The sequence below is a fragment of the Hordeum vulgare genome, chromosome 6H, assembly GCF_904849725.1.
Source record: "Hordeum vulgare subsp. vulgare chromosome 6H, MorexV3_pseudomolecules_assembly, whole genome shotgun sequence".
NCBI classification, from domain to species: domain Eukaryota; kingdom Viridiplantae; phylum Streptophyta; class Magnoliopsida; order Poales; family Poaceae; genus Hordeum; species Hordeum vulgare.
In genome coordinates this window covers 560,893,929-560,965,589 of record NC_058523.1, presented here as the reverse complement: position 1 = coordinate 560,965,589, position 71,661 = coordinate 560,893,929, and the positions used below count along the sequence as shown (strand labels likewise).

Sequence of the window (71,661 nt, the reverse complement as noted above, 5' to 3'; positions counted from 1 at the left end):
AGTTCGCCGCACGAGCCGACCTTCATCGCCTCGGGATGTTTTTGGCCGGGAGGCACACAGAAGCTCCTCAGGAGGCGTTGCAGGTTCTTGACATTGTGCTGCGGGAACTGCCCTCTGCAAGGTTGTAGCGACTCTGATGCGCTAGTCATACTTATACATTTGACAGCGGTCGTTTAAGAAATGAAGGAAGATAGTTCTTCTAATTGCTTTTTCTGACAGATATGCGCCATTTGGACGATCCTTCTTTTCGCCTGACCTGGGCAGGAGGCAGCCCCTTGGCGACGGATTAGAGAGCTGGCGCGGGTTTTACCAGAGCATTCGGCCTACTCAGATGGGCTTGTCACTCAATATTGGTAAAGTCTATCAGTCATGTACTCTGTCACACACGAAAGTATCTCATCGCTGGAATCTCATGTCATGTTATATTCTGCATGATTTTGTTGTTTCTGATTTATCTGTTCCATTTGAGATAAAATGTATCAATTTCTCATCATTTTTCCTTCCGTGTTTTTGCAGATATGTCAGCGACTGCTTTCATTGAGCCATTGCCTGTAATAGACTATGCCGCGCAGCTGCTGCGGTCTGACATCCAATCGAGGCCCCTCTCAGATGCTGAACGTGTTAAGGTCGCCCTGCTAAACCGACATTTTCTTTTAAGACCAAATGAAATGTGGGTTTCTTGAGCTGAAATATATCGAAAACTGATTTCTGTGATCTTGTTGTACTTATATACCATAGATCAAGAAGGCCCTGAGAGGAGTAAAGGTGGAAGTTACTCATCGTGGCAACATGCGAAGGAAGTACCGGATATCTGGTCTGACAACTCAAGCAACTCGAGAGCTAACGTATGGAAGTTTGTTATGATATTGTCAGAAAGCATTTACCAAACGAACCCTGCTAGCTATATTCTCTGAAAATGATCTGTTTTTCTTCGTGCCCCAGTTTTCCTGTTGACAAAGGGGGCACAGTAAAGTCAGTTGTACAATACTTTCAGGAGACATATGGCTTTGCCATCCAGCACACGTACCTCCCTTGCCTGCAAGTTGGCAATCAGCAGCGTCCCAATTACTTGCCTATGGAGGTAAGCCAAGTATCAAACCCATTAAATGCTTGCCCCAAATGTTCAAACCATTTTCATTTGGACATGTCCTGATTAGAGTCGATCTTATTCAGGTCTGCAAAATAGTGGAAGGACAGAGGTACTCCAAGAGATTAAATCAGAATCAGATAAGAGCACTCTTGGATGAGACATGTCAGTACCCACGTGATCGGGAGCGTGATATAACCCAGGCATGAAATTTCTTGCTTTTCATGTCTGATGTGTTTCTACATATAATTGTTTGTGCAACTTCAGTATAACTGCTGTTCTCTTTTTGTTTCTTGGAAAAACAGATGGTCAAACACAATGCTTATCAGGAGGATCCTTATGCGAAAGAGTTCGGCATTAAGATTAGTGATCGTCTGGCTTCAGTAGATGCACGGATTTTACCGGCCCCACGGGTAGGTCGTCCCACTTATTGTGAATTTTACTCGCAATTTCACCGTACCCTTCGTCATCTCCCAGCAGTGCAAGTGTGCTATGCGAATGCCACACATCCTCTCATTGGCTGTATAGAAAGTGATGCCTGAAGCTCCTTTCCCTGTAAACTTTTGACTTTACAGACATGCTTTATGCTGCCTTTTCTCTTGATGCAGCTTAAGTACAACGAGACTGGTAGAGAAAAGGATTGTTTACCTAGAGTTGGTCAGTGGAATATGATGAACAAGGTAATCACATAAATATTCTTCTGTTCACAAAGTTCGCTCATCTTTTGTTTTGGGAACAAAGGCTATCTTTTTATTTATTTATTTGCTGACTCAACTCTAAAGTAGCCTCATCTCTAATACTCCCTCTGTACCTAAATAATTGTCTAGTTCTCCCCAACTACAATTATTTAGGTACAGAGGGAGTAGATGGAAATAACTGAAAGGCAGGGAACCAAAGGGGAAACCAACTGAAGATTGAAATAAAAACTTTTTAGCATGGTTGTTCGCAAGCAACTTGCTGCAGAACAGAGGCCTTTGCGCCCTACATCTTTTGTGATGTTGGCAAGCTGCGTGATAAGTAGCTTTCCAGCTAGAAAGTTTGACCGCGGCTGCTCCAGTTTTGATCTACCTGTACCTTACTTCTGCTCCATCTTAGCCTTACAAAACAGAAGTCAGAAGACCGTGCATGCATGCCTTATCTGTTGAATTGAACAGTACAACGCACATGAGTATTGAAAAATAGTGTTATTTTCATCTGAAGTTTATGTCCAACATTATTCAGTTGAGATCTGTTTGTTTTCCTGAAAGTTGACTGGTTTACAACACTGACCAAGTTCCATTAATTAGATGTGATTTTTTTATTCTCCATAAATCTCTAATGTCCCTTGTCATTTTTTCATAACCAGAAAATGGTAAATGGTGGCAAAGTCAGAAGCTGGATGTGCGTCAATTTTGCCCGTAACGTGCCAGACAAGCTTGCTCGTGATTTCTGCCATCAACTTGCTCAGATGTGCCAAGACTCGGGAATGGCAAGTATTCTTGGCATGCTTCCTGCAAAATTAATGTGTCACACCAAGATCCATAGATATAAAAGCATCAACATGAATCGTAGGCTTTGTGCTTGAGTCTTCATCTAGTCTTCTGCAACAGTAACAGTATCATGCATCATCATGATAGGACTTCGCTCTGGAGCCTGTTCTTCCACCTATGAGTGTACGTCCGGATCAAGTGGAGCGAGCTCTCAAAGCTCGGTACCATGAGGCAATGAACATTCTTGGACCCCAGCGCCGGGAGCTCGATTTGCTTATTGGAATCCTTCCTGATAACAACGGCTCACTTTATGGTATACAAGAAATGCAGCCTTCCTAAGTTTACTGTGTATTTTTGAATTCTCTATACTGTTGTGTGCATGCATTATGTTTGTTGTTACAATTGCTTGTCTCTTTATCTGAGTCTAGGTGATCTGAAGCGCGTGTGTGAAATAGATCTCGGAATAGTTTCGCAATGCTGTTGCACGAAGCAGGTGTTCAAATTGAACAAGCAAATTTATGCAAATATTGCACTGAAGATAAACGTCAAGGTTAGTTAGTGGCCCGGATGTTGTTTTCATTACAATCATACAATTTTGTTCCATGTTCGTTAACCTTTTTCGCTTTGCAAGGTGGGGGGCAGGAACACTGTGCTGGTGGATGCATTGTCGAGGCGTATTCCTCTGGTCACCGACAGACCTACAATCATATTTGGTGCTGATGTGACCCATCCTCATCCTGGTGAGGACAGCAGTCCGTCTATTGCTGCTGTAAGTAAAATATTAGTACCCGACCACCTGTTCGTAAGCCTTATAATTTATTTATTTTTGGCGAGCACCTGTTCGTAAGCCTTATAATTTATTTATTTTTGGCGAGAGATTTTAGGCGCTCTGCTAATCAGTCACTGTATGCTGTCTTGTAGGTTGTAGCCTCCCAAGATTGGCCCGAGGTTACGAGGTACGCGGGGTTAGTTTCTGCTCAGGCCCACCGGCAAGAGCTGATAGAGGATTTGTACAAGGTCCGGCAAGATCCACAGAAAGGACCAGTCAGTAGTGGCATGATTAGGTACACTGCTCATTTTTTTCAAATAGTTAATCATTATGAGCATCGCTAACAAATCATTACACTACAAAATTCAGGGAGCTACTTATATCCTTTAAGAAATCAACCGGTGAGAAGCCCCAGCGGATAATATTCTACAGGTTTGTGCCCATTTAGACGAGTGGTGAGCATAGTGGATAAAATTTTGCTTAGACTAATGTTCTTCTTATAAACCTTTATCAGGGATGGCGTTAGCGAGGGCCAATTTTACCAAGTTCTGTTGTTTGAACTCAATGCGATCCGAAAAGTAAATGTCTGCTTTATCTAGTTTATATTTCCTTTCCTTGTATTTGGATGTTTCTATTAGACTCTGATCTCCCTGTGTGACTCAGGCCTGTGCCTCCCTGGAGGCAAACTACCAACCAAAGGTGACTTTCGTTGTGGTTCAGAAACGCCACCACACTAGACTATTTGCGCACAACCACAATGATAAGAACTCGATGGACAGGAGTGGGAACATACTCCCAGGTAAATTTTATAAACAACTTATAGCACATATCGCTACCATGATTTCACCTGTGTACCCTGCTTCTGCTGACTGGTCTGAAATGGGCTTCCTTCCCCCATGATGTACATCTGAAGGTACCGTTGTGGACACGAAGATCTGTCATCCCACTGAATTTGACTTCTACTTGTGCAGTCATGCTGGCATCAAGGTAATCACCATACAGAATTTGCTTGCGTCCGATCTTGTCATCTAATGATCCAACAGACAATCTATATAACAATACCCTCTTGTCTCTAGGGCACCAGCCGTCCCGCTCATTACCACGTCTTGTGGGACGAGAACAACTTCACGGCTGATGGATTGCAGACTCTTACCAACAACCTATGCTACACGTAAGTCTCCTTTCCTTGGCTAAATTTCAATTGTAATTTCATTTCTAACTTGCATCACTTGGGCAGCTATGCGAGGTGCACCCGTTCGGTGTCAATAGGTAAGTTACCTTCTTCCAGGGATCATTCTACTGCCTTATTCTCTAGGGAAAAAAGTTCCCACTGCCTTATCTCCTTACTGAAGTATTTTCCTCGATTGTTCCATTGCAGTTCCACCTGCATACTATGCTCATCTGGCCGCCTTCCGTGCCCGGTTCTACATGGAGCCAGAGAGCTCTGACAGCGGCTCTATGGCAAGTGGGCCCGGTGGCCGTGGACCGACGTCCGGCTCGTCGGCGCCACGTGGTACTCGGCCCCCTGGCGGTGCAGCTGTTAAGCCCCTTCCAGCAATGAAGGACAGTGTGAAGAACGTCATGTTCTACTGCTGAAGCCCGTGAAGGGCAATCTTAATATGCTCCTTAAGTCGGCGTGTCAGCTTCTTGTCCTTGTAATTATGTGAAGAGAGTAGTAATAATCTGCCAGTGGCTATGTCGTGCGCCGTACTATGCTGACCTATGTTTGCTTAAGTACCATCTATTTGTGTACTTTGTTATGTTGTAAACGTTGAATCTCGAATACTTTTAAGGGTCTGGAGCTTGAAAATCTGAGCATTCAAGCGACGGCTTGCGCTATTTTTCTTCTTTTGTTGTTGCTTTATTAAGATCACCTGGCTCTATCCCGACGAATGCACACGGTGAAGAGGTGTCAAGTGTAAGTTTGCAAGTTCGTTATTTTTGCGTGTGTGTAAGTTTGTTTCTGCAGCAGTTTCTGAAGCTCTGCCTTTTGTTACTTGCTGTATTCTCATCAGTATTTTTCTTGCTTTTATAAGATACATAAGCAGTTGATTGCTGTTGCTTCTCTGTTGTACAAAGAGTACATAAACCACATTTCTATTTTCATGGAAGATTCTTCACTCTGTATTACTCACAATCATCATGGACAGTTCCAGTTTCATTGGAACTGTCCAAATCAATGGTACACACACAAGAACAGGGTGCAATATATTTGTCACTCCAGGAAGCACAGTCCTGGTTTATGGTGTTTGGCCTTCACTTCAAGCTGCATCCTGGGAGAAGTTGGAAGTCGGGAGCACCGGGCCGAGTAAGCTGGTCGCGATCCTGCACAAACACATTATTCAGAGATTCATCAGTTCTATGCCAGTGTGACCTGATATGCTTCTTTTTCGGTTTTGCAGCCTGATGATTGGTGACAATTCTCACCTCTGAATCCTTGTCTGCGGCCTTCTGAAGATTTGAAACAACAAACGGTCAGGTCAGTCAGTTGCTTCCCCGCTATCTCTTGAGTAAATTTCGTAACAGCGGGCACACTTGCCTTTCTCTTGGCCTCGGCGCAATCCTAGCGGGCGCCGTTGTAGGCTGTGCGGGTTGTTCGCCGAGTTTCGGGACAGTCTTCACCTGAAAACAGTAGTAACAGATGACATGAGTGAAAATTGGTTTGGGTTCAGGGTACGGCACTGATTCCTCTCAGCTCACCAGCTGCCTGAACAGAAGGTTGTAGAACATCTGTAGGTAGAGCTGCTTGGCCTGCCTCTCTTCCTTGTTCAGAGTCCTCCAGAAACCGTACATTGACCCCATGTTCAGAACTTTAGTTGCGTAAATCTGCCACGTGTAACTAAAATCACAGACAATACATTATTAAATTAGAGTTTTGTGAAGAAGAAGCATGATTTTCCATAAGTGCATTTGATTTCTAGGATCATGATTGTACGGTACCACTCATAGATGCGCTGGAGACCAGCAGTTGACATTTTGTTCCAGTATGTGGGGTCCTCCTTGCATTTCTGAAAGAAGGCTGCGATCTTGTCACTTGACTCCTTGCCATTGAGTGGGTTGATATGGAAACCCGAAACCTCATTGACGATGATTTCTGCTGGTCCTCCTTGGTTTGTTGCAAAGGTTGGCAGCCCACAGTTCATCGCCTCGATGACTGTTAGTCCGAATGCCTCGTAGAGTGCAGGCTGAAAGACACGGTTCAGTCACATAGTCAGTGCTTGGGTTTCATGCTTAACTGTATTTGAGTTTTTTTTTTACCTGAACGAAGGCGCCTCTGGTATCTGCAATGCAACGGTACAGCTCGCCGTTACGCACACGCTCGGTCTGTGCTTTGATCCAGCGGATCTGTCCCTTGAGCTGGTACTTGTCCATCAAGCTGTGCATCTTGTTGATCTCCTCGATCTCTTCTCTGTCGTTTGACTGTGAAGGTTCCAGGAGCCCCCCGACGATGACCAGATTGACAAGGTCCCTGAGCTTCTTGTTCTCACCATACCATTCGACCAGCCCGGTAATGTTCTTCACCTTGTCGAGCCTTGCCATCGAGAAGATGATTGGCTTGCTCCTATCCCCTAGGTACCCTCTGGTTCAATCATATCACAGTTCAGAGTTATTAGCAATTAATGTTTTCAACAGTAGATAAAAAAAGCCTCTTCCCAAGGAATATATATATACTTACAAGTGCTCATCATTGTCCTCCTTGCTGTAGAGTAGCTCCTCGATTTGGGGGTGCAAGTCTGTCAGCCGTGCCTGCTTTTGTGTGAAGGGAAAGTAAACAGTTTGATCAGCACCAGGGGCCGCGATGTTGAACTTGGGATCGAAGACGTTGACGCCTGTGGCGTAGCGACACAGCCCTGGCATTGTGAAGGCGTAGTGGCTCTCATACTGGCCAGGTTTGTCTTTGCTGCATTTTGTCAGGGAATCCTGGGATCAGTTGCACCGCATTGCTGAGAGACTGATTTTAGTTTACAAAGTGACTGACCTTCCTGCTATTTCCTGGTAGGTGCTAGCGATGATGAAGTCGCTAGTGTTCATGGCGATCATGTCGGCAGTGAACTGGCAGGAGAAATGGTACTTGTGGTCCATTTCTCTCCACTTGACATCAGAGTCCTCGTACTTTGTCTTTTCAAGAGCATGCGCAATCGTTCCCTGTTGGTCGATAAATGTTTTGGTAATGTGATGTTAGGTCTGGTTGCTGACAGAAGTTTTTCTTTTCTTTTCAGAATACTATCATTTTGATAGCTCAGTTTCACCTGGGTGACTCCTAGTTTGCTTGATAAGAGGGATGCCACTAGATTGCCATCGGTGTAATTGCCAATGACCATGTCTGGTTTCCCCTCCAGAATGTCAAGAATCTTGACAGAAGAATCCTGAAACCACCACGATACAGGTTTGTTATCAGTGTCACATTCAGTTCATTCAGTGTGTTGTCAATACCCAGGAAAAGTCCTAGCTGACATACCTTGGCATATCTCTCCAGGTAAGGATAAATGTCAAACCGGGAGACCCACTGGCGAAGATCTTTCCCATCATCAGTCTTGAATGGCACACGAAGGATGCTCGAATGCTTTGTGTGCTCGACCGGTTCAAGCTCGACATTGCACTTGGTTCCCTTTGCGTCCGGTATGAGTCTTGTTAACTGCAAGATGTTTGAGCAGCTGTCAGGAGCTGCGTTAGGTCATGGTAGTTTAATGAAGGCGATCGAAGTTTACCACAAGAATCTTCGGGGTAACATTCAGGCCCTGCCGCTTGATTCTTTGCAACAATTCCTCTTCAAGAGCTCTGACTTGGTCCAGGATGTAAACCACCTGTCAAGGAAAGATCAAAAATGCTGGCTTCTGTTTCAAGCATCAATACCTGTGGATCCAGGGTTACCTGACCAAGTATAAGCTTATGATCATTGTTACCTGACCACCGGTATCCGGCAACCCAAGGACCTTCTCTTGACCAAAGTAACCATGGATGGAGAAGATCACAATGTTGAACACCGACGGCACCCTGCTGAAGAACTTCTCCATGTTGATAGGATCCGGCGCCTGGAGCACTTCGGAGAGGAAGTTGAGTGTTTCTCTGCATGTTTCGGCAGTGTCACCCCACCCCTTCTCCAATCCCCACTCCTGAAACCTGCAACGGCCGGCGACCATATCATCGGTCAGGTACAAATATGTTTGTACATGTCCGGTTACAGAATGATCTGTCACTTACTTTTGTTCAAACTGCTGGTACGGTGTGCTCTTCTCTAGGCTCGCGACGAAGACCTCTGCGAGAAGCAATGCCGTCTGGAGCTTGTCGGCGGTATCGAGGCTGTCGCTGATCATCAGTTTCTGCATGACAGCAAGGAAAGACCGAGCTTATCCTCGTGAGCTGCCTACTTACCACCAAGCTTACTGAATGTAATGATGAATCAATATGCATGCTTACCTCGCCGCGGTAGTTCAGCGCGAGCAGGTAGTCCAGCAGCGGCTTCATGCTCTCCGGCTTGCCGCTGAGCTTCGAAGACATGAACCGGGAGATGAACTGCATCCCATTCCCGATGGACGACGGCAGCGCCAGGTGAGGCGTGGAGAGGTCCAGCGCGCCGAAATCGACCTCCAGCGAGTTGTCGTCGCGCGCCCTGAAGAAAACAACAGCTGCAGGTAATCAAGTTTGGGTTCTACTTTTTTCTCATCAGGTAGGTTTCTTTCCTGTATGTATAAATTAAGAGAATGATGTACCATTTTTCATCGTAGAGGGTCTCCTTGCACTTGAGATAATCGGCGGGCGTGATCTGCTCGACGGAGAGGTCGCCGGAGTGCACCCTGATGAACTCCCAGACGCCGGGGTTGGTCCTGACGGCGAAGGCGACGAGGGGAGGGAGCACGACGGCCTCCTGCGTGGAGCAGATGACGTAGCCGAGGAAGCCCTCGGCGAGCCTGGCCTTCTCGACCTTGTCGTCGCCCTCCGACGTCTCGAGCTCCTCCATCAGCTGCTGGTTCTTCATCAGCCTCCTGCCCTTGGAGACATAGCTGCAGAACAAGGAAGGATCCGTCATGCATCGGTGTTTGCATTGCATACATTTCAGAGAGAAAAAGTGAGGAGTGTTTGTGTTGTGTTGTACCTCTGGAAGCACCTCTTCATCTGGTAGCGTCTCTGGCGCAGCGCCTCGGGCATCATGTCGGCGACGCTGTCGGACCTCCTGAGGGGCATGGAGGAGGAGGAGGCCATGGCTGAGCTGAGGTGGAGATGGTTTGGATTGGTGGTGATGATGCCGACATGATGAGGGTGGCAGTTTTATAGGCAGGGAGAGGGAGATGGAAGCAAGCTAACTAATTATGCTCTGTCTTTGAATGTCTCTTTCAGAGGAGGAAGATGAAAGGCAGGAGAGGAAGCAAAGGAAAGAAGAATGATGGGTGACACTTTAAGCAAGGCATTTATTTTGTTCCCCTTATTATTAACCAGTTTGTTTACAACTTTACATGTACTATAAATCATGACATAAACCGCCGGTAAAAAAGCAATTTGATTTTATAAACTACTCCCTCCGTCTTACAATTCTTGTCTTAGATTTGTATAGATATGAATGTATCTAGTCATATTTTAGTATTTTGATACATCCATTTTTAAAAAAAATCTAAGAGACGGAGGAAGTATTTGTAAATAAATGTCGGAAGATGTAACTGTAGTTTCCATGTTGAGTTAAATCTTATCTGGGTGTAAAATTAAGAAGGGACAGTAGAAGATTTGTTGGCTGTGAGGTTTGCTTTGGCGTGGTGACATAGATAACTAAGCTAAGCTAAGACGCACGGTTACCTTTTACCTTGGCCTAGCCTTTTGGCTTTGACCTTTACAGGTAGAGTCCCTATTGTATTCTATCTCTGCACTCGTCCTCTGAAGCTCAACCATGTGAAAAGTTCTGAATTTTTCCTCTTCCAAATATTACTACTCCCTGTATTTAATATTACTTCCAAATATTGCCTGTGGAGTTAGACTTATGTTACTTCCAATGCTCCACCTTGTATAGGGGCTAAGGCTGCCACATAGGCAAAAAAATCTAATATGGCAAGCTAATTAATAGGAGAGAGATGAGTGTGGTGGCCCTAGGAAGAAACAATGCTAAGCGCGTGAACCTAGGTAAAATAGTTAAATGAAAGAAATGCATTAATGCATGCACAACTTTAGTAAAAGAAAAGCATTAAATAAGAAGATTTAGCTACAATAAGCTAAGCAACTATGCATTGAGGACTTTAGTTGTTAAACTATTTTATGTGCTTAGCACCTCATCTTAGCATCAATACATTAAAAGTGGCCTTATGTTGCTTTCCTCTTCCAACTTTGATCCTTTTCATAGTACCATACTACAACCAATCCCCACCCACGCTGGTGCACTTCGGACTGGAAGGATGCGCATGCGGACTGTCGTCTTGGCTGCCTTGCCTCTGTCGTGTCGGGCAACAACCCACAATTGCTCGCCCACGCACCTGACACGACGATGCTTGGTTGGGTTCCACGACAAGGTGGCAAAGGCATGGGGCTCGGTGCATGATCCGGACCCTTTTCGCCGCTCAATGTTGCGCCTTCAGGCAACAGCGTGAAAGCTTACCAGCTAGAGTGCCAAATCCACCAGATGCATCCGGAACAAGAAGGCAATCTCCCGCAAGCTCTTTAGCTGCATCCGTGACAAGATGGCGATCTCCCGCGAGCTCATCTCGCGTTTCAGCAAGGTCCAAGAAGAGTGCGTGCTCTCGCCCCAGGAGGACTGGGTGCGGAAGCAGCTCAAGATCTCCTACCTTGGGTTGGCCTCCCTCTAGCGCACCATTTTCAGAATAAAAAAAGTAAAGTCAAAATTATTTAGCTTATTCTCTCAATTTCAATCGACCGTTGTTGGATTTAGTATATCTAATATGAATTGGCGACCAGAACACATATAGGTAGAGCTTTTAAAAGGTTCTCAAAAAAGGAGTAATTTTTTCTGGGCCTGTATTCTTTTTCTAGTTTCACTAGGATTCTTATCGGTTATCGGTTGGACTTCCAGTTTTCTTGGTAAGAATTTTATATCTATACTTCCATCTCAAGATTTTTTTTTTCCGTATGGGGTCGTGATGTCTTTCTATGGAATCGCAGCCTATTCATTAGCTCCTACATGTGGTGTACTATTTTGTGGAATGTAGGTAGTGGTTAAGACCGATTCGATAGAAAAGAGGGAATAGTGTGCATTTTTTGTTGGGGATTCCCCAGAATAAAACGTCGCGTCTTCCTTCGATTCCTTATGCGGGATATCAATCGATTAGAATTCAGGTTAAAGAGGGTCTTTATCCTCGTCGTATACTTTATATGGAAATCCGGGGCCAGGTGATCATTCCCTTGACTCATACTGATGATAAGTTTTTTACTCCATGAGATATTGAACAAAAAGCTGCCGAATTGGCCTATTTCTTGCGCGTACCAATTGAAGTATTTTCAGGCATCTTTTTTGAACTGAATTGAATGAGAAGATAAATTGGAAAAAGAAAAGTTTTTACAACATGGGGAGGAATTCCCTTCGAAATTGGATTTGTTATTGTAAGGAGATTTTTAAATATTTATCTAAAGGAAGGAACAAATGAGGATAAGATATTTTTTTGTCCAAGTTACATATATCGCATACTATTCTTCTCTTCCATTTTCATCCGAAAGGGCTTTTTTAATTCTATTTCACTATTTCATTCCATCTAGGTCCAAGAAAGAACCCAATGCACTAAAATTCCACTAATATACAAAAAAGAAGAATAGATACAGGGTATCAAACCTATAAAGTTTTTATTTCAAAGAAATAGAAATATCATGAAATAGAAATATCATCATATAGAGTCGGGGAATGGAATAGAGTGGGCGAATGAAGCATATTGATTAACAACTCCATTTACAGATAAAAAATAAAATAAAACATTGCCTTCTTTACTATATCTTCTATTTATAGTACTTTTGCCTTGGGGGGGGGGGGGTTCTCTTCCTCATTGAACAAATATCTAGAACTTTGGATTAAGAATTGGTGGAATACCAGGCAATCCGAACTCTCTTAACTGATACTCAAGAGAAAAGGATTATAGAAAGATTCATAGAATTAGAGCGCACCAATTCATATTAGATCTCCTACCTTATGCAAGCTTAACCAAGCGCTATCGACCCTGCTGCCCAAACGAGCCAACGCGAGCAAACTCCGCGACTATCAGCCTATTTGTTTGATACATCTCATGGCCAAAATCTTCGCGAAGGTGTTATCGCTCCGGCTCGCCCCCGGACTAGATAGGTCAACGTAATGCTCTGGCGGGCCATCCAACACTTTGCCCTCTCGACTGAACCTGAACGACTTCTATGAAGATGGATGGTCAGTGGCATATACACAACGCAGTCTTGCTACGCCGCCACATTCCAAGGATCCACTCGCTGTCCCTCGTGGAAGCTTATCTGGAAGGGTTGGGCACTGCCCCGCGTCAGATTCTTCCACTTGCTCGCCAACAAAAACTGAGGTTGGACGGCAGCGAGACTTGCCCGACGCGGCCTACAACACCACCCCAAATGCCTCATTTGCGACCAAGACCGAGAGACCATTCATCACCTGCTTCTCGCATGCACATTCTCTAAGCAAACCAGGCACATCATAATGGACTGGACGCAGAAACTGCGCAACTACCAGGTAACGAACCTACCATGATGGACTGGTAGCAACGAGCGAAGGAACAAACTCGTCCCACACTCCACAAGGCTCTACAATCCATCACAATGCTTGTCCCTTGGATGATTTGGAAATAGAGGAACGAATGTATCTTTGACAATGCAAGGCCCTTGATAGATACATTAGTTGATAGGATCAAAGTAGATGCCAAATGTTGGGCACAAGCTGGGGCGCAAAGGCCGAGGGTTGTGTTGTCCGCCTCGTGGTATGTCCATTGGTGGGGCATTGGCCTTGTAACCACCACCTCTTAGGGGATTTGTACTCTCCCACCTTTTCAATGAAATGAAATGCAAACACTCTTTGTGTTTTCTCAAAAAAAAAAGAATTAATAAATGTGGTTTGGTTGCACCACATCACATGTGAACTTTCAAAGTGTTCATAAAAGAAGGTGGATTTTATTTACATGGTTTTGGAATAAACAATTTTTTTTCTTGATATGTAATGCAAATTACTCCATGCAGACAATTTTCATATGGTTTAGGAAGCCAACTTTTAATCGATTAGAACTCTTACCATTTTTTTTTGTAAATCTTTGATACACCATCCGTTTCGCAGTTTCATTATGAATGGCATCACACATAATAAATGTTTTGCAGTTTCATTGTGAATGGCATCACATAAAAATTAATTTCGCTGGCAGTAAGTCACTTGGGAACCTCAGAAATCTTACATAGGAGAGAAAAACTTGTACATATATTATGAGAAATTGGTAACAACAAATTGATAGAAAAACTCAAACCACTTTCATGTCATATTAGCAGAAATTAAAAGGTAAACAACACAACTATCTCCATTGCCGAGCTTCCATAAAACTCAAATATCACGGAACCAACCATGAACCAATAGAGGATTCTTAAGCACCAAACTCACCTGTTTTATTTTTTTATACATCTGCAGTTTATAACACAATCAGTATAAATCTTATTATTACCTCAGATGTATCTATATGTATGCAAGTTATGTATGACCATGACAGATAGGAATCTATATACATTAACTGATATTTAGTACACATATCAGATCAAATGTGTTCACTGAGATGGATATCGTCTTTGAAATGTCAAATCGGGCACGATACACCTGCCCGACACGACTAACTGGTCATGATAAAGGTCAAATTAGCTAGAGCTACCATAACAATCTCTTAAATGCTGGTCACATGTAGCTGCCAAGAGAAGAGGAAGAAAATGGAAAGTGCAGACTGGATGACTGAGGTTCTAACCACATGACGGGCTTTATTAAACTAAGTAGCATGATAGGCTTTCGAAATCACAACGTAAAATTATTTATACTGAACTTTAATACTTGTTTACAAATAATTTATGTTAAATCACAAAACGTGTTAATGAATCATGATAATTTGAATTCTTTTTTGCAAAGTTACATATTTCAATATAGTATATCTCAAAGCATAATTGACCCAAATCCAAATGTGAGAGAAAAAAGATAAATCACATGCTTCTTAGAATAATTTGTGACACTTGACTAAATATAGTGCATATTTGTTTTGTGTATTCCTAAATATCTTAGTAGGGACTCTAATAGGGAAGGGTATAAGAAATATCAGATAGTGACATATAATTAGACATGTACACAAATAAAAAAAATCTAGAGTATATGGAAGGACTTGAGAATGTTCGGAGCTGGTTGGAATGTTCAAGCTTAATTAGAGATATCATTTATCAAGCTCCATCTTAGGAAAATGGCTGCATTAGGCATAACACCAAGACTCCGCACTTCTTCTTTTCTGGCAAATTAGTGGATTTTGTGCTTGAAAAAACTCTAATCCATGATTTCAGCATCATCAATATTTTTTGAAATTCTCATGATTGGCTTAGCACATGATCCAATCCATCTCAACAATACTCATTAACAAAAAATATTGGGCCATCAGAAGGATCAACATGAATTCGTCAATATGGTATATGATTATATGAACACAAGGAAAAGTACTATCATCCTTTTGGTTTCAACCACCGTTACCACAAATTTGACAATCTATTAACAAATCAAGAGAAAAATCACACAATTCTTACTTCAATCCATGATTTTTTGAGATGAAGAAAAACATTAATCATTTTTTATTGCCGCACTCTAACATATGCCTTTTGAGCCATAAGCTATTTGCGCAAACGAGAGAGGAAAGCCACCAAATTAATAACTACCGATCCATGGACTCGCTTGGTTTCCTTCTGTAGCCCCCTTCACAGTAATTTTTTTATTTGCGAGTAAGCAAAGTGTCTTTTTATTTATGCACCTAAATTTTGTTACTGTTTGACAAACTATCCAAAAAATAGACTAATTGTGTTTACAACTAAATCACCTATTAGCATCCTCGATTCCAAATGTGATTTTTTGCCAACGTGGCAGGGAGATGATGCCAACGTGTACGTCACTGTAGAGTTGAACTCGGGCTAAGATCGTCTCTAGCAGACCCGCAACCGGCTCGCCCGTAAAAATCGTTTGAGGGCTCCCAGAAAACTTTTCTATGGGACCGCAACCCCTTTGGTGGAACAGTTCCCGTAAACCCGTCCTACAAATGATTTGCGGGACACGTTTGCGGGGTCTGTTCCGCGCTGGAGGGTCGCAGTTTTGCAAATATAATTATAGGCAAATATTGTCAAGTTCATCATCACAAGTGCATAAAACTAGTTCATCGTCATCTATATACATAACTAGTTGATCATCATACTAGTTCATCACATTCAAAATCATGCGGAACATATGAGGTATCAAGTTTAGGCTCATGAATGTGTGATAAAACAAGACAAAAGAAGCTCAAATGACATAGAGCAATCAAGCAACATCACCATCTTCACAGACTTGAACCGAAGAGCTCGCACCACAATCTTCACGGACTTGAACCGTAGAGCTCGCACCACAATCCTCATGAACTTGCACCGGAGAGTGATCACCACCACCACCACCACTCACATGGCTTGCTGAAGCACCACCATCATCATTCACATGGTTTGTCGGAGCACCATCACCCATGCCAAAGCCACCATCACCACCATCACCACCACCCATGCCGAAGCAGTCGCCACCACCAACCATGTAGAAGCCACCACCAACATTGCCGAAAGAAAAGCCCCCACCAAACCCAACACCATCGTCCATAAGATTTTCAAGTTCCATCTTCCTCCAAAGCATGATCTTCATTCTTTTCAAGTCCCAAAATGAGCCGGTCCTCCTCGGAGGTCCTCTCGTCCTTCCTCTTTTTCTCCTCTAGGGCGATCTTGCACTCCTCAAAGTTACACCTCCTACCCCATTTTTCCTCCTTGTGCTTCTCTTTCTTCTTGACCTTGGCAACTTTAGCATCCCAATGCTTGGGTAACATGGCCTCTTTCATCTTGGTCATCTCACCAATTTGATCTCTCAAAGTGATTGCCTCAGACGTCCTCTTCACTCTTGCTCTCTCCTTCTTGTTTCCATCCGCTTTGTTCTTGTTACGCCCTCCTCTTGGTACATCATCTCTATCATCATCATCTTCTTCTAATTTGATGTCTTCCTTTTTATGAGGGGGGGGGGAGGGCATGCTTTGTCACCCTCCACTGCTCATCATCTAGAAGCCACTTCCAACAATGATGAAGATTGAATCACTGGCCAGCCATTGGTGCCTCGGTTTGCTTGTAGTACTCATTGGCGATGTGATCCTACAAACAAACATTGAGACAACTATGAGCTCATGCATTTCATGTCAACATAGCCAAAGATACAAAAGATGATGAAATACTCACATAATCAACAATGGTGCACCACTTGGAGGTGCATTCCGCATGGCCTTCAATCACCCACTCCAACGGTCACTAGATTTTTTTATGATATCCAAATGCCCTTGAAGTGACTTCAAGCTTCGCCCGGAAGGGAATGACATCACTAGATGAAATTGTTCCTCAATTATTTACCAATAGTTCCCGTAGGTTTGATCTTTGCCGATCATGGCGTCAAGAGATATGCTTTCCCATGCTTTAACTAAGCACACATCCTCCGTCTCCGTGTAGTTTCCCATCCTATCAACCCTAGCATCATAATCAGCCTCGTTGATCTCTTGCACCTCATCATCATTATCTTCATTCACATGTGCCTCGACCTCAACATAAGACGCATCAAAATCACCGATGGGGCACTCAAATCCGTTGAGTTCTCAGCTAAAATCTCGGCATATGTGGAGGGCGCATTTTGGCTACAAGACTAAATGACCAGAGATCGAACAAGTGTTGGGAACGACCGAGGCATGGATCGCCGTAGAAAAAAGAACATGTTTATACCTCTCGGCCATTTCATCGAACACGTTGTAGGCGTGGACATCAGCTTCACCGTGAATGTGGATGCCCTTGTCGACCGGAGGCGGAGGAGGAGACCGAACCCTTGTGGTGACCGCCTTCTTCCTCGGTGGCTTCGCTCGCACACCGGTCGGGCCGGTGGAGCCGGTCTTCTTCCTCCCTCCCCGGCCTTGGCGGGTGGAATAAAAGCGGGGCCGAAGGAGGGTCTTGTCGCGGCGGGAGGCGATCACCTACCTTTTCCTTTTGATGGCGGAGATGGGAGGAATTGGCGCTGTAGCCAACACGGGCGAACGGAGTGGCGGTGATGGAGGCACAACCTACGCATGATATGGGGCACCCCGGAGCGGCGAGTACTCCATCCTGTTGATTTCCAGCACCGCGAGGCCTGAGGCGGGATTGGAGGTGGCCGTGCCGCAGGAGGCGGGGACTGAAACATACGGAAGTGGGTTCGTGCCAAGGTATAGGGGAGCCGACAAACTTGGATGAAATCTAGTTGATTTAGAGGAAATGGGCTCGTGGATTCGGGATCCCACAAAAAAAAGGAGACATCCAAAATTTGGCGGATTTGTTCGGAACGGGGATACATGATGGACCCCGAAAACCGGCGGTTATTATACCGGATAGCCTGGTTTGCGGGATGTGCTAGAGGTGCTCTAAATAACATTTTTTTTGGGAGGGGGGGGGGGGGGGTAAGACCACAACAATTGTGGCTAGTTTAATAGCAGGCTGGCTCTTCCATTTGCAGGTATCACCAATGGGCCATGGGCCATGGCAGGTATCACCAATGCTTCTTAACAGTGGGAACCATTTATCGTGGCTGAGTTGGATTTTGAATGGAGAAGGAAAATAAGCACACAAGCAAACAACCATCTAACAACCAGTCTGAACTCCCAGGATGAGTCCATCAGTAAGAAAAAGATTTCGTTTAAGTCAGTCAGCAATGGAACGGAATAGTTGGATGGTATTGATCGTTGATTGGAAAGGTGAGGTGGACAATGTGCTGAGACTTGTTGGAGGTGTCTAAAAAGACCACTAACCGAATGATACTGTCAAAAAAGACCACATGTGATATGGAATGGCAGAAGAGACCCCCACCTCTCGTGGCGGCGCACGCGCCAGGTGACGCGTGGCGCCTGCCGCCACGGGCCGAGGCGGCTGGGCCCTGCCGCCACCAGGCGAGGCGGCCGACCGCGCAGGTGTGACCTGCCGCCACATCTGCGCGGTCGGCCGCCTCGCCTGGCGGCGGCAGGGCCCAGCCGTCCCTGCCCGTGGCGGCAGGCGCCACGCGTCACCTGGCGCGCCTGCCGCCACGAGAGGTGGAGGTCTCTTCTGCCATTCCATACCGTATGTGGTCTTTTTTGACAATACCATTCGGTTAGTGGTCTTTTTAGACAAAAATTCTTGCTTCAAAGGAGCAGGGCCGGGTACCCAACTCACACGGGCTCCCTAGTTTCACAAAAAAAAGAGAAAAACTCATACGGGCTCCCTGCGTCTGTGTGGGGAGTAACACGAAGAGCATCTCCACCCCCCCCCTCTTTTTTAGCGTTGGCGGCGAAAAATCGGCTCAGCCATGCCCAACTCCTCGTTTAACGCCGGTTTGGACCGAAATAACAGCTGGCAAATTCGAGCCGAACCCAAACCCACGAGGGGCACGTGGGGGCGCCAGCCGAAGCAAAAAGTCGAATGGGTCCATGCTGTCGGCGACAAACGTGCCTAATCCTGCCGTTTCTTCCTCCTTTCCCTCCATTTCCTCATTGCTTCCCCTTCTCCCCTCGCCGTTCTCACCATTCTTCTCCCGCTCCCGTCATCCGACCGCCATGTCACCGAAGAAGTATACCGCCCCTTGCCTCGCTGCCGCTGTCGATTCCACCCGACCGAAGCAGAGGAAGCCGAGGGTGCTGATAGCTAGGCCGGCGGGCATGTCGGACGCCTAGTAAAGGGCGGATGTCCAGCGCCGGGAGGCGGTCACAACCGACGGCGGAGAAGGCTTGACGCCAAGAGGGCCAGGCATGTATCGCCAAGACAACAACGACCAAGAGTTCAAGTTCCTTCACGTGTTCTCCGGGATCGAGTCATGTGATAAGTGGACGAAAGCTCGGCTTGCTCTCGCCAAGGCCAAAGAGACCTACAATCCGAACGCGCCTGCCCCGGCTGCGGCAAAAGGACGCCCCGATGGCACCAAAAAAGCCAGTGCAGCGAGGGACGCGACGCCTGCTGGCGAGCAGCTGCAATCTTCGATCAAGCAATACATCACTGACGCCAAGAACAGCGCCGCCAAGAGGGAGGAGAAATCCGACGCGCGGTGGTCAGCGTTGATGACGAAGCAGGACGTCAAGCTCGACCTTCTCAGGACCAACGTCACCGCGAAGAAGAGGAACACGGACCAGGCGTTCTTGATGGGGGCAAACATTCAACGATGGACGAGCAGGTGAAGACGTGATACCTCATGAAGCGCGACCTCATCTTAAACCAGATGCCCGTGCCGGCGGCGACCACGGTGGTGACCACGACGGCAACACCAATGATGACGCCCAACCCGAGCATAGAAACCACGTCGACGACGAGCCCGACCCCGACCAGTCCAGCGACAGAGGAGCCGCACTACGCCGAGCCGACTGTTTGATTCGTTTCATGTCTACTATCCCTTTCTTTTGATCGCCGAACTATTGGGTGTGTTTGATCGACAAACTATGACATGCTAATCGCCGACTTGTGACATGATGATAGCAGAACTAGTGGTGTCTTTTTGGCAGCGGAAAAGACAAGTTTGAATTAGTTAGCGTCTGGGGGCCAAAATCCGAGGGCGTGGCTGGAAACTCGTTCGCCTCCAGGGCGAAATATCGTCGGCGCAAACGTCAAAAGGGATTCGCCGGATGCGCTGGGGGGCCAAACGGCTGGAGTTGCTCCAAGTGGTTGTTTGTATACTGAGCGTTAGCCACGGATATATAGAAAATCTGTTTTAAGCTTATTTTTTTAGCAAAATTGGTTTTAAGGGCATCTCCAGCCGTTGAAGCCCCCAAAACACCACCGAACGAAAAAAGTTGATGTCTTGTAGGGCCAATAAATCCGACCGAAATAGAAGTGCATGAGAGGGCATCTTCCTAGTCACACCCCATCTCAACCAAAAATTTGTGAGGAAAATGATTAAGTGGGCCAAGAAAAAAGACATGTGGCGAGACAAGATTCGTCAAAACTTCCGCCGACGCCCCCCAAGAGCCCCCAGCGTGCTGGGTTTGCCGGCGCTATTTTGACGTCCTGAAGGGTGCTGAGGGCGTGGCTGAGCCGTTTTTGAAAAAAAAAAGCATTCCCGAGCATAAAAAGGTGTCGTGGAAGGCATCCTGATGAGGCGGGTGGAGATGCTCTAAGGGCATCTCCAATGATCGTATGATCATCGTTGGTAAAATTGCCACATAGATGATTTTGATGACATGACATATAATAAAAGAAGAGAGAGAATGACATCGTATGAACTTGAAGCAACGGTTCACGCACAAGCTCCGAGGCAAGTATGGTTATTTCTTTCATATTTAGTGGACCCCCTTAGTTATTTTACATACGATTAACATACACTCCATTGAAGAGTTTGTATGATGTGCTGTTGGTTGTTGACGTAGATACTTATATCAACGATTGAACATACAGACTGTTGGAGATGCTCTAACACATCAACGGCCTGCACATGCCATAGGCCCGCCGAGGACACGGAGATGCCGGCGTCAGAAAAAGACTGCCGCGCTACATTCAGAGAAAATTGAAGATAAGTTGCTATGAGCTTCAACACGGAGAGGCTCTTGCAGCAGCAGCAGGTTCTCCTTACGGCTAGTAAGATATAATAATACTAGCACCGCAAAGAAGTTGCTTACATGCTCATCATCACAGACATGAAACTAGTAAGATAATACTCGTAATGTTTCTCATGAAAGGATCATGACAGACAGACACAGGCAGCAGCTACCAAGACAAGAGGAAGAGGAAGATGGAAGACGCGGGCTACATATAACCGAGGAGGTTCTACCGACAAGAACAACCAAATTAACCCACCAAGTTAGTCAGATATAAATCAGGCAAGTAGCAAGTCACGGCCCTCCCCGATGCCTAGCTAAGGGGTAGATGCTCACTTCACTTCAGTTTACGCGATCCCACAAGAGAATGTCAGGATGTCCGGACGCCCGGCTTCACTTCTTATGCACCCTGCAGTCCGGAGAGTTTGGCTGCAAGGGGGACAGGGGCTGCCTCGACTCGTCTGCATTGTTGAAATCGATGGCCAGGCCGACCGGGCTCGTCTCCTTCAGGCTCGACGACTTGCGCTTCTGCTGCAACACAAAGGACGACATTGTTAATGTAGTCAAAGTAACCAGACTGACAGTAGGATTAATTCATGGTTTTGATTCACAGCTCTGCTGCCTCTGTGTGTGTGTGTGTGTGTGTACTAGATTAAATCAAATGAGCACACACTTGAGCTTTTTATGGCTGGTTGGTGTTTTTACCTTGGTGGAATTGCTGGCGGAGTGCTTTCTCTCGGACCGATGCTTCTGCTCCTTCTCCAGTAAGCGCATCAGCCTCTTGTTCGCTTCGTCCAGAGCTCTGTTCTCCTCGAATAGCAACTTAACCTTGAATGAAACGCGCAAGAATATTTCTAACTGTCAGAACCATGTTAGTGTTGCATGAACCGATGTTCACCGAGAAGGCGATATGTTGCAGGACCAAAACATAGCTCTTGCAAGGATAACGAGTGAGATAGCATCATTCTCACCTCCTCCTCTGCTTTGTTCAGATTGGTCTTCAGTATCTCCTTGTGTCTCTGAAGGGCTTCCACTTCTTTGTTGAGTGCAGTAACCTGCGCGCCCATGAGTAAGATGAATGTTGGATAGGCAAACAGGGGATGTACAACTTGCAGAGCGTAAATGCAGAGTAATAGGGCTAGGAAAACAGGGGATGTACAACTTGCTTTCTTCTCCTGCTGCAACTTGCTCGTACCGAATTTAGGAAAAATGCTGGCACTAGATGTTATTTATAAACATGGAGAGCGATTGTCAGACAATTTTATCTTATGGGAAAATGAAAAGCTAGATGTTGGTCCAATACCAAATCATCTGATTGATGGTTATGGAGATCTACAGTTGAGTTGCCAGACCAAAACTAAGCCATGTACGTATGTAACAAAATCAGTCAAGCTGAATATGCATCATAAACTGAATAAAAGCCGTGGATAATTTAACCCATCGACTGATATGGGCAGCTAGCCAACCAAGTTTGCCAATGGGAAGAAGTCACAAGAGCAGACAAAGAAATGTATGTTGTAAACTAGTAGGTTCCAGGTTGGGTGTGTGGTTTGGTCTCAGGGGCATCAAATCGGGATGAAATAGAAACTAGTAGTAGTACATTTGTTCCCCCATCAAATCTGGATTCTGCAGACAGATTGGAACAATAGTGATTCTGCAGATGACGGAGAGGAAATGGGGAGAGGGTGTTACTGACGTCGGGGGCGTCCCTGAGTCGCTTGCGCAGGTCGTCGCTCTCCCTGGCGAGGTCGTCGCAGGACTCCATGGCGCGCTCGAGGTCGCGCTCGTAGAGGCCGCACTCCTTCTCGAGCCTGGCGGCGTGGGCGGCGAGCTGGTCCCGCGCGGCCGCCACGGCCTCCTTCTCCTCCACGCAGCGCCGGATCCCCTCCGCGTTCATCAACGACTCGTTCTGCACGCACATTTCGATCCGTCAGGGCGGGGAGGCATTCGGGCGAGCAGGTTGAGCGGAATGGACGGGGAAACGGGTAAGGGGAAGGGAACGGACCTTGAGGAGGTCGATGCGGCGCGCGGCGGCGTGGAGGTCCTCCTCCAGCGCGAAGACGTGGTCCTGGAGGCGACGGCGCAGGTCCTCGGAGGCGGCGAGCTTGAGGCGGAGCGAGCGGTCCGGGACGGGGAGGCCGAGGGAGGCCTCGATGGAGTCGCGCACGTACTCCTCCGCGCCGCCCGGGAGCGCGGGCCTGGCGGCCGGAGGTGGGGGAGGGCGGGGAGGAGGGGACACGTCCTTGCCGTCGTCCGTCGCCATGGATCGATCGATCGATCGGTCGGTCGCCGGCGGCGAGGTGGGGAGGTGAGGGGGGGGGGGGGGGGGGGGGTGTTTGAGGATTTGGATTTTGAAATCCTGCGGAAGGAACGGGAAGGAGGAGAAAACCCTGCCTCCTTGCTAAGTAACCGTTGGCGGGTCCATCGGGCCGCAGCTTCTATCCCTGCGCTGCTGGCCCCGTCGAGGCCTGTTCCTCTAAGGCCTCTCTCAGCTTCTTACGGCCGCCTTTTTTATTTCATACTCCAAAATAATAATAATAATAAACTTTTTGATTCAAAAAACTACTCCCTCCATTCCTCTATATAAGATCTTTTAGATGTTTTACTAAATACTACTCCCTCCGTTCCAAAATAACCGTCTTAAGCTTAGTACAATTTTATACTAGAGCTAGTACAAAGTTGAAACACTTATTTTGAAACGGAGGGAGTACATACTGATGTATATAGACACATTTTAGAATATAGATTTATTCATTTTCCTCCGTACATAGTCCATAATGGGATATCTAAAAGGTCTTATATTTAGGAACGGATGGAGTATTCTTTGGTGTGGTAGAGAACATTTTATTTTGAGATACACTTAGTGCTCTCACTATCGAGAGGAATGTTAAGGTTATCTCATCGTTAGCCGGAACTTCGCCTTTCATTGGAAGAAATGCTATGCGTTTTTTTAATCACTAGCAAAAGGATCGGTGCGTTGCAACGATATAATTATTTTATATTAATTTCCAGTGGTCATGGAAACATTTTTCTCCATTACCAATAACATTTTGTTCAATTTCATTAATTTTTTTTAATGCATGAACGTTTTTAAAGTATCATGAACATTTTTTGACTTACCAAACATTTGTATCCAAAATTTGAATATTTTTCGAACCTGTGGAATTTTTTTAAATATGAATATTTTTTGAATCCAAAAACATTTTATGGTTTATAGAAAAATTATTTAAAAATTCTTGCTTGTTAATTACTGAATTATTTAAAGGACAAAAGATGAAAACATAAAAGGAAAAAAGAACAAAGAAATTTAAAAACAGCCCGCCCGCATAAGGGCCTGCTCAAACGGGCATATTATGTCTTCTCCGAACATGAAGAACGCAGTATAAGAGGTCCCTACTGCATGCACTGGCCTAGAAGAGGGGATTCTCATATGTGAAACATTTTTTGTCACTTATAAATGACATCAGTGAGTAACCTTTTGCAATTTTGGAAGCAATTTAGATGACGTACCGTCAGAAGCATAATGACTTTGTTATTAGGTATAGATTGGCGACTAATGTCCACCGGTCTACGACATGTCAATTCTCATGTTGTAGAGAATTACTTTATTGATAATAACATGTGTGTGATTTGCCTGACCAAAGAGGCTGGCGACGCTGCATCTCTATGCTAAGGGCATCCATAAGGAATGCTTCTAGTACAACACCATGATCCATTGAAATCACATCAAAAAGTGGTGGCAAGAAATCACATGAAATTCAAATTTCTTCAAAAGCGCGGACGCGCGCGCGCGGGGGGGGGGGGGGGGGGGGGGGGGGTGGGGGGGGGACGCCCCCTGCACATGTGATTTCCTTGCTTGGGAATCCCTGCTTAAGGTAAAAGAAACATATATGGTTGGGAGGAGAGTAGATGTTAACTCCGGAGATGTTGGTAGGTTGTGGCAAGACCCCATTGGTATGCAATCTCCTTTGCAAGTTACATATCCGGCTCTGTTCTGCGTCACCAATTTTTCGGATGATACAATTGCCCATTTTCGGGGAAAAGAAGTTGTGCAATCTTCAAATGTACACTTCGCTGGTGATCCTATCCAACAACTTAATGAGATCAAGAATGTCTTTGAATGCCTTGATCTTTCTGCTGGGCATGATAAAGTTGAATGGGCATTTGGATCTCAAGGTAAATACACAACCAAATCGATGTACTCTTATCTAGAGAAGAATCGGTTGTGACTACAGGTGGATTTGGAGGGCTAAGCTGCCTCTCAAATCCAATTTTTTTTCCTGGGGCAACTATTTCAGGATGTCATGCATGCTTACTATAGACGTTACGAAATGGAGAAACTGGGCTGGCAATCATCGTTGTTCTTTCTGTGATTGTAGAGAGACTTACTTGTGTGCGATAATGCGGAAACGTCTTAGCCTTATAGGCCGGCGTGCTACATGTTATATAGCTGGTTGCGAACCCTAATACCGCATACAAGTGGTTAGGATAGATCCTTAGAGATACAATCTTGGAGGAGAAGGAAAGCAAGAGATAAGAAATATAAACGTTACGTGAATATCTATCTTGTCTAACTAAACCTCCTTCGGTTGGAGATCTTCCTATCTCATGCGCAATACATGGGCCGCACCATATTGTGTTTAACACCCTCCCTTAATCACAACCTTATTAAGTTGAGATTATGCTTAAAGTCTTCAAAACTTCTTGTAGGTAGAGACTTGGTAAAACCATTCGCAACCTGGTCCTTTGAGTGAATAAACCGAATATCCAAAAGTTTATTTGCAACTCTTTATCAGACAGAGTGGAAGTCTATCTCAATATGTTTGGTTCTGGCATGAAAAACTGGATTTGCTGATAGATAAGTGGCATCTAGATTATCACACCATAAACATGGAGCTTTAGTTCTTCTCATACCTAGTTCCTTCAGAATGGACTGCACCCATATTATTTCTGCTGTTACATTAGCCAATGCTTTGTATTCTGCTTCTGTACTGGACAGGGAAACAGTTGCTTATTTTCTTGCACACCAAGATATCAAGTAGGGTCCAAAGAAAACTGCAAAGCCACCAGTTGAACGTCTGTCATCCACACATCCTGCCCAGTCTGAGTCAGAGAATGCACTGACAAGTGTAGAGGGTGACTTGCAGAAATTTAGTCCAATGCTCAAGGTATTTTTCACATATCTCATAATACGTTTTGCACCAGTAAAATGAACTGTAGTAGGTGCATGAAGAAACCGACAGACCTTATTAACAACAAATGATATGTCAGGTCCAGTGAGTGTTAAATATTGAAGTGCACCTACCATACTTCTGTATCTTGTGCTATCTTCTGAGTTCAGAAGTCTTCCTTCAACAAGAGATAATTTTTCTGTGCTAGATAAAGGAGTGGGTACTGGCTTACAATTTTGTAAACCAGCCTTTTTTACTAGATATGTTGCATACTTAGCTTGGGAGAGGTGAAGACCATCCTTGTGCCGTTTTACCTCAAAGCCAAGAAAGTAGTGTAGATCTCCAAGTCCTTAAGGGAAAATTCCGCACTCAAATCTCTCAACAATCCTGTTATGGCTTCATCAGATGAGATTTTCACAATGATATCATCAACATATATAAGAACAAATATGGATGTATTTGACTTGTTATAAATAAATAACGAAGTGTCAGACTTTGAAGGAATAAACCCAAGTGCTTGCATCTTTTTACTGAAACGAGAATAACATGCTCTACGAGCCTGTTTTAGTCCATACAGGGCTTTGTCAAGTTTGCACACATGAGAGGGTGCACGTGGATTTTCAAACCCAGGAGGTTGTCTCATGTAAACCTCTTCCTCCAGAACACCATGTAAGAACGCGTTCTGCACATCTAGCTGTCGCAGACTCCATCCCCTGGACACGGCAATAGACAAAACAAGGCGAATGGTGGCAGCTTTTGTTGGGTAACGTAGCATAAATTCAAAATTTTCCTACGCATATTCAGATCTTCCTATGGAGAGACCAGCAACGAGAGAGGGGTAAGAGCATCTTCATACCTTTGAAGATCGCTAAGCGGAAGCGTTGCTAGAACGCGGTTGATGGAGTCATACTCGCAGCGATTCCGATCCAGTGCCGAACTACGACAACTCCGCGTTCAACACACGTGCAACCCGGGTGACGTCTCCCGCACCTTGATCCAGCAAGGAGGAGGGAGAGGTTGGGGAAGAACTCCAGTAGCACGACGGCGTGATGTCGATGGAGAGACGAGGTCTCCCGGCAGGGCTTCGCCAAGCACCGGCAGAGAGGAGGAGGAAGAAGGGCAGGGCTGCGCCGAGGGAGAGGCTAAAGTCTAATCTCCAATGGCCAAAAGGACAGCTTACCGAACAAGTGCAAGCCCTGCAGAGGGACAAGGAGATACTCAAGACCAGTCTAAACAAAGCAGAGGAGGAGGTAATTAAGATAGATACTGAACCTCTCTTATCGTTGCAACACCTATGTTTTTCTGTTTAACCTGATCCTCCAACATTCATCTTACTAATCATGCACAGCTTACCGAACAAGTGCAAGCCCTGCAGAGGGACAAGGAGATACTGAAGACCAGTCTAAACAAAGCAGAGGAGGAGGTAATTAAGATAGATACTGAACCTCTCTTATCGTTGCAACACCTATGTTTTTCTGTTTAACCTGATCCTCCAACATTCATCTTACTGATCATGCACAGCTTACCGAACAAGTGCAAGCCCTGCAGAGGGACAAGGAGATACTCAAGACCAGTCTAAACAAAGCAGAGGAGGAGGTAATTAAGATAGATACTGAACCTCTCTTATCGTTGCAACACCTATGTTTTTCTGTTTAACCTGATCCTCCAACATTCATCTTACTGATCATGCACAGCTTACCGAACAAGTGCAAGCCCTGCAGAGGGACAAGGAGATACTCAAGACCAGTCTAAACAAAGCAGAGGAGGAGGTAATTAAGATAGATACTGAACCTCTCTTATCGTTGCAACACCTATGTTTTTCTGTTTAACCTGATCCTCCAACATTCATCTTACTGATCATGCACAGCTTACCGAACAAGTGCAAGCCCTGCAGAGGGACAAGGAGATACTCAAGACCAGTCTAAACAAAGCAGAGGAGGAGGTAATTAAGATAGATACTGAACCTCTCTTGTTGTTGCAACACCTATGTTTTTCTGTTTAACCTGATCCTCCAACATTCATCTTACTGATCATGCACAGCTTACCGAACAAGTGCAAGCCCTGCAGAGGGACAAGGAGATACTCAAGATCAGTCTAAACAAAGCAGAGGAGGAGGTAATTAAGATAGATACTGAACCTCTCTTATCGTTGCAACACCTATGTTTTTCTGTTTAACCTGATCCTCCAACATTCATCTTACTGATCATGCACAGCTTACCGAACAAGTGCAAGCCCTGCAGAGGGACAAGGAGATACTCAAGACCAGTCTAAACAAAGCAGAGGAGGAGGTAATTAAGATAGATACTGAACCTCTCTTATCGTTGCAACACCTATGTTTTTCTGTTTAACCTGATCCTCCAACATTCATCTTACTGATCATGCACAGCTTACCGAACAAGTGCAAGCCCTGCAGAGGGACAAGGAGATACTCAAGACCAGTCTAAACAAAGCAGAGGAGGAGGTAATTAAGATAGATACTGAACCTCTCTTATCGTTGCAACACCTATGTTTTTCTGTTTAACCTGATCCTCCAATATTCATCTTACTGATCATGCACAGCTTACCGAACAAGTGCAAGCCCTGCAGAGGGACAAGGAGATACTGAAGACCAGTCTAAACAAAGCAGAGGAGGAGGTAATTAAGATAGATACTGAACCTCTCTTATCGTTGCAACACCTATGTTTTTCTGTTTAACCTGATCCTCCAACATTCATCTTACTGATCATGCACAGCTTACCGAACAAGTGCAAGCCCTGCAGAGGGACAAGGAGATACTCAAGACCAGTCTAAACAAAGCAGAGGAGGAGGTAATTAAGATAGATACTGAACCTCTCTTATCGTTGCAACACCTATGTTTTTCTGTTTAACCTGATCCTCCAACATTCATCTTACTGATCATGCACAGCTTACCGAACAAGTGCAAGCCCTGCAGAGGGACAAGGAGATACTCAAGACCAGTCTAAACAAAGCAGAGGAGGAGGTAATTAAGATAGATACTGAACCTCTCTTATCGTTGCAACACCTATGTTTTTCTGTTTAACCTGATCCTCCAACATTCATCTTACTGATCATGCACAGCTTACCGAACAAGTGCAAGCCCTGCAGAGGGACAAGGAGATACTCAAGACCAGTCTAAACAAAGCAGAGGAGGAGGTAATTAAGATAGATACTGAACCTCTCTTATCGTTGCAACACCTATGTTTTTCTGTTTAACCTGATCCTCCAACATTCATCTTACTGATCATGCACATCTTACCGAACAAGTGCAAGCCCTGCAGAGTGACAAGGAGATACTCAAGACCAGTCTAAACAAAGCAGAGGAGGAGGTAATTAAGATAGATACTGAACCTCTCTTATCGTTGCAACACCTCTTGTCTTCTCTTAAATAAGAGAAGGCAAAGCCTTTTTTTCGAGTTCTCTCTCCTCCAACTCATCATTTATCCTATGTGACACTCCTAAGATAACACCATTATACATGCCCTTATCCCTAGCAGCCGCCATAAAGAAAAGTGGAGAACAACAAAGACGGGAAAACACAAACAGAAACGTAGTAAAGCACTAAAGCAGGCCAAAAAATACAAGAAAAAAAACCCCGGGCTGAAAGCTTACCCAAACTGGACTGCTCACAGAAAAACCAGGATAAAATTAGCTGGAAATTTCCAAAACGATACTATCGGGGAGAAAATATTTGGCCCGGCCCATAAAAAAACAGCGTATAAACTGCACATGCGTAACAAGGTGATCTTCGTCATAGACGCAAGGTGTTCAACTTAAGAGGTCAACTTCACAATTATTGGTAGCACCAGATTACAGTCTTACAAGACAGATCTAGAAAGATTGCACCTTTGCTGAAAAATTTAGTCCAATAATGATGCACCATTGCACTACTGGAAGCATCCGAAACAGATAATGGACATTTGAGGAGGTAACGATACATTTATCAAATTCAACCGCTACGGTGCTAATGACGTTATTAGCATGCTACACGGCGCTATAACATCAACCAACCATCATCCGATGGTTTCTATTTTAAGTCCGTGAGTAAACGAGCAGAATGTGCCATAGAGAGTCCAGGTGCTTTCTGCACATCCAGAATGCCCTTTCCCTTCACTAGATAATATTCATTGTTTTGTGAGATGTTAAGAATCGAGGAAACACACATGCAAAGAAACATTCTGGATACATCAATAGGTGGTGCAGCCTTCCCATGAATAATCTGATTCATACATACCATATTCTCCAAAACAGCATTCGTACATTGAGCCCATAGCCAGGGATAATGGCACACTGACACATATGTTTCAATTAAAATTATATAATAATTTAGCAAAAATATGTGTGTTATTAAAACTGCTGGAGCATATTTAAAAATGTGTTCACATGTTATGGATCATATTTATACAATTTCAGAAAAGTATTCATCAATCTTGAAAAATATTTATTTAGTTCTAAAGGTGTTCACATGTTTTTTCAAAATACAGAACAATTTTAGAAACTTATGGTATTTTATAAAAGTCATATAATATTTTAAGAAGTCATACCTTTCAAAACTATTCATGTACTTGTTTTGAAAAATTTATGCATTTAAAAATATATTCATGTATTTATAAAAAAAATCATTTATGAACTAAAAATAAAGCAAGAAAAATATGAAAGGATAAAATATAAAAGAAATCAATAAAAGAAAATTTAAGGAAACATTGAAGACCATTGAAAATATGCTTGACATGCGAAAACTTACTGCCCCCCACGCACAAACACAAACCAAAATAATCCCACATGAAAACGATGGAGAAATGAATTTTGGAAGGAAAGCCCACCCCGCCACCAAAGGGAGTTGAGTTGAGTTTGGTCACCATGAGGGAGTTTAGGGGGAACCAGAGGAAAACTTCAAGTAAACAAGGATGACAATCAAAATAAGAATCTCCTAACCAAACACTCTGGTAGCAAAATACACGATTTTATGGGTGTATACTCGGTTCCATATGAGTATGATGTTGTAGCCTGTTTTTGGGCCAAAATACACATATTGACAGTTTCTGGGTGTTGTGTGAAATTTTCAATGCTCCAAGTGTTGCAAACCTGCAACAACCTATGTCATGATTGATATTAGTTTTTGGGTCTTTGTCGTGAAAAGGAACACAAGAAACAAAGTTGATCATGGGAAAAAGAAGTGACTAATTTGCAAGAGATTCGGACAGCAGCAGCAGTAGTATTAGCGAGTTGTCGGACTTATGTGATCATGGGAAGATGAACAAGATTAGCAAAATACCCACCCATTCAAGACCAACAAGATGCAGTCCCCTTGGAAGGAGGATTAACCGTACAGGTACAAGGGTAGCCTAAGTGGGAGGGAAGTTGAAAGTGATGTGCCAACTAAACAGAGCAAATCGTCTCCATCGGCAGGTCCACCAGCCATCTCTATTTCCCTTTTGAAAACTGGTGGACTCTTCCCGCCCGTTTCTCCCTCCTGCGAAAACAGAGTATTTTCTTTTCAAAGCAACATCAAAACAGAGCTCAGCCCTTTTTTATTTATTCAATCATCAAACAAAGGAAAATGCAGATAGATAATCAAATGCGATCCAGACGATCTGCCCGAGTGCAATTAGCAGCTGCCAACCTGTGAGCGAAAACACATGGAACAAGTTCATTCTTCAGCAATGGCCATTGACAATATATTGGAACAACCAAACCATATATGCATGGTCCTAATTAATTACCAAATGGAGAATCTTGTCTGCGTCCCATGGGCTATGTGTTTTTCCAACATAATTGGCAAATAGCCAATACTCCTAGTTAGTAAGTGTTTGGACTGATATCTTGATCAGATCCTGTAGCAGGTTTTCATTGCCTCCATTCTCACACGTCTATGGAGTCCACCAACGAACGAGCGTAAAATAAATAAGTACATGTTCATGTACCCGTATGCTCTGCTTTGATGTCATACCTTGTTCAGCACCAACAGAAGAGCCTCCCGACAAATGAACATATCTAGGACGAGTACTGTGCAAGCATAATCTTCTGGCATTTTCACGGCCAGCATGCAAGCTACAGTCGCCGGAATCTGTAAGCAAAAATATCCTTGCAAATGTGGTATTAAGATTGGCACCGTAATCTGTCCGAAAATTTCTTTTGCATAGGTAGAACCAGGGTAAAAGGTTTGTATGACCAAATTATATCTAGTAATAACGGTGCGAAAAAGTTGGTACAACACTCAGTTTTGTATGCTCACATGATAGCTACCTCTATCTCTACTTTTAAAGGTGAAGTCTGCGATCATGATGGTAGGTTTGATAGCCTAATACATGGATTTTTTTCGTACACAAGTTTATTTTCGTTTTGTTTTATTTCAGCCCACCTCCCACCACCCTCTCCCACTGTTTTTTTGTCCATCGGTTTAATTTTCGTTTCACTCCTTCCTTTCAATTCAATACTTTCCTAACATATAAAAGATCACATATATAACTTTCCTAGCTTATCTGAATCAACCAATCTCTCTAATTAATGCAATTTGTTTTAGAAAACAAATAGTATATTTTTAGGAAATAAATAACGGATTTTAAGAAACTTAACAAGTAAAGATTTTGTTTGATTTTATTTTGTCTGATTTGTTTCACTTCACCTTCCACCATCCCCCTTTCATATTAGTTTTACCCTTTCAACTTTCCTAACTAGCCACATTACAAACATGCAGGAACCGGTAACACATGATCAAATAATAAAATCTGATTTTCTTATAATCAATTTCAAATCTTAACATTCCTAACGTATCGGTTCTCGCCTTTCCTAACAATCTAATCTTCTCTCTACTTCTACAATGGGGCGGCTTGTGTACCAAACGAATCTTCCCCTCTGAAGGGTACCACCTCCTTGATCTCTGTCGCCTCAACCTCCCGCACTCTATGTTACCGCCGTTTGGTTCCCACGGTCGTCGACGATGGGAAGGAGGAGGTGGGTGAGGAGTAGAGGCCAAGAGAGAAGCTAAAGGGGGAGTTGGCAGCCAAGGAAGATCACATATCTAACTTTCCTAACTTATCTGAATCAGCTGATCTTTCCAATTAATGCAATTTGTTTTAGGAAACAAATAGTATGTTTTCAGGAAATGAATATCAAATTTTAAGAAACTTAACAAGCACTCTCTTCGTCTCAGTTTACAAGTCCGGCACATGTATCTAGGTTGTCAATTTGATCAATTTAATGAAAGGCATATATATAACAAAAAAAGTATCAATAGAAACTTTAGATGTTCTATTTTCTAATGATATAGTTTTTATGTTAAACAATATATTTTATATAAGTCAAATTAACGATCTAGATACACGTGCATGCCTTCTAAACTGTGACGGAGGGAGTACAAATTTTGTTTGATTTAATTTATTCTCGTTTTTTCGCTCCACCTTACACCCCCTTTCATTCATATTGGTTTTCACCCTTTCAATAAAAAAATTCTAACCTTTTCAAATTTCCTGAGTAGCCACGTTACAAACATGCAGGAACCGATAACACGTTGCCAAAAAATCCAGTTTTCTTGTAATCAATTTCAAATCTTAACTTTCCTAACACATCGATTCATGCCTTTCCTAACATTTCAATATTTTCTCTACTCCTATGATGTGGCGGCCGTCATCTACCGAACGCATCTGCCCCTCCGAAGGGCGCCGCCTCCCTGATCTCCGTCGCCTCAACCTTCTGCACTCCAGGTAACCGCTGTTTGATTTCGTTGAGGAACGTCGCATGGGAAACAAAAATTCTCCTACGCGCACGAAGACCTATCATGGTTACCCTTGTAGATCGCACAGCAGGAAGCGTTAAGAAACGCTGTTTGATTCTGTTAGGAAGCGTTAAGAAACCCTATGTGATGTCCTGAAGAAAACTGATGCGTCTCTAATGTATCTTTTTTTAAACACTTTTGCTCTTGTTTTGGACTCTAATTTGCATGATTTGAATAAACTAACCCGGACTGACGATGTTTTCAGTATAAATACCATGGTGTTGTTTTAATATAGAAATAAAAGTTTTCGGAATTGAACGAAACTTGGCGAGGATTTTTTATTAAGTAAATACAAATTATTGGAGTCAACACTTGCGAGAGGGGGCCACCAACTGTCCGCAAGACAGCAGGGCACTCCTACCCCATCAGGGCACGCCCTGCTGCCTTCTGGGCCCCTCGTGGTTCCGTTTGCCCTACATTCCGTCATATAGATTCTGTTTTGCAGAGAAAAAGAATCATCACGTTTCATGATACGGAACCGCCATCACCTCCTGTTCTTCATTGGGAGGCCTGATACGGAGTCCTTTCGAGACGCCGGAGGGAGCAATTTGTCATCAGGAGATGTAAGATGTTTACCGGGTTTGTGGTCCTTCATCCAGGAGACAAAATTTGAGCCATCATGTAAGATGTTTACCGGGTTACAATCAGGGGATGACCCCATGAAGGCATGTGGCCTAATTAACATAGTTTCAAACAAAAAATAAAAACATAGTTCATCCAAAAAAAAAGCAATGAACACCTTCGATGTGGTATTTTCGTTTGGGAGGTTGGGGCATTGTGTCGAGTTGGCTCTTCATCTCTCCTTAATAATAAAGCACCGATGGGTTATGTCGTACGTTGTTGGCTATTTTACCAAAAAGTCCTTGTGTTTCTTGGTATTCAACCCGCAATCCTCTTATAAGTCAACCGAATCATTACGGGCAAAAGAAAAGAAAAAAAATCCGCATGGTGACCTTGCCTTGCATCTCCACCTCCGGCGAATCTCCACCTGTCGCGCGCCACCGGCCCCCGCCGTATTCCCCGTCCCCCGCCACGCGCCGCCGCAGTCGTCCCCTGCCGGGTCTCGCCGCAGCCGGCCCATGCCGCGTGCCGCCCCCGCCTACTACAGCCGGCACCCGTCGCGGCGCCGCCAACGCCCCTCCGCCGTGCGCCTTCCCCTCCCTTGCAGATCGAGCGGTGACGCTCCCGAAAATGTTTCATTCAAGAGGCCTGCAGATCGAGCGGTGGCGCTCCCGATCAGATCGGGAGCAGGACAACGACATCGGCGACTAGCACACTGCCCGGGGGTGAGGAGGATAAGGAGGGGAGGCAGGGCCGTATACGTCGGACGCGCGCCCTCGCCTGCAGTCGACGCGGATGCAGTGGCAGTCAATGGAGGCTCAGGTCGATGCATGCGGACGAGGGGAGGGATCGCGAGGGCCCTTTGCTGCACCGGCGCACGCAGCGTGAGCTGTTTCTCTGTTGTTGGCTGGCTGCAGGAGGTGGCCAGTGTCGCCCTCGTTGTGAAATCCCATAGCCGGTCGATTCCAACCGCCGTGTGTTGCTGTTGCCGATGTCGACACCCAGACCATCCATTGGCATGAGATCGAGCGACGGAGTGCTAAGGCCCGCAAGGTGCTGGAGCAGATTCTTCAGATGGCAGAGTTGAGCGACCCACACACAATGCCAGATGTGCTCAAGTGAAGCCATGGATCCGGTCCATCCATCTCAGAGCACATGAATCAAGAGAGTATCCATCATGTTCAAGTGAATTTAGGTGATTAATTAACATGAGCATACGAGCGTCTTTTGCCCAAGGTGTATACAGGTTCACGTAGTCAGCTCTTCATTTACCAATCGCCAAGCTCTGATCTATTTCATCCTTCCACAACCATCACCACCCCTAAGCACCGGAGCAGAGCAAGGCTGCGCTGCGGCACCTTCATCCCTGATAAGCAATGGATCCCTTTCTCAGAGTTTGCATCGTTGTTTGCTTAGATTTGCCATCGTATCACCGTCAAACTTGTGCTACTTTTAGGCTCCTCGGTTCATGATTTCCTCCATTATAACGCCATCTTCGGTCAAAGCGTTAGCATGATCGAATGGAATTTGAAATTCCTTTGTGGTTTCGTCTTGGCGAATCAGCCTGGTCTAGATCACACCGTGTGCTAAAACTGCCCACTTTTGTTCATTACTATGTTCCTCTTATCAATAAGATCTATTTGTGCTTGTTCATAGTTGATCAAAAGGTAAAGCTTCACTGTTGCTTCTGCTTTTCATGTTTTTTACCCATATATCAATTTGCCATCAGCATCCATTTTTCCCTTCAAATGGTGAAATGTCGCCTTAATATTGCAGGATACCAGTCTCGTGCTGATGCTTGCTAGCTGTAGATCCGACGGTCGTTTGTTGTTTTTGTTGATATAGGCCAAGGCAAATGACTACCGTTCTAGGATCTCTGGTCTGGGAGCTTGTGAAGAAGAACAATTTCTATTGATCTAGCAGTTTGGCAACAGCAACGCCAAGGTCCAGTTCCGCAAGGAGCCTAATAACCTCTACAATGTCCGCTCCTACGAGTTCTCAGTTCCATAGCTCTTTTTACTTGCATTATTCTTGGCTGGCCCTAAGTTATTTACAATTTCCTCTGCAAAGCACTAACTTGTCGTGGTCTGATGTGGTTTTTCAGGCTTAGTGAACAGCAAGACCATGACGGTCCATCCATCAGCGGGAGAGGACAAGGATGGTGTCCTGTCCACGAGCAAGACCAAGCAGGACACCCCTACCAAGCTGCAGCTCAAGCCTCTAATGTGCAAGTAGTTCGGCAAGATGGCCAAGCCTGTCAAGAACGAGGTACTAACGCCACAAAAATTCTACTTGAAAAGTTGGAATGCATATGTTATGCTTGGTTTCGATGTTGCAACTCTTTTGTTTGTGCACCTACTCTTATAGCCATTAAACTATTTTGTGGATTGTACTGTTAACATTTAAGAAGTTTTTCTCTCATTGAAAAATTTGTTTTGGTCTTTGTTTCTAAATGGTGACCAAAGGTATTGCTGTAATTAGCCGTAACAACAAGGATATGAAGTGATCAATTGGTTATTCAGTGAAATGCTTTTTTACGCTTGCCATGTGTTCAACGGGTTAAGAAAATGGGTTGTTTTGTTTTCTATAAAATTAGGTTATTTTGACAACTATTTTCATGTTAGTGAGTACATATTAGATTATTTTCACCCGTTGCAACGCACGGGCATTTTGCTAGTACCCACAAATACTTTAAGCTTGGGGATTATTGTGGAATATGAACATATACAAACTAGATGTGTGGTGGCTGGACACCATCATGCATGTATTATTGAATGTGTGGAAGGAGCAAAGATACTCACAATTTCCAGGACTCCTCCTTTGTCGTTCTAGATGTTCTGTTTCTTGCAAGAGAGGACATGGCTCGTAAAGCAGTTGGCGATTCCTTTTTGGCTTTTGCGAATAATCTTTCATATACACCGGTTTTCGGTTTTTCCCAAGCTTAATAAAATTTGCCTTTCTGATAAGAAAAATACTCCAATTGCTGATCAATTCCAAAATTGACATTCCAACAATTGATAATTCGAAACATATGTTAATAGTGTTGGCACCTTTTCCAGCCCTGCCACCATGGACAAACCAACTCGCTTCCTGGTAACCTGCATGTGTACAATTATCGTCCTAAGATAATACCATCCGGTCGTTTGGTGACATGCATCTTACGTTGTGTTATGTGACTGGACATGCATACCAATAATGTTACACGTGCAGTTTTAACGTTTCTGGTTTAATATTTTTGCTGAACCTTTTGTTTATATTAGCTTGACTAACGATTATGGTCGTCTATGTACACACGCGCTCTTTGGATAGCTGTAGTGCAGTCTTTGGTACCTTTCTTCTCCTTTGTAGCTTTCCAATTTTGTCATCTTTCGTTATGTAAGTATATACAATTACCAATAATTAGAAGATTTAGTAGTCAAAGTGGTTAGTGGCTAAAGTCAGTTTTTTGTGGTTGTTGCGTCTGCATCAATGATTATTCAGTGGACTAAGCCAAATTAAGGAGAGCGTAACCAGAGTTGGCAAGGGGCTACATATACACACAGGCACACCAAGCTTGATGGTACCAAGAGCTGTGACCAGTTGAAGGATCAAGCACAGATTCGTCACCATAGCGACAATGAACCCAAGCAACCAGCAGGCCTCCACGGCGGTGCGTCTTCGGGCCGCCATGAATCCCATGCTGCTAGCGTTGGCATGCTCTGGTTCCAGGAAAGGTCTGGAAGAAGCCTGTCTTAGGGAGCCGTCGCTCATCGAGGGGGTCACCGTTGAGGAGGACACCGCACTCCATGTGGGGGCCTCCTACGGTGACAGTGCTAACTTCTTGAAGTGCGCCGACTTCATTTTCGGCAATGCCAAGGACCTCCTATTTGTGCGGAACAACAATAGAGACACACCACTACATTGCGCGGTACGGGCCGGGAACCCCCATATGATCTATCGTCTCATAGGTTTTGCCAAAAGTGTTGGCAGAACCAAGGAATTGCTTGAAATGGAAAACAAACTTGGTGAGACGGCTCTACACGAGGCTGTCCGCATCCAGAACAATGGCATAGTCAAGCAACTAATGGAGGAGGACCCGGAATTGGCCAACATCCCCAGAGATGGTGCGTCGCCTCTATACCTTGCAGTCTTGTTTGAAGATAAGACAATTGCAGAGACGCTCTATGCAAAGAGCACCACCGGGATGCTGTCCTACTCCGGTCCAAATGGTCAAAATGCACTTCATGCTGCCGTTCTCCGAGGAGAAGGTAAGTTCCACATGGATCTTCTATATACACACATATACATGTATTCACTAGTGCTCACTTTATGACAGAAAGTATGTCGACTTAGTGCTCAATTATAAATGGCCATACATACCTTTGAAATTTATGACAGGAAGTACTTCTACATGCAATTTAGTTGATACATGGATACCTTAGTGCTCAATTTGCAATTTTTATATGCTGAAACAAATATGGAATTTCCTTAATACGTTCTTCTAGACTGAACTATATAGTAATTACAATGTTCTCACTCTGAAACGAGTAGTTACATAACAAAGACGTTGCGGTCGGGTGAACCCAATAGTGGAAAACATACCATTAGCCCCGGTTTCAAAGGGACTAACCGGGACTAAACAATCAGGACAAAAATTCTCGTGCTCCTCGCCGCAGTAGAGGATGCAGTCATTAGGGCATGCATGTATCTTCTGCACCTCTAATCCTAGAGGGCAGAGAACCTTCTTTGCTTCGTACGTACTGTCCGACAATTCGTTATCCTTTGGAAGCTTGTTCTTCATTATTTTCAGTAGCTTCCAAAATCCCTTGTTAGATATACCGTTCTCTGCCTTTCATTACATCAAGTGTGGTACTGAGCTTTGTGTTGCCATCTTCGCAATTTGGGTACAACCCTTTTTTGTGATCCTCTAACACGCGATCGAACTTCAACTTCTCCCTTTCACTTACGCATTCTCTCTCTGCATCAACAATGACCCAGCGAAGATCATCAGCAGCGGGCACATCTGGTGCCTCTTGATCTTCAGCTTCCCGTGTTGCAGTATCACCATATTCAGGGAACATAGGATCCAGATAGTTCTCATCATCCTCTTCTTCTTCATTATCTTCCATCATAACCCCTCTTTCTCCGTGCTTGGTCCAAAAATTATAATGTGGCACGAAACCCTTCTCAAGCAGGTGCAAGTGAAGGGTTTTCGAGGAAGAGTAATCCTTTGTATTTCCACAGACAATACATGGACAATACATAAAACCATTCTGCTTATATGCCTCAGCCACTTCGAGAAAATTATCCAGGCCGTCAATGTAGTCGGAGGTGCGTCGGTCAACGTACATACATTGCTGGTTCATATGCATGCATTATATGATTAAGTATATAAACAACATACAGATCAAATTGTGCATCTAAATCAAATAAACTCACACATACACTCCTCCACTGAATCCCACAAACCACACTACTTCTAGAGCATTTGAAATGAGCTAAACTAGTAGTGAGAGATGAGGAGACGAAGTTGCTAACCTTTTTAGAACACTTGGATAGTTGGTGCACCGCCAAACCTAGACAAATCTTGGGGGAAATGAAGCTTGAAGGTCGAGCTTGGAGAGGAAAGAAAGCTTAAGTGTGGCTTGAGCATTTCATCAAACACCTCATGTGCATAGGAGGTGAGAACTAGAGTAGCACAGACCTCCACAGGCTGGCCGGCCAAAAATGAGAGTAGTGAGCGGGCAGGGACGAGCATATATATAGGCAATATTTTAGTCTCGTTTGGTGTCTAGAACCGGGACTGAAGATAGCCATTTAGCCCCGGTTCGAGACACGAACCGGGACTAAAGGGGTTGCGCCAGGAGCCAGTCCCTTTAGCCCCGGTTTGTGACACGAACCGGGACTAAAGATCCTAGAAGAACCGGGACTGATGCATGCATTAGTCCCGGTTCGTAAGTCGACCAGGACTAATGCTCTTATCAGGCCAGGACCAAAGCCGTGTTTTCTACTAGTGCCCATTTGATAAAGTGGTTAGCCGGCACTAAAACTCTTCTTTATAGAGAGAAAACAAAACATAGCCATTCGAGGACATCCAATATAACAACAACACAGCCATCCGAGCATCACACCGACGATGTGAGGCTCTGTGCCTAGACCTCCAAATTAGATATGCAAATGGAGCCTCTAACCATGAAAAAGACTTGAGAAAAGTCATTAAAAACTAAATAGCATGACCACTATGCACTAGTTATTAGCTATCTCAAAAACTAAATAGCACCGCTAGCAAAAGTTTTTAGGAGATTTAGTATAATCAACTACAAAAGCAGCAACAAGTATCACTGGGATGGCAGCGTTGACACCACCCCAAATGCCATGCCATCAATTTTTCTATGTATGTATACCATAATTCTTTCTCTACAAACTTAAATCCCAATATAGTATTCAAATTCAAACAATCAAACAGAAAGTACACTTAGATTTTAGTTGTTACTCTTCAATTGTTTTAAAACTAGTAATCGTGTATTTGCTACGCATGTCCACTTTAACAACACTATTATTTCCAAGATTAACCGTAATTGATGTTGATTCCAAGATTAATTGTGTTTAATGCAATTATTGTGGTTTCCAAATTATTATGAGTGCAATTAACATGTTTTCAAATTATTGATGATGTGATAGACACAACATGGGAGCAGCGTGAGACATTGAATATAGGTAGTTGGATGGCTATAGGATCATTTGGATTCATCAAAATAATGCTTTTATAAGTGAAATATATAAATATATCATTGGAGCAGTGTGAGACATTGGATGTAAGTAGTTGGTTGGCTCAAATAATCCGGGTTGTCCAAATTAGTGCTTTTATAAGTATATAAGTAGTAGATAGTATAAATATATGCCAGAAAATAGAAACCTTGTTAATATTTTCTTCTAGAGTAGATCCACGAGTACTCAACTATTTTTTAACATAGTGTCATACATATATATATACTCGTCACCCCAATTCATAGTCCAGTCTTACCATTTCATACTTGATTTGTAATAGTGAGTCTGCATGTCCTTGATGATCCATGTTGTGTTCCATAAACCATATTTTTCATGGATAAAGGCAATATATTAATATACTAGCAAAAAAGTCCATGCGTTGCAACGGAAGAGAAAATAACACACGCTCTAAACGCAATATATTTTCACATGGCATTACATTTGTGTTACCGACGATGGCCTCAGTGCTCACACAACGAAAAGGCGTTTGAATGTATAGTCACTCGGAATAAGATGAGAAATATGTTGTTTCTCCCCACGAAATTTTCCAAAGGTGTGCATGTGTGGTTAACGATGTTTTCTTTCCTCTCAATTTGGTTTTAATTTAATGGATGTTTATTGCAATTCGTATGGTAGCCGAAAAGAGAGAAAAAAGGACCGTGCACTACAGATTAAGTTTGCACCAAAAATAATATTTAAGAAGTATTCAACATCTAAAATAATATCCTTTTTCGATTCTACACATTTTTTCAATCAAATTTCATATATAACATGTTAAAATCGGAGTTACGGTTTAAAAGATATGGATAATTTTGTTTTAGATAAAATATGAATTGATTAACTGAAAAGTCAGGTTTTTTTTTGTTAAAACAAAAAAAACGTTTCGGCTGACTCAAATAGGAAGGACGGGTTGATTACCTGAAACATCAGGGAGTTTTCTGAACAATGCAAAAAAAAGCGGTTCGACTGTGACTAAAAGATGGACTGCGGGTTGATTATCTAAAACTGTGAGGGCTTTTCTGCAAAATGACGGAAAACGGCTCGTTGTGACTTAAAATTGGACTGCGGGTTAATTATCTAAAACTGCGAGGGCTTTTCTGCAAAATGACCGACGACGTACGACAGAAGCGCTGCGCGCTTTATTATTAGGGGAGATACCAAGCTGATACCAAGTACACCATACTTGAACAACAACATAATGTCAAGAGCTAGCCGAGATAGGAGAATGCATGTAGCCAAATTACTACGATCAATGGACATGATATTGAATTTGTGCACCAGCGGGTTCAACAAAAACTCGAAATCGAAGTAGAGCGTGGGCAATATATTTTAATACACCACCCCCAATGTCATCTCAAATATGTTGACTGGCAATATATTGCAATACACCTCCCCCAATGTCATCTCAAATATGTTGACGTATTGGATTAGCTCTTGATATCAAGGTGTAGCATGTTTACTACTATGTTAAAATTAATCATTGTCACCTAGTGCCCTTGTTGAAATTCTTGTAAGTTCGAAACCATTGTCCTAGACATTATATAATACCAAGTATTTAATTTTCCTATTTTTGCTGCAAGAACTTCCGAAACATTTTAGCTCATGTTTTTATTTGACAATTTATATTGTTGCCTTATTTGTTTTGCCTTCTCCATTTTCTGCTTAGTTTTACAAAATGAATACATTTTACAGTGATGACAGAACTGTTGTTGAACTGGAAGAAAGACCTAACGACGCAAGCAGACCAAAATGGGAGCACACCTCTCCACATTGCTGCATCACTTATTGCGGTTGGCGGTGGATTTTACTGTACCTTCAGCCGTACATTTCCATGGGTTTTCATTAAGTGGCGTTCAGGTGTCCCTATAAAACCCTTGGTGCGTGCTGACCCATATCAGTTGTATCAACCAGACAATGAAGGGTTATTTCCTATACACATTGCTGCCGCATCAGGTTTGTATTCAACCGTCATGACTATGATTACCGAGTATCCTGAAATTGCTGGTCTGCGTGATTCAAAAGGAAAAACATTCATTCATGTTGCCACTGAATGGAAAAGAGGTTATTTTGTTGAAAATGCTTGCCGTACTCCGTCACTGGCATGGATTTTGAATATGCGAGACAACGATGGAAACACGGCGCTACATTTAGCAATACAACTTGGTGTTTCATACATCTGTTGTTTTCTAATGATGAACAAGAAAGTACGCTTGGATTTGACAAATAACAATGGGGAAAGTCCTCTAGACATAACATGCAGTCAGATACCTACTGAATATTCCTATATGTGGGTAATACATCGTCAATTCCTTCCTTTGATTTTAGGTGTGTTCCATTGATACATGAATAAAGCTGTCAAGATGAACCCTATGCTTAACATATTTTTTTTCTCTCATCTTCTCATTTGCAGAATTCTGGAACTTTTATAAGTGCTACTTTAAAACACTGCCAAGCTAGGTATGGTTATCATCTTCGATATGACAAACTCAAAGTGCAGTACTTACGTAAAACGAAACAAGAGGAAGTGAATGAATCGGACAAACTAACAAATTCAACACAAACTCTGATTATTGGTCCCGTGCTAATTGCAACAGTCACATTTGGTGCATCTATCACTATGCCTGGAGGTTACAACAATGGTGGCATGCCAGAGCTTGCTGGCAGGTATATATTTGACGCATTCATGATGGCCAACACAATTGCATTCCTTTTATCCGCTGCGGCAACCATCGATCTCATGTACGCTGGAACAGCTATGGTTGATTTGCGCATTCGTGGTCGGCGCTTCAACATAGCAGCATATTGTACCTTCTGTTCGGTCACAAGTTTGTGTGCGGCTTTTGCGTTAGGCCAATATTTAATTTTGGCTCATGTTGCACATATGAGGGCAATTGCAATATGTGCATTGGTGTTCCTGATGTCTTGGTTTGGATATATGGAACCTCTAAGAGGCAATGGGTTTGCAAGAGCGCTACGTGTTCGACAAGGTCGCAGTAAAGCATTTTTCACCTGCACGCGTATTATGTTCTGGCACACACTGGTGGTATATTGGCCCTTGGTAATAATCTTTGGTTCAGCGGCCATTTCATCAAAATATGGACACAAACAAATGGCTTGATCGGATCACAAAAGCAGTGGCCAAGGTACATTTATTTAAATAACATTCTCTGCAATGATAGCTTAATTTGCAATTTTTGATGTTTAGTTTCATCTAGCAGCTACATACAATGTAATGGTGGATAATACCAATATCCTTTGTATTTCTCATGATCTAGATGTTTGAGGAAGCAAGGATAATTTTCTCCATGAAGCAAACTAGCGGGTCAATAATAGATGATGTGGAGTTTATGCACCCTCTCATGTTGACACGACAAAATTATAACTCACTAGGAAAATTTCCCGTGCATTGCAACGGGGATACATTGTTTAAACATTGTCAAGGTAGTGAAGATGATTATAAAACATGAATCGTTATGTGTGTTTTATTTGCTCAGCACATCATTGATCATCCCTTTTTTCTCCCAACACCACATATATCGAGTGCTGTGCGGACATCATTGCCTAATATCTGGCCCACCTCAGCTCCGTCAGGAAGCCCGACTGTCACTAGTAGGAAAAGGGCCATCAGTCCCGGTTTCGCAGAGGCTTTAGTCCCGGTTTCTAAACTGGGACAAAACAACCGGGACTAAAGGCCCAAACCTTTAGTCCCGGTTGGCTAACGAACCGGGCCCAAAGGAGCTCCACGTGGCCGCTGCAGGGCGCCCGGGCAAGAGGACCTTTAGTACAGGTTGGTAACATCAACCAGGACCAAAAGGCAACCACGCGTCAGCAGCTCGCAAGCGCTGTTTTTTTTTGAAAGGGGGGTTTCGGGGTTTTGGAGAGTTTTATTAGGGGTTTCATATTGTATTAGCTAGCTACTACTTATAGAGAGAAGTGACACTCTCTTTCTCCGTACTTGGTCGACGGTAGCTACTACATATAGAGAGAACTCGACACTAGCTAGTAAGCAAATGAAGAAACCATTAAGTACACAACATCGTGATCATGAACATATATAGTGAGAAGTGACCTCTCTTTCTCTGTGCTTAGTCAAACAGCAAGTTTTCGTATATCTATCCGACGCTACTACACATATACAATATAACATCTCTGACATCATCAAGCGCCAAACTCCCATTGAACTTCTGTATGGTATTCTCCCTTTTTATTTATGATGTGGTCAAGAAAGAATCCCGCCAATTCCTCTTGAATTTATCGTAAGCGATCATGTGGTAGGAGTTCATCCCGCATCTGCCAGATCTGGGGGTACATACGTATATATGAATGAAACTCAACACAATTGATGATAATAAAATAAAATTGTGAATATTGTTTACGTGCCGCTAATTGTTCTAGAGTTACGCCCCGCTCAGTGGTCGAGTTGCGAATGAACTCGCAAACGTAGTATCCACATAAATTATTCCCGGAGGCCTGCCACAAACACTTTACGAGAATAGAGTTCAATCAAACTGATAATCAAAGATGATAATGGTATTGAAACTAGAATCAATGAGAGATGCGCGAAAGTAGCTAGTACTACTTACTTTAGTGTGTGTAAATTGCAGCTCGTTCTTCAGACCCGGAACCATTCCGGTAAACTTTTTCCAAACCCTGCCACGCAAAGAAAATGATTACTTGGTATCAGAAAATGAACGAAAGTTGCCGATATGGTACCGGTATTGATTGAACTTAGTTCTGGAGCATTGAAGTCATGTCCGTATAATCCTTGGGATCTTTACGTCTCGAGTCTAAGACAGTTACTACTCCTCCGTCAAGCTTAATGTACAACAGAATAAAGTGGAACCTGCGCACGCATAACAAGACAATAACACTCACTTGAAGTTGTAAGGAAAGAGTATTTCCCTTTTGTTTTGATGTTGAAGGAACACTTTTGGAAAGTTTTCCTCCGTATCTTTAACTCTTTTTTGTACCGACCATTCATTTACGGTATTTGAGCTAATGAACCCAATGTCATAGATTTATCCATCTTTTCATTCGACGACCTTCAATCTGCATAATATAGTGAGGATAATTATATATACATGCAATGAACGAGCTAAGCTAGAGACTTAATTACACAAGTAATATTTACAGACAATAGCAAGTCAGGAGTTGTTTGTCGAGGGCCTTTCAATTGGATAACTGAAATAATTCCACATATTCAACAGGCATCAGGTCGACTCCAATGAAGTCGTGCTCCTCTTTAATGTTCACCAACAAACTATCTTTCCCAGATTTCCTGTGGCATTCCAAGTAATACTCATGCAATCTCCGCATCATCGTTGTTAGACGAGGGAGCTGATCAGGTTTGACGAGAGGCTTACCGTGCTCGTATCTAAAGGTATCTACTACCTCAGCCGATTCAAACTTGTACTTCATCGCCCATGTAATCAGCTAGAGTGGTCCTGGGCAGTAGCGCCGGATGATTAGCGATACAGCTAGACACCTTGAGCGGGGAGCATGATTGCTTCTCCTGTTTGCCGAGCTGTGATTTTTTTGCATGGCATATGCTCTACTTGTTGTCGATGATAACAATGCATTCATTTGTCTTCATTAATTAAGGAACATCAGCATATCCACTGCTTGTTGAGATTAACAATGTCGATGACAAGAATCCTTGCATTTTAGTTGATTCATTAAGAAACATCATCTCATATCCCCCTTTGGTTGAGAGTAACAATGCCGATTACACAATAATGCATGCATAAGCGTGTAAGTTGAAATAGCACGTACACATTTGATCTTAGATGTATGTATGTGGAGCATCTCCACGTAGAAACCTGTGTGTTTAAAGTGCATGTTATTGCAACGTATTTTCCTCAATTTATTATTTTTTCCAGCAAAGATTATTATCCCATTTATACAGAACAGTCTTCACTACAACTTGGTTTTGGATCTGTGAGTTATATAGCAGTGGCGAATCTAGGATTTTAGATTAGGGTATGCCGGTCAAAAAAAAAAAATCACACACGATAAGGTTTAAATTCATGAATTAAGTTGAAACCATCCACTAAATACAATATAAATAGTTCAAAAATCATACTGATAATTAAAATATCGGTATATATGTGAACTAGAGACTTACAATGCTATTTTTGTGACTATTTTATTCGACGCTGTCGAAGGGACATAAATGTCTTGATAATATCATCTTCATCAACTTGAAAGAAAATATCCTGCTCAATAAAAGTGACTAGACAATCATCCAAAAGACTATTTCCCATCTTACTTCGTAACTTTGTTTTCACTAAAACCATTGCAGAAAATACCCTTTCAACACTTGCTGTTGCCACTGGTAGAAGCAATACCAATTTGAGGAGCTCATAAACCAAACCATACACTTTGTGCCTCTTTGTTTGAACAAGCTTAACTGAGAGATCAACAATATTGTTTAGACCTTTGAATCTATCATCCTGTCTCATGTCATCAATATAATTACGTAGCTGCAATTCAAGCATGAGCAAATTATTATTTGAGAATTCCTTTGGATAGAACTCAGCTAGTCTGTGTAGCTTCTGTGCATCAAAAGAATCAAATAAATTAGAAGGATTGAAGGCTGACATGCAAGACAACAACTCCATATTAATCTCGTCAAACCTATTATCAAGTTCTTGACTTATTTGATCAATAACACCAATATATACTTCTCTTCTGAAGTGGTCATCATTGGTTTGCTTTCGAGCACGAGCTTTCCTTGCTGATTTGCCATAAGGAACATAATCACCATCCATAGCAGGAACATCAACACCATGTTTGTCACAAAATGAAGTGACTCTCTCAAGAAAATTATCCCAACCATCAGACCTCAATTCTTGCATTCTTTTCTTTGCCGCATTAACAAGTGATATTGCATTAAGAATATCTTGCTCCCTTCTTTGCAAACACTCCGATAACTCATTTGTGTATCCAAGAATAATATACATCAAGTGTGCAAAGAAAACAAATTCAAAGGTCTCGAATGCTCCAAGCACAAAATCTATTTTGGTCCAATCATCCTTATATGAAGGATCATCCCCAAGATCTGCTAGTACATCATGGATTTCTTCATACATAGTAATGATGCTGCACACAGTTTTGTAATGAGATCCCCATCGAGTATCTTCGGGCCTAGGCAAACTCATCTCTTGATGTAATCCACTTCCAGATTCAATCTCACCACAATCAAGTGCTTTCTTGACATTCTCAAGCCTAGCATTTCTAAGCATGTCATGACGCTTACAAGAAACTCCAACAATATTCAACAATATAGATATTTGATAAAAAAAACTCTTGCAATCAGTATTTCCCTTGGCAACAGCAACAAGAACCAATTGGAGCTGATGAGCAAAACAATGAATATAATAAGCAGAAGGTGATTCTCGCATGATCAATGTTTTCAACCCTTTAATATCTCCTTTCATATTGCTAGCCCCATCATATCCTTGACCACGGATTTGAGTCATAGTCAAGCCATGACTAACAAGTAAAGCTTCAATTGCATCCTTAAGTGATGCAGAGGTAGTATCATCTACATGAACAACACCAATAAAATGCTCACACGGCCTTCCCAATTTATCAACATAGCGCAAGCAAAGAGCTAGTTGTTCTTTATGTGATATATCACTGGACTCATCAGCTAAAATTGCATATGGTTCATCACCAAGTTCTTCAATTATTTTCTTTCTAGTTTCTATGGCACAACAGTGAATAATTTGCTTTTGTATGTCCGGGCTAGTTAAGGTACAATTACCTGGAGCATTGTCCAACACATACTTGTTCACTTCTTCACTATTTCTAGCAAGAAACTTCAAAAGTTCAATGAAGTTCCCTCTGTTGCTAGATTGTTCACTTTCATCATGTCCACGAAACGCCAACCCTTGATGCAAAAGAAACTTGATACACCTAAGTGAATAAGTCAACCTTTTCTTATAAAGACGAAGATCCTCGTCACTCCACTTTTGAATATTATAATCAGTTGCTACTCTGGGATTTTTAAAGTTGATGTATCTCTCTTGAGCTGCAATATGTGCCTTAGAACCCAGATGTTTCAGAAGTGCTTTCTCTCCTATATTCCAATTCTTCCATCCATCAACAGTAAATGCATCTAACCCAGTACCCTTCTTGAACAAGTAGCATATAAAGCAAAATGCAGCATCCTTCTTAATACTATACTCAACCCAATCATGATTGTACATCCAACAATAATTGAATTGGCGATCTTTACCGGAAATCTTTCTTTTTGGAAAATCATGTGCAAAAGGTTTGCATGGAGCTTTAATAATATATGCTCTTCGAATTGCATCTTGATCATTAACAGGATAACTTAGAATGGGATGTCTTTCACCTGGATCATGTGGAAGACGATTGATGTCATAAACTGGTGGCAATGAAGACGGTTGTGGCGGTGGCGATGGCGGTGGCGGTGGCATAGGATTTACAATTTCCTCAATTACTTTCTCATGAGTCTCCTCTTCCACCACAAGTTCAACCGGATCAGGGGAATGATTAGAAGTAGCAGCATCCATCGTTGCCTTCTTCTTTGCTGCATGATTTTAAAAAAGAGATGCAATGTCCCCGTTTCTCTTCATAACTGCATAAATATTACAAAAATAAGTGATATTGCATTAAGAATGACTTGTGGGTTCTCCAGTTCACATTCTGCAGCTTCTGTAAATAGTGCTTACCTGCAAATTGTCACTTGGCCGTCTTGGCGTTTCTCTTAATCTAATGAAATCAGTGCTCCCTGCTTCTTGTCAGAAAAATTATGTAGCTTTAGTGCATATTGCATTCTTTGTGTACATACTAAATTTATATTGCGATCAGTAGTTTTCTTCAGATTTTCTTCATATCATCATAACAATCATAATTTTCTTCATATCATCATATGATATGCACTGAAAATTATATACTATTCATCATAACAATCATAATCTTCTTCATATCATCATATGCACTGAATCAAGATTTCTAAAACAATTGGAAATAGTGCATGCTGTTTCATCCAGTGTTTCTCTAACGTGGAGACCAGCGATGCCCCTGATCACATATGCACGGAATCAAGATTTCTAAAATAATTGGAAATAGTGCATGCGGTTGGTCGAGTGTTTCTCTAACCTGGAGACCGGCGATGATTAGATTCCATCTCCGTGGCCAGCTGCGCGGCGGCGGCGGCAACGACATGCAGCGGCGCTGCGACTCGTCACTCGTGCCGGTCGGCGTCTCGGCGACGTGCGCGTTCTACTGCCAGTCCTGCCTCCTTGTCCTTGGCGACGTTCGCCGGCGGCCGGTCGCCGGTCTTCCTGCCTGTCCTGCCTCCTGCGACGGCGCGATCCTAGCTGATAGATGAATCGTCGCTGAGTCCAGTCCTGGCTGAGTCGCGTGATCCATAATTAGCGTCGGTGGTCAAAAGTCTCCAATCGCTAGCTGTGCATGGGCCAAAAGTCTCCAATCATATGCAGGACGGAGGGGAGACGGGCTACGGTGGGCTTCCTGCATACGATCCAGTACTTGTTTGGTTAAAACGACAGAGCCGCAGCCTAGCTGTCCTGCAGGTAACTAGGTAAGTGTTTTTTTTATAGAAACATGTATATATACATGTACACTTGACAAAATTTCAGGGTATGCCGGGGCATACCTGGCATACCCTGTAGCTCCGCCCCAATATATAGTGGTATCACTTTCTATTCATAGGAAATAATGCATCGTTCTGCATATTTAGAAAGAATTGAAGTCATACTCAAGTATCAATGTCAGTTCTTTTTAAAGAAACGGTAGTGACCAGTCTTGAGGAAAATATGTAGAATCCTTTGATGTCCTGACAGTAGCTGCATGTCCCAAACCCTTGGGTGCTATCTTACCTATAACTACATCTCTCTCACCAATGGCCTCAATGGATATCTATCATCACTTAGTAAGCCCGCTGCCTCTGCCCATAAAAAATACTCCACGAAAAGCTAAAGGAAATTTGGAAGACGTACATCACAATCCTCTTTTGATCATCACACAACTACATATAGTTGAGTAATTTATGACAACAATTATTCAACTTAAGAGGTCAACTTCACAATTATTGGTAGCACCAGATTACAATCTTACAAGACAGATCTAGAAAGATTGCACCTTTGCTGAATCTAGACCAATAATGATGCACCACTGCACTATTGGCAGCATCTGCAACAGATAATGGACATTTGAGGAGGGAATGATACATTTTGCAAATTCAACCGCTACGGTGCTAATGACGTTATTAGCATGCGACACGACGCTATAACTTCAACCAACCATCATCCGGTGGTTTAAATTTTAAGTCCATGAGCAAACAAGCAGAATGTGCCTTAGAGATTCCACGTGCTTTCTGCTCATCCAGAATGCCCTTTCCCTTCACTAGATCATATTCATGCTCATTACGTACGTTCCATATTCTCCAAAACAGCATTAGTATGTTGAGCCTCATAGTCTCTTTCATGTCATAGTAAATATGGAAAATCATTTCTGGTCTTGTGTTTATAAGTGTGTGTAAACTGATTGGTTGTTCCGTGATTACACTACAAAGTACAGAGGGCAGTATATATTGGGCACCGGGTGCAACCGCGACAGGAACGTGGGGGCAGATCTACAGGTATAGGAACGGGCCAAGTCCACGTTCTAACACCTCCCGCGGTGTCAGGGGCGACATCGGCGACGTTGAGACTAGAGCTAATGTCGAGGAAGGCTGTTGTTGGAAGCCCTTTGGTGAAGCGTGTGCAAATTGTGCCGAAGTAGGGACATGCAAAACTCGAACCTCACCCAAAGCTACCTTCTCCCTAACAAAATGAATGTCGATCTCTATATGCTTTGTTCTACGATCTCTATGACATATTTCCTTTAGCTTTTCGTGTTCTATTTTTTTTGATGGGGAGGGGCATCAGGCTTACTAAGCGATGAGATATATTCATTGAAGACATAAGTGAGAGAGATGTAGATATACACAAGATATCACACTAGGGGTTGGGCCATGCCGCTGTGGTCGGGACGTCAGAGGATATTCTACGTATTTTCCACAAGCATGATCACTACCAATTCTTTAAAAAGAACTGACGTTGATACTTGAGTATGACTTCAATTATTTCGGAAAACACATATTGACACTTGAGTATGACATGGAGCTAATATTATGAGGCATACAAGATAAAGCGGGCCACTCATTGAAAAAGAATAAAACACATAATTCATTGTTCCATTGTCAAATAGTACACTCATTGAAATATTGGTAGATTCATCACACTAATACATATATGAGTAAACAATATAATTCAGGCAGCCCACATAGACTACATTGCATATGGCGATCGATATGATACTCGATCACTTAATTAAATCGATTCTAGCCTTTAATAATAAAGGCACAAAAGATAAAGCTAGCCATGTAAGGAAGGCTAGCTAGCCAACGTATGGTGCAGGAGCAACAACCACCCATGTATTAGGCACCGGGCCGACGTCGTTGTAAATGATAACGCGTTCTTGATCTTGTGGCGCTGGGGATGGTTGCTCGCGTGGAGGCAGTACTCTGGCAATTCTGATATCAGGCCTCTCCTGATGAATGATCTGAACTGCTGCATTCAGTTCAGTACCAATCAGACCCGGCCATGATTCAGGCACTGGACCAGGCATGTCTACCCTTACCACGCACTATCCCTAGCCTTCCTCCCTTTTGAAATTGTTAATTAACAACAAGCATCAATAATTGAGATATAAATAGGTAATAAAGAGAAACAAGCATGGTGTTTCGTTTTTATAATAACAACAATATGACAATAATGTGACACAATATTCTATGGTATTGACTGATAATGGGATAAGAAACATGCTCTAAGCATAGGAAGATGTCATAATCGAAAGAATTATCTCCTACCTAAACAAGTAATTAGTCTACTTAAATATTTAATGGAAAATGTATGCAATAATAAAAAAAATGCATGCCAACTATTAGGGAATAAGAGGCTGCTATACCTTAGTGAACCTTAGTTTTTCTGGTGGCGATGATCTTGTGTTCAAGGTATGTGTGTGTATAAATATAAATGTATGAGTGCACTACCATTAGCGTAGCTTACGCCATGACAAATATAATAATGCATGTATTTTGTTCACAGTTAATTGATAAGAAGCATTGGCATATGCGCTACTTGTGGTCGATGATAATAATCCATTCATTTGTCTTCATTAATTAAGGAACATCAGCATATCCACTGATTGTCGAGATTAATAATGTTGATGACAAGAATCCTAGTTGATTCATTAAGAAACATCATGATATCCCCCTTTGGTTGAGAGTAACGATGCGGGTGACACAATAATGCATGCATAGGCGTGTAAGTTGAAATAGCATGTACACATTTGATCTTAGATTTATGTATGCGGAGCATCTCCACGTACAAACCTGTGTGTTTAAAGTGCATGTTATTGCAACGTATTTTGCTCAATTTATTTTTCCAGCAAAGATTATTATCCCATTTATACAAAATAGTCATCACTACAACTAGCTTTGGATCTGCGAGTTATATAGTGGTATCACTTTCGGTTCATAGGAAATAATGCATCATCGCGCATATTTAAACAGAATTGAAGTCATGCTCAAGTATCAATGTCAGTTCTTTTTAAAGAAATGGTAGTGACCAGTCTTGAGGAAAATATGTAGAATCCTTTGATGTCCTGACCGTAGCTGCTGTTGGGGAACATCGCATGGGAAACACAAATTTTCCTACGCGCACGAAGACCTATTATGGTGATGTCCATCTACGAGAGGGGATGAGTGATCTACGTACCCTTTTAGATCGTACAGCAGAAGTGTTAGTGAACGCGGTTGATGTAGTGGAACGTCCTCACGTCCCTCGATCCGCCCCGCGAACAATCCCGCGATCAGTCCCACGATCTAGTACCGAACGGACGGCACCTCCGCGTTCAGCACACGTACAACTCGATGATGATCTCGGCCTTCTTGATCCAGCAAGAGAGACGGAGAGGTAGAAGAGTTCTCCGGCAGCGTGACGGCGCTCCAGAGGTTGGTGATGACCTTGTCTCAGCAGGGCTCCGCCCGACCTCCGCAGAAACGCGATCTAGAGGAAAAACCGTGGAGGTATGTGGTCGGGCTGCCATGGAAAAGTCGTCTCAAATCAGCCCTAAAACCTCCGTATATATAGGTGGGATGGAGGGGACCTTGCCTTGGGGCTCAAGGAGCCCCAAGGGGGTCGACCGAGCCAAGGGGGGAAGGCTCCCCCCCCAAACCGAGTTGGACTTGGTTTGGTGGGTGGGAGTCCTTCCTTCCCTTCCCACCTCCTCTTTTTTTTCTCTTTTCTCTTTGATTTTCTTTCCTAGGCGCATAGGGCCCTTTTGGGCTGTCCCACCAGCCCACTAAGGGCTGGTGCGCCACCCTCAAGGCCTATGGGCTTCCCCGGGGTGGGTTTCCCCCCCGATGAACTCCCGGAACCAATTCGTCATTCCCGGTACATTCCCGGTAACTCCGAAAACCTTCCGGTAATCAAATGAGGTCATGACCCGAGAGACTCCTCGGTCAATATCCAATAGCGGGACCTGGATGCCCATATTGGGTCCTACATATTCTACGAAGATCTTACCGTTTGAACCCCAGTGCCAAGGATTCATATAATCCCGTATGTCATTCCCTTTGTCCTTCGGTATGTTACTTGCCCGAGATTCGATCGTCAGTATCCGCATACCTATTTCAATCTCGTTTACCGGCAAGTCTCTTTACTCGTTCCGTAATACAAGATCCCGCAACTTACACTAAGTCACATTGCTTGCAAGGCTTGTGTGTGATGTTGTATTACCGAGTGGGCCCCGAGATACCTCTCCGTTAGACGGAGTGACAAATCCCAGTCTCGATCCATACTAACTCAACGAACACCTTCGGAGATACCTGTAGAGCATCTTTATAGTCACCCAGTTACGTTGCGACGTTTGATACACACAAAGCATTCCTCCGGTGTCAGTGAGTTTATATGATCTCATGGTCATAGGAACAAATACTTGACACGCAGAAAACAGTAGCAACAAAATGACACGATCAACATGCTACGTCTATTAGTTTGGGTCTAGTCCATCACATGATTCTCCTAATGATGTGATCCCGTTATCAAGTAACAACACTTGCCTATGGCCAGGAAACCTTGGCCATCTTTGATCAACGAGCTAGTCAACTAGAGGCTTACTAGGGACAGTGTTTTGTCTATGTATCCATACAAGTATTGTGTTTCCAATCAATACAATTATAGCATGGATAATAAACGATTATCATGAACAAAGAAATATAATAATAACTAATTTATTATTGCCTCTAGGGCATATTTCCAACAGTCTCCCACTTGCACTAGAGTCAATAATCTAGTTCACATCACCATGTGATTCCAACGAATCCAACACCCATATAGTTATGGGGTCTGATCACGTCTTGCTCGTGAGAGAGTTTTTAGTCAACGGTTCTGAAACTTTCAGACCCGTGTGTTCTTTACAAATCTTTATGTCATCTTATAGATGCTGCTACTATGTGCTATTCGGAAATACTCCAAATATCTACTCTACTATACGAATCCGTTTCACTACTCATAGTTATTCGGATTAGTGTCAAAGCTTGCATCGACGTAACCCTTTACGACGAACTCTTTAACCACCTCCATAATCGAGAAAAATTCCTTAGTCCATTAGTTACCAAGGATAAATTTTGACCGCTGCTAGTGATTCAATCATGGATCACTCTCTGTACCTCTCAACAGACTTTGAGTCAAGGCACACATCAGGTGCGGTACACAGCATGGCATACTTCAGATTCTACGGCTAAGGCATAGAAGACGACCTTCGTCTATTCTCTTTATTCTTCGGGGTCGGGTTTTGAGTCTTACTCAAATTCACACCTCACAACGCAACCAAGAACTCCTTCTTTGCTGATCTTATTTTGAACTCTTTCAAAACTTGTCAAGGCATGCATCTTATTGAAACTTTCATTAAGCGCTTTTGATCTATCTCCATAGATCTTTGATGCTCAACGTTCAAGTAGCGCAATCCAGGTATTCCTTTAAAAACTCCTTTCAAACAACCTTGTATGCTTTACAGAAATTCTACATTACTTCTGATCCAAAATATGTCAACCACATATACTTATCAGAAATTCTATAGTGCTCCCACTCACTTCATTGGAAATACAAGTTTCTCATAAACCTTGTACACACCCAAAATCTTCGATCATCTCATCAAAGTGCTTATTCCAACTCCGAGATGCTTGCACCAGTCCATTGAAGGATCGCTGGAGTTTGCATACTTGTTAGTATCCTTAGGATCGACAAAACCTCATGGTTGTATGTCATACAATGTTTGCTCAAGGAAACCGTCGAGGAAACAATGTTTTGACATCCTACGTGCAATATTTCATAAATAATGCAGCAACTACTAACATAATTCCAACAGACCTTTAGCATCGCTACGAGTGAGAAAGTCTCATCATAGTCAACTGTTTGATCTTGTCGAAAACATCTTTGCGACAAGTCGAGCTTTTTTTAATAGTGACTTATCACCATCATCGTCTGTCTTCCTTTTAAAGATCCATTTTACTCAATAATCCTATGACCATCAAGTAATTCTTCCAAAGTCTACACTTTGTTTTCGTACATGGATCCTCTCTCGGATTTCATGGCTTCCAGCCATTTGTCGGAATCTGGGCCCACCATCGCTTTCTCCATAACTCGTAGGTTCACTGTTGCTCAAAAACATGACCTTCCAAGACAGGGTTACCGTACCACTCTGTAGTAGTACGCGACCTTGTCAACCTACGAGGCTTGTAGTAACTTGATCAGATGCTTGATGATCACCATCATCAGCTTCCACTTCAATTGGTGTAGGCGCCACAGGAACGACTTCCTGCGCCCTGCTACACACTGGTTGAAGTGATGGTTCAATAACCTCATCAAGTTCTACTACCCTCCCACTCAATTCTTTCGAGAGAAACCTTTCCTCGAGAAAGGATCCGTTTCTTGAAACAAACACTTTGCTTTTGGATCTGAGATAGGAGATGTACCCAACTGTTTTGGATATCCTATGAAGATGCATTTATCCGCTTTGGGTTCGAGCTTATCAGACTGAAACTTTTTCACATAAGTGTCGAAACCCCAAACTTTCAAGAAACGGCAGTTTAGATTTCTCTAAACCTCAGTCAATACTGTGTCATCTCAACGGAAATACGCGGTGCCCTATTTAAAGTGAATGCGGTTGTCTCTAATGCATAACCCATAAACGATAGTGGTAATTCGATAAGAGACAACACAGCATGCACCATACTAAATAGTGCGTGGCTATGACGTTCAGACACATCATCACACTATGATGTTCCAGGTGACATGAACTGTGAAACAATTTCCACATTGTCTTAACTGTGTACCAAAAACTCGTAACTCAGATATTCATTTCTATGATCATATCGTAGACAGTTCATCCTCTTGTTACGACGAACTTCACTCTGAAACGGAATTGAACTTTTCAATATTTCAGACTTGTGATTCATTAAGTAAATACTCCTGTATCTACTCAAGTCGTCAGTGAAGTAAGAACATAATGATATCCACTGCGTGCCTCAGCACTCATTGGACTGCATACATCAAAATGTATCACTTCCAACAAGTTACTATCTTGTTTCATCTCAATGAAAACAAGGCCTTGCTCATGTGGTATGATTTGCATGTCACTAGTGATTCGAAATCAGGTGAGTACAAAGATCCATCAACATGGAGCCTCTTCATGCAATTTATACTAACATGACTCAAGCGGCAGTGCCACAAGTGGTACTATCATCATTAACTCGTATCTTTTGGCACCAATATTATGAACATGTGTAACACTACAATCGAGATTCAATAAACCATTGAAGGTGATTATTCAAGCAAATAGAGTAACCATTATTCTCTTTGAATGAATAATCGTATTGCAATAAACACGATCCAATCATGTTCATGCTTAACGCAAGCACCAAATAACAATTATTTAGGTTTAACACCAATCCCGATGGTAGAGGGAGCGTGCGACGTTTGATCATATCAACCTTGGAAACACTTCCAACACGTATCGTCACCTCGCCTTTAGCTAGTCTCCGTTTATGCCGTAGCTTTCATTTCGCGTTACTAATCACTTAGCAACCGAACCGGTATCCAATACCCTCGTGCTACTAGGAGTACTAGTAAAGTACACATCAACATTATTTATATCAAATATACTTCTCTCGACTTTTGCCAGCCTTCTTATCTACCAAGTATCTAGAGTTGCTCCGCCTCAGTGACTGCTCCCCTCATTATAGAAGCACTTAGTCTCGGGTTTGGGTTTAATCTTGGGTCTCTTCATTAGCGCAGCAACTGTTTTGTCGTTTCACGAAGTATCCCTTCCAGCCCTCGCCTTTCTTGAAACTTAGTGGTTTTACTAACCATCAACTATTGATGCTCCTTTTTGATTTCTACTTTCGCAGTGTCAAAACATCACGAATCGCTCAAGGATCATTGTATCTATCCTTGATACGTTATAGTTCATCACGAAGCTCTCACAGCTTGGTGGCAGTGACTTTGGAGAACCATCACTATCTCATCTGGAAGTTTAACTCCCACTTGATTCAAGTGATTGTCGTACTCAGACAATCTGAGCACACGCTCAACGATTGAGCTTTTCTCCTTTACTTTGTGGACAAAGAATCTTGTTTGGAGGTCTCGTACCTCTTAACAAGGGCACAAGCATGAAATCACAATTTCATCCCTTTGGAACATCACTTATGTTCCGTGACATTTTACAACGTTTTCGGCGCCTTGCTTCTAAGTCATTAAGTATCTTGCACTGAACTATCCTGTAGTCATCAGAAACGTGTATGTCGGATATTCATAGCATCCACAGACGACGCTCGAGGTGCAGCACACCGAGTGGTGCATTAAGGACATAAGCCTTCTGCGTAGCAACGAGGACAATCCTCGGTTTTACAGACTCAGTCTGCAAAGTTTGCTACTATCAATTTTCAACTAAATTTTCTCTAGGAACATATAAAAACAGTAGAGCTATAGCGCAAGCTACATAGTAATTCGCAAAGACCATTAGACTATGTTCATGACAATTAGTTCAATTAATCATATTACTTAAGAACTCCCACTCAAAAAGTACATCTCTCTAGTCATTTGAGTGGTTCATGATCCACTTACACTAGCTCAAGTCCGATCATCACGTGAGTTGAGTATAGTTTCAGTGGTAAGCATCCCTATGCTAATCATATCATCTATATGATTCATGATCGACCTTTCGGTCTCATGTGTTCCGAGGCCATGTCTGCACATGCTAGGCTCGTCAAGCTTAACCCGAGTGTTCCGCGTGCGCAACTGTTTTGCACCCGTTGTATGTGAACGTTGAGTCTATCACACCCGATCATCACGTGGTGTCTCGAAACGACGAACTGTAGCAACGGTGCACAGTCGGGGAGAACACAATTTCGTCTTGAAATTTTAGTGAGAGATCACCTCATAATGCTACCGTCGTTCTAAGAAAAATAAGGTGCATAAAAGGATTAACATCACATGCAATGTATAAGTGACATGATATGGCCATCATCACGTGCTTCTTGATCTCCATCACCAAAGCACCGACACGATCTTCTTGTCACCGGCGTCACACCATGATCTCCATCATCATGATCTTCATCAACGTGTCGCCATCGGGGTTGTCGTGCTACTCATGCTATTACTACTAAAGCTACGTCCTAGCAAAATAGTAAACACATCTGCAAGCACAAACGTTAGTTATAAAGACAATCCTATGGCTCCTGCCGGTTGCCGTACCATCGACGTGCAAGTCGATATTATCTATTACAACATGATCATCTCATACATCCAATATATCACATCACATCGTTGGCCATATCACATCACAAGCATACCCTGCAAAAACAAGTTAGACGTCCTCTAATTTTGTTGTTGCATGTTTTACGTGGTGACCATGGGTATCTAGTAGGATCGCATCTTACTTACGCAAACACCACAACGGAGATATATGAATTTCTATTTAACCTCATCCAAGGACCTCCTCGGTCAAATCCGATTCAACTAAAGTTGGAGAAACTGACACTTGCCAGTCATCTTTGAGCAACGGGGTTACTCGTAGCGATGAAACCAGTCTCTCGTAAGCGTACGAGTAATGTCGGTCCAAGCCGCTTCAATCTAACAATACCGCGGAATCAAGAAAATACTAAGGAGGGCAGCAAAACGCACATCACCGTCCACAAAAACTTTTGTGTTCTACTCGAGAAGACATCTACGCATGAACCTAGCTCATGATGCCACTGTTGGGGAACGTCGCATGGGAAACAAAAATTTTCCTACGCGCACGAAGACCTATCATGGTGATGTCCATCTACGAGAGGGGATGAGTGATCTACGTACCCTTGTAGATCGTACAGCAGAAGCGTTAGTGAACGCGGTTGATGTAGTGGAACGTCCTCACGTCCCGCGATCCGCCCTGTGAACAATCCCGCGATCAGTCCCACGATCTAGTACCGAACGGACGGCACCTCCGCGTTCAGCACACGTACAACTCGATGATGATCTCGGCCTTCTTGATCCAGCAAGAGAGACGGAGAGGTAGAAGAGTTCTCCGGCAGCGTGACGGCGCTCCGGAGGTTGGTGATGACCTTGTCTCAGCAGGGCTCTGCCCGAGCTCCGCAGAAACGCGATCTAGAGGAAAAACCGTGGAGGTATGTGGTCGGGCTGCCGTGGAAAAGTCGTCTCAAATCAGTCCTAAAACCTCCGTATATATAGGTGGGAGGGAGGGGACCTTGCCTTGGGGCTCAAGGAGCCCCAAGGGGGTCGGCCGAGCCAAGGGGGGAAGGCTCCCCCCCCCCAAACCGAGTTGGACTTGGTTTGGTGGGTGGGAGTCCTTCCTTCCCTTCCCACCTCCTCTTTTTTTTTTCTCTTTTCTCTTTGATTTTCTTTCCTAGACGCATAGGGCCCTTTTGGGCTGTCCCACCAGCCCACTAAGGGCTGGTGCGCCACCCTCAAGGCCTATGGGCTTCCCCGGGGTGGGTTGCCCCCCCGGTGAACTCCCGGAACCAATTCGTCATTCCCGGTACATTCCCGGTAACTCCGAAAACCTTCCGGTAATCAAATGAGGTCATCCTATATATCAATCTTCGTTTCCGGACCATTCCGGAAACCCTCGTGACGTCCGTGATCTCATCCGGGACTCCAAACAACATTCGGTAACCAACCATATAACTCAAATACGCATAAAACAATGTCGGACCTTAAGTGTGCAGACCCTGCGGGTTCGAGAACTATGTAGACATGACCCGAGAGACTCCTCGGTCAATATCCAATAGCGGGACCTGGATGCCCATATTGGATCCTACATATTCTACGAAGATCTTATCGTTTGAACCTTAGTGCCAAGGATTCATATAATCCCGTATGTCATTCCCTTTGTCCTTCGGTATGTTACTTGCCCGAGATTCGATCGTCAGTATCCGCATACCTATTTCAATCTCGTTTATCGGCAAGTCTCTTTACTCGTTCCGTAATACAAGATCCCGCAACTTACACTAAGTCACATTGCTTGCAAGGCTTGTGTGTGATGTTGTATTACCGAGTGGGCCCCGAGATACCTCTCCGTTACACGGAGTGACAAATCCCAGTCTCGATCCATACTAACTCAACTAACACCTTCGGAGATACCTGTAGAGCATCTTTATAGTCACCCAGTTACGTTGCGACGTTTGATACACACAAAGCATTCCTCCGGTGTCAGTGAGTTTATATGATCTCATGGTCATAGGAACAAATACTTGACACGCAGAAAACAGTAGCAACAAAGTGACACGATCAACATGCTACGTCTATTAGTTTGGGTCTAGTCCATCACATGATTCTCCTAATGATGTGATCCCGTTATCAAGTAACAACACTTGCCTATGGTCAGGAAACCTTGGCCATCTTTGATCAACGAGCTAGTCAACTAGAGGCTTACTAGGGACAGTGTTTTGTCTATGTATCCACACAAGTATTGTGTTTCCAATCAATACAATTATAGCATGGATAATATACAATTATCATGAACAAAGAAATATAATAATAACTAATTTATTATTGCCTCTAGGGCATATTTCCAACAGCTGCATGTCCCAACGCCTTGGGTGCTATATTGTATATAACTATATCTCTCTTACCTATGTCCTCAATGGATATCTATCATCACTTAGTAAGCCCGCTGCGTCTGCCCATAAAAAAATACTCCACGAAAAGCAAAAGGAAATTTGGCAGACGTACATCACAATCCTCCTTTGATCATCACACAACTACATATAGTTGAATAATTTACGACAACAATTATTCAACTTAAGAGGTCAACTTCACAATTATTGGTAGCACCAGATTACAATTTTACAAGACCGATCTAGAAAGATTGCACCTTTGCTGAATCTAGACCAATAATGATGCACCATTGCACTATTGGAAGCATCCCGAACAGATAATGGACACTTGATGAGGGACCGATACATTTATCAAATTCAACCGCTACGGTGCTAATGACATTATTAGCATGGTACACGGCTCTATAACTTCAACCAACCATCATCCGGTGGTTTAAATTTGAAGTCCATGAGCAAACGAGCAGAATGTGCCATAGAGAGTCCAGGTGCTTTCTGCTCATCCAGAATGCCCTTTCCCTTCACTAGATCATATTCATGGTTTTGTGAGATGTTAAGAATCGAGGAAACACACTTGCAAAGAAACATTCTAGATACATCAATAGGTGGTGCAGCCTTCCAATGAACAATCTCATTACGTACGTACCATATTCTCCAAAACAGCATTAGTATATTGAGCCTCATAATCTCTGTCATGTCATAGTAAATATGGAAAATCATTTCCCGTGTTGTGTTTACAAGTGTGTGTAAACTGATTGGTTGTTCCCTGATTACACTACAAAGTACAAAGGGCAGTATATATTGGGCACCGGGTGCAACCGCTACATGAACGTGGTGGTAGATCGTACAGGTCCAGGAGCGGGCCAAGTCCACGTTCTAACACGCCCGCGGTGTCAGGGGCGACATCGGCGACATTGAGACAAGAGCGAATGTCGAGGAAGGCTGTTGTTGGAAGCCCTTTGGTGAAGCGTGTGCAAATTGTGCCGAAGTAGGGACATGCAAAACTCGAACCTCACCCAAAGCTACCTTCTCCCTAACAAAATGAATGTCGATCTCCTTGTGCTTTGTTCTACGATCTCTATGACATATTGCCTTTAGCTTTTCGTGTTATATTTTTTTTGACGGGGAGGGGCAACAGGCTTACTAAGCGATGAGATATATTCATTGAAGACATAAGTGAGAGAGATGTAGATACACGCAAGATAGCACACTAGGGGTTGGGATATGCCGCTGTGGTCGGGACGTTAGAGGATTCCACGTATTTTCCACAAGCATGATCACTACCAGTTCTTTAAAAAGAACTGACGTTGATACTTGCGTATGACTTCAATTCTTTGGGAAAACGCACATTGACAGTTGAGTATGACATCGGGCTAATATTATGAGGCATGCAAGATAAAGAGAGCCACTCATTGAAAAGGAATAAAACACATAATTCAAGATACCTTGAAAACAAGATCATCACCACCACATAGACAACATTGTATATGGCGATCGATATGACACTCACTCACTTTATTAAATCGATTCTAGCCTTTAATAATAAAGGCACAAAAGATAAAGCTAGCCATGTAAGGAAGGCTAGCTAGCCAACGTATGGTGCAGGAGCAACAACCACCCATGTATTAGCCAAGGGGCCGACGTCGTTGTAAATGATAACGCGTTCTTGATCTTGTGGCGGTGGGGATGGTTGCTCGCGTGGAGGCAGTACTCTGGCAATTCTGATATCAGGCCTCTCTTGATGAATGATCTGAACTGCTGCATTCAGTTCAGTACCAATCAGACCCGGCCATGATTCAGGTACTGGACCAGGCATGTCTACCCTTACCACGCAATATCCCTAGCCTTCCTCCCTTTTGAAACTGTTAATTAACAACAAGCATCAATAGTTGAGAAATAAATAGGTAATAAAGAGAAACAAGCATGGTGTTTCGTTTTTCTAATAACAACAATATGACAATAATGTGCCACAATATTCTATGGTATCAACTGATAATGGGATAAGAAACATGCTCTAAGCATAGGAAGATGTCATAATCGAAAGAATTATCTCCAAACTAAACATGTAATTAGTCTATTAAAATATTTAATAGAAAATGTATGCAATACTAAAAAAATAAATGCCAACTATTGGGGAATAAGAGGCTGCTATACCTTAGTGAACCTTAGGTTTTCTGGTGGTGATGATCTTGTGTTCAAGGTATGTGTGTGTTTAAATACAAATGTATGAGTGCACTCCCATTAGCGTAGATTACGCCATGACAATTATAATAATGCATGCATTTTGTTCACAATTAATTGATAAGAAGCATTGGCATATGCTCTACTTGTTGTCGATGATAACAATGCATTCATTTCTATTCATTAATTAAGGAACATCAGCATATCCTCTGCTTGTTGAGATTAACAATGTCGATGACAAGAATCCTTGCATTTTAGTTGATTCATTAAGAAACAACATATCATATCCCCCTTTGGTTGAGAGTAATGATGCCGATGACACAGTAATGCATGCATAAGTGTGTAACTTGAAATAGCATGTACACATTTGATCTTAGATGTATGTATGCGGAGCATCTCCACGTACAAACCTGTGTGTTTAAAGTGCATGCTATTGCACCGTATTTTGCTCAATTTATTTTTCCAGCAAAGATTATTATCCCATTTGTACAAAACAGTCATCACTACAACTAGCTTTGGATCTGCGAGTTATATAGTGGAATCACTTTCGATTCATAGGAAATAATGCATCGTTGTGAATATTTAGAAAGAATTGAAGTCATGCTGAAGAATCAATGTCAGGTCTTTATGAAGAAATGGTAGTGACCAGTCTTGAGGAAAATACGTAGAATCCTTTGATGTCCTGACCGTAGCTGCATGTCCCAACCCCTTGGGTGCTATCTTGCCTATAACTATATCTCTCTCACATATGTCCTCAATGGATATCTATCATCACTTAGTAAGCCCGCTGCCTGTGCCCATAAAAAAAAATACTCCACTAAAAGCAAAAGGAAATTTGACAGACGTACATCACAATTCCTCCTTTGATCATCACACAACTACATATAGTAGAGTAATTTACGACAACAATTGTTCAACTTAAGAGGTCAACTTCACAATTATTGGTAGCACCAGATTACAATCTTACAAGACAGATCTAGAAAGATTGCACCTTTGCTTAATCTAGACCAATAATGATGCACCATTCAACTATTGGAAGCATCCGGAACAGATAATGAACATTTGAGGAGGGAACGATACATTTATCAAATTCAACCGCTACGGTGCTAATGACGTTATTAGCTTGCTACACGGCGCTATAACTTCAACCAACCATTATCCGATGGTTTAAATTTTAAGTCCATGAGCAAACGAGCAGGATGTGCCATACACAGTCCAGGTGCTTTCTGCTCATCCAGAATGCCCTTTCCCTTCACTAGATCATATTCATGGTTTTGTGAGATGTTAAGAATCGAGGAAACACACTTGCAAAGAAACATTCTGGATACATCAATAGGTGGTGCAGCCTTCCCATGAACAATCTCATTTCGTACGTACCATATTCTCCAAAACAACATTAGTATATTGAGCCTCATAATCTGTGTCATGTCACAGTAAATATGGAAAATCATTTCCGGTCTTGTGTTCACAAGTGTGTGTAAACTGATGGGTTGTTCCGTGATTACACTACAAAGTACAAAGGGCAGTATATATTGGGCACCGGGTGCAACCGCGACAGGAACGTGGGGGCAGATCGTAAAGGTGCAGGAGCGGGCCAAGTCCACGTTCTAACACCTCCCGTGGTGTCAGGGGCGACATCGGCGACGTTGAGACTAGAGCGAATGTCGAGGAAGGCTGTTGTTGGAAGCCCTTTCCTGAAGCGTGTGCAAATTGTGCCGAAGTAGGGACATGCAAAACTCGAACCTAACCCAAAGCTACCTTCTCCCTAACAAAATGAATGTCGATCTCTATCTCCTTTGTTCTACGATCTGTATGATATATTGCATTTAGATTTTCGTGTTCTATTTTTTTGACGGGGAGGGGCAGCAGGCTTACTAAGCGATGAGATATATTCATTGAAGACATAAGTGAGAGAGATGTAGATACACGCAAGATAGCACACTAGGGGTTGGGTCATGCCGCTGTGGTCGGGACGTAAGAGGATTATTCGTATTTTCCATAACCATGATCACTAGTAATTCTTTAAAAAAAACTGACGTTGATACTTGCGTATGACTTCAATTCTTTGGGAAAACGCACATTGACACTTGAGTATGACATGGGGCTAATATTATGAGGCATACAAGATAAAGAAAGACACTCATTGAAAAAGAATAAATCACATATTTCATTATTCCATTGTCAAATAGTACACTCATTGAAATATTGGTAGATTCATCACACTAACACATATATGAGTAAACAATATAATTCAGGCAGCCCACATAGACAACATTGTATATGGCGATCGATATGACACTCGCTCACTTTATTCAATCGATTCTAGCCTTTAATAATAAAGGCACAAAAGATAAGGCTAGCCATGTAAGGAAGGCTAGCTAGCCAACGTATGGTGCAGGAGCAACAACCACCCATGTATTAGGCACCGGGCCGACGTCGTTGTAAATGATAACGCGTTCTTGATCTTGTGGCGGTGGGGATGGTTGCTCGCCTGGAGGCAGTACTCTGGCAATTCTGATATCAGGCCTCTCCTGATGAATGATCTGAACTGCTGCATTCAGCTCAGTACCAATCAGACCCGGCCATGATTCAGGCACTGGACCAGGCATGTCTACCCTCACCACACACTATCCCTAGCCTTCCTGCCTTTTGAAACTGTTAAATAACAACAAGCATCAATAATTGAGATATAAATAGGTAATAAAGAGAAACAAGCATGGTGTTTCGTTTTTATCATAACAACAATATGACAATAATGTGCCACAATATTCTATGGTGTTAACTGATAATGGGATAAGAAACATGCTCTAAGCATAGGAAGATGTCATAATCGAAAGAATTATCTCCTAATTAAACAAGTAATTAGTCTACTAAAATATTTAATAGAAAATGTATGTAATAATAAAAAAATACATGCCAACTATTGGGGAATAAGAGGCTGCTATACCTTAGTGAACCTTAGCTTTTCTGGTGGTGATGATCTTGTGTTCAAGGTATGTGTGTTTTTTAATACAAATGTATGAGTGCACTCCCATTAGCATAGCTTACGCCATGACAATTATAATAATGCATGCATTTTGTTCACAATTAATTGATAAGAAGCATTGACATATGCTCTACTTGTTGTCGATGATAACAATGCATTCATTAGTCTTCATTAATTAAGGAACATCAGCATATCCTCTGCTTGTCGAGATTAACAATGTCGATGACAAGAATCCTTGCATTTTAGTTGATTCATTAAGAAACAACATATCATATCCCACTTTGGTTGAGAGTAACGATGCCGATGACACAATAATGCATGCATAAGTGTGTAAGTTGAAATAGCATGTACACATTTGATCTTAGATGTATGTATGCAGAGCATCCACGTACAAACCTGTGTGTTTAAAGTGCATGTTATTGCACCGTCTTTTGCTCAATTTATTTTTTCCAGCAAAGATTATTATCCCATTTATACAGAACAGTCATCACTACACCTTGCTTTGGATCTGCGAGTTATATAGTGGAATCACTTTTGATTCATAGGAAATAATGCATCATTGTGAATATTTAGAAAGAATTGAATTCATACTGAAGTATCAATGTCAGGTCTTTTTAAAGAAATGGTAGTGACCAGTCTTGAGGAAAATACGTAGAATCCTTTGATGTCCTGACCGTAGCTGCATGTCCCAACCCCTTGGGTACTATCTTGCATATAACTATATCTCTCTCACATATGTCCTCAATGGATATCTATCATCACTTAGTAAGCCCGCTGCCTCTGCCCATAAAAAATACTCCACGAAAAGCAAAAGGAAATTTGACAGACGGACATCACAATTCCTCCTTTGATCATCACACAACTACATATAGTAGAGTAATTTACGACAACAATTGTTCAACTTAAGAGGTCAACTTCACAATTATTGGTAGCACCAGATTACAATCTTACAAGACAGATCTAGAAAGATTGCACCTTTGCTGAATTTAGTCCAATAATGATGCACCATTGCACTATTGAAAGCATCCGAAACAGATAATGGACATTTGAGGAGGTAACGATACATTTATCAAATTCAACCGCTACGGTGCTAATGACGTTATTAGCATGCTACACGGCGCTATAACATCAACCAACCATCATCCGGTGGTTTCTATTTTAAGTCCGTGAGTAAACGAGCAGAATGTGCCATAGAGAGTCCAGGTGCTTTCTGCACATCCAGAATGCCCTTTCCCTTCACTAGATAATATTCATTGTTTTGTGAGATGTTAAGAATCGAGGAAACACACATGCAAAGAAACATTCTGGATACATCAATAGGTGGTGCAGCCTTCCCATGAATAATCTGATTCATACATACCATATTCTCCAAAACAGCATTTGTATCTTGAGCCTCAAACTCTCTGTCATGTCACAGTAAATATGGAAAATCCTTTCCGGTCTTGTGTTTAGGAAGTGTGTGTAAACTGATTGGTTGTTCCGTGATTACACTACAAAGTACAGAGGGCAGTATATATTGGGCATCGGGTGCAACCGCCACAGGAACGTGGGGGAAGATCGTACAGGTACAGGAGCGGGCCAAGTTCACGCTCTAACACCTTCCGCGGCGTCAGGGGTGACATCGGCGACGTTGAGACTAGAGCGAATATTGAGGAAGGCTGTTGTTGGAAGCCCTTTGGTGAAGCGTGTGCAAATTGTGCCGAAGTAGGGACATGCAGAACAAGAACCTCCCCCGAAGCTACCTTCTCCCTGACAAAACGAATGTCGATCTCTATCTCCTTTGTTCTACGATCTGTATGATATATTGCCTTTAGATTTTCGAGTTCTATTTTTTTGACGGGGAGGGGCAGCATGCTTACTAAGCGATGAGATATATTCATTGAAGACATAAGTGAGAGAGATGTAGATACACGCAAGATAGCACACTAGGGGTTGGGCCATGCCGCTGTGGTCGGGACGTGAAATGATTCTATGTATTTTCCACAAGCATGATCACTACCTATTCTATAAAAAGAACTGACGTTGATACTTGAGTACGACTTCAATTCTTTCGGAAAACGCACATTGATACTTGAGTATGACATGGGCTAATATTATGAGGCATACAAGATAAAGCGATCCACTCATTGAAAAACAATAAAACACATAATTCATTATTCCATTGTCAAATAGTACATTTATTGAAATATTGGTAGATTCGTCACACTAATACATATATGAGTAAACAATATAATTCAGGCAGCCGACGTAGACAACATTGCATATTGCCATCGATATGACACTCACTCACTTTATTCAATCGATTCTAGCCTTTAATAATAAAGGCACAAAATATAAAGCTAGCCATGTAAGGCAGGCTAGCTAGCCAACGTATGGTGCAGGAGCAACAACCACCCATGTATTAGGCACCGGGCCGACGTCGTTGTAAATGATAACGCGTTCTTGATCTTGTGGCGGTGGGGATGGTTGCTCGCCTGGAGGCAGTACTCTGGCAATTCTGATATCAGGCCTCTCCTGATGAATGATCTGAACTGCTGCATTCAGTTCAGTACCAATCAGACCCGGCCATGATTCAGGTACTGGACCAGGCATGTCTTCCTTTACCACGCACTATCCCTAGCCTTCCTCCCTTCTGAAACTGTTAATTTACAACAAGCATCAATAATTGAGAAATAAATAGGTTATAAAGAGAAACAAGCATGGTGTTTCATTTTTATAATAACAACAATATAACAATAATATGCCATAAATTCTCTGGTATTAACTGATAATGGGATAAGAAACATGCTCTAAGCATAGGAAGATGTCATAATCAAAAGAATTATCTCCTAACTAAACAAGTAATTAGTCTACTAAAATATTTAATGGAAAATGCATGCAATAATAAAATAATACATGCCAACTATTAGGGAATAAGAGGCTGTTATACCTTAGAGAACCTTAGCCTTTCTGGTGGCGATGATCTTGTGTTCAAGGTATGTGTGTGTATAAATACAAATGTATGAGTGCACTACCATTAGTGTAGCATACGCCATGACAATTATAATAATGCATGCATTTTGTTCACAGCTAATGGATAAGAAGCATTGGCATATGCTCTACTTGTTGTCGATGATAACAATGCATTCATTTGTCTTCATTAATTAAGGAACATCAGCATATCCACTGATTGTCGAGATTAACAATGTTGATGACAAGAATTCCTGCATTTTAGTTGATTCATTAAGAAAGATCATCATATCCCCCTTTGGTTGAGAGTAACGAAGCCGATGACACAATAATGCATGCATAAGCGTGTAAGTTGAAATAGCATGTACACATTTGATCTTAGATGTATGAATGTGGAGCATCACCACGTAGAAACCTTTGTGTTTAAAGTGCATGTTATTGCAACATATTTTTCTCAATTTTTTTTCCAGCAAAGATTATTATCCCATTTATACAAAACAGTCATCACTACAACTTGCTTTGGATCTGCGAGTTATATAGTGGTATCACTTTAGATTCATAAGAAATAATGCATCAATCGTGCATATTTAGAAAGAATTGAAGACATACTCAAGTATCAATGTCAGTTGTTTTTAAAGAAATGGTCGTGACCAGTCTTGTGGAAAATACGTAGAATCCTTTGATGTCCCCATCGTAGCTGCATGTCCCAACCCCTTGGGTGCTATCTTGCCTATAACTACATCTCTCTCACCTATGTCCTCAATGGATATCTATCATCACTTAGTAAGCCAGTTGCCTCTCCCAATAAAAAAATACACCACGAAAAGCTAAAGGAAATTTGTCAGACGTACATAACATTTCCTCCTTTGATCATGACACAACTACATATAGTAGAGTAATTTACGACAACAATTGTTCAACTTAAGAGGTCAACTTCACAGTTATTGGTAGCACCAGATTACAATCTTACATGACAGATCTAGAAAGATTGCACCTT

At 42.8% G+C, this 71,661-nt stretch overlaps 4 protein-coding genes across 5 annotated transcripts in view; 2 read left to right on the top strand and 2 right to left on the bottom strand.

Annotated features, from left to right (window-relative positions):
* Positions 1-5,164, top strand: part of LOC123401132 (protein argonaute 1C-like) — a 6,312-nt gene extending 1,148 nt beyond the window's left edge. The window contains exons 4-23 of the mRNA XM_045094858.1: positions 1-121; positions 220-353; positions 517-626; positions 739-845; positions 943-1,081; positions 1,174-1,290; positions 1,393-1,500; positions 1,696-1,767; positions 2,433-2,555; positions 2,704-2,869; positions 2,985-3,106; positions 3,188-3,325; positions 3,478-3,620; positions 3,695-3,757; positions 3,840-3,903; positions 3,989-4,124; positions 4,239-4,312; positions 4,402-4,496; positions 4,563-4,594; positions 4,704-5,164. The exon at positions 1-121 is cut by the window's left edge and continues 29 nt beyond it. Of these exons, the coding sequence (XP_044950793.1) occupies positions 1-121; positions 220-353; positions 517-626; positions 739-845; positions 943-1,081; positions 1,174-1,290; positions 1,393-1,500; positions 1,696-1,767; positions 2,433-2,555; positions 2,704-2,869; positions 2,985-3,106; positions 3,188-3,325; positions 3,478-3,620; positions 3,695-3,757; positions 3,840-3,903; positions 3,989-4,124; positions 4,239-4,312; positions 4,402-4,496; positions 4,563-4,594; positions 4,704-4,921 (2,282 nt within the window). The 3' untranslated portion in view covers positions 4,922-5,164. The remainder of the gene's footprint in view (positions 122-219; positions 354-516; positions 627-738; positions 846-942; positions 1,082-1,173; positions 1,291-1,392; positions 1,501-1,695; positions 1,768-2,432; positions 2,556-2,703; positions 2,870-2,984; positions 3,107-3,187; positions 3,326-3,477; positions 3,621-3,694; positions 3,758-3,839; positions 3,904-3,988; positions 4,125-4,238; positions 4,313-4,401; positions 4,497-4,562; positions 4,595-4,703) is intronic.
* A 244-nt stretch (positions 5,165-5,408) lies between these two features.
* Positions 5,409-10,016, bottom strand: LOC123401133 (sucrose synthase 7-like). The gene is made up of 16 exons (XM_045094859.1): positions 9,420-10,016; positions 9,037-9,327; positions 8,744-8,936; positions 8,528-8,646; positions 8,230-8,446; positions 8,035-8,130; positions 7,785-7,961; positions 7,576-7,692; positions 7,305-7,471; positions 7,002-7,226; positions 6,584-6,905; positions 6,266-6,510; positions 6,026-6,164; positions 5,865-5,947; positions 5,753-5,776; positions 5,409-5,650 (listed from the first exon to the last, which is right to left on the bottom strand). Exons 1-16 carry the CDS (start codon positions 9,524-9,526, stop codon positions 5,587-5,589), a joined length of 2,586 nt encoding a protein of 861 aa, XP_044950794.1. The 5' UTR covers positions 9,527-10,016; the 3' UTR covers positions 5,409-5,586.
* Positions 10,017-21,039: 11,023 nt separating this feature from the next.
* Positions 21,040-23,357, bottom strand: LOC123401448 (leucine zipper putative tumor suppressor 2-like). Of its 2 annotated transcripts, none has more exons than XM_045095264.1 (5): positions 23,087-23,357; positions 22,778-22,990; positions 22,053-22,136; positions 21,787-21,909; positions 21,040-21,612 (listed from the first exon to the last, which is right to left on the bottom strand). In XM_045095264.1, exons 1-5 carry the CDS (start codon positions 23,342-23,344, stop codon positions 21,475-21,477), a joined length of 816 nt encoding a protein of 271 aa, XP_044951199.1. In that variant the 5' UTR covers positions 23,345-23,357; the 3' UTR covers positions 21,040-21,474. The 2 variants fall into 2 exon arrangements, with proteins under 2 accessions (XP_044951199.1, XP_044951200.1); XM_045095265.1 differs by having other exon boundaries at positions 21,040-21,609.
* Positions 23,358-38,198: 14,841 nt separating this feature from the next.
* Positions 38,199-44,466, top strand: LOC123405923 (ankyrin repeat-containing protein At5g02620-like). Its single transcript, XM_045099437.1, has 3 exons — positions 38,199-38,831; positions 43,024-43,622; positions 43,742-44,466. The coding sequence occupies exons 1-3, from the start codon at positions 38,201-38,203 to the stop codon at positions 44,447-44,449; spliced, it is 1,938 nt and encodes a 645-aa protein (XP_044955372.1). The 5' UTR covers positions 38,199-38,200; the 3' UTR covers positions 44,450-44,466.
* The last annotated feature ends 27,195 nt before the right edge of the window (positions 44,467-71,661 follow it).

Excerpts from the sequence above, each read along its gene's own strand:
- LOC123401448 (XM_045095264.1), bottom strand. The coding sequence starts at position 23,344 with ATGGCGACGGACGACGGCAAGGACGTGTCCCCTCCTCCCCGCCCTCCC. Across the intron at positions 22,991-23,086 it reads GCCGCATCGACCTCCTCAAG|AACGAGTCGTTGATGAACGC; the intron begins GTCCGTTCCCTT and ends ATGTGCGTGCAG. Across the intron at positions 22,137-22,777 it reads GACTCAGGGACGCCCCCGAC|GTTACTGCACTCAACAAAGA; the intron begins GTCAGTAACACC and ends ATGGGCGCGCAG.
- LOC123401133 (XM_045094859.1), bottom strand. The coding sequence starts at position 9,526 with ATGGCCTCCTCCTCCTCCATGCCCCTCAGGAGGTCCGACAGCGTCGCC. Across the intron at positions 7,693-7,784 it reads ACCTGGAGAGATATGCCAAG|GATTCTTCTGTCAAGATTCT; the intron begins GTATGTCAGCTA and ends TGGTGGTTTCAG. Across the intron at positions 6,511-6,583 it reads CCAGAGGCGCCTTCGTTCAG|CCTGCACTCTACGAGGCATT; the intron begins GTAAAAAAAAAA and ends CGTGTCTTTCAG.
- LOC123405923 (XM_045099437.1), top strand. The coding sequence starts at position 38,201 with ATGAACCCAAGCAACCAGCAGGCCTCCACGGCGGTGCGTCTTCGGGCC. Across the intron at positions 38,832-43,023 it reads TGCCGTTCTCCGAGGAGAAG|TGATGACAGAACTGTTGTTG; the intron begins GTAAGTTCCACA and ends TACATTTTACAG. Across the intron at positions 43,623-43,741 it reads CTGAATATTCCTATATGTGG|AATTCTGGAACTTTTATAAG; the intron begins GTAATACATCGT and ends TCTCATTTGCAG.